This window comes from Zingiber officinale, chromosome 11A (genome assembly GCF_018446385.1).
Source record: "Zingiber officinale cultivar Zhangliang chromosome 11A, Zo_v1.1, whole genome shotgun sequence".
NCBI classification, from domain to species: domain Eukaryota; kingdom Viridiplantae; phylum Streptophyta; class Magnoliopsida; order Zingiberales; family Zingiberaceae; genus Zingiber; species Zingiber officinale.
In genome coordinates this window covers 5,789,363-5,861,451 of record NC_056006.1, presented here as the reverse complement: position 1 = coordinate 5,861,451, position 72,089 = coordinate 5,789,363, and the positions used below count along the sequence as shown (strand labels likewise).

The window sequence follows — 72,089 nt, the reverse complement described above, 5'->3', positions numbered from 1 at the left end:
TATATATATATATATATATAATTCAATTAGTTCAATTCAATTTTTAATTTAGGGTTTAAAATAACAATTTAACTGATTAAAGTCGTGGACTGATAACTCCAAAATTACTTTAATTTGTGGAAAGGAAATAAATAATACATTTCATTCAAAATGCTAAGTAATAATACTGACAAAAAGAATATTAGAAGTATTTTTTTATAACTTAAAAAATTGAAATTTCTTTAAAATATATGATTATATCCTAGAACAAAGAAGATTTAGTAAATTTGGAGCAATTAATTTCAATCAAATTAAATTCACCGAACAAATCGAGAGTTCAATTCGGGAATTAACAACTATGGGAAAAAGTATTATGAGTATTTTTTATAACTTAAAAAAATAAAATTTATTTAAAATAGATGATTATATTTGATAACAAAGATAAAGATTAGTGAGTCCGGAGCATTTAGTACTAGGCTAGGGTGTTAAAAATAAACTCAATAATCCGATCTGAGTTGGAAAAAAAATCAGTTCAGATTAGAAATTTTTGAATTCGGATTATATTCATATTGAAGGTTTTTAAGGTTGAATATTTTTCGGATCAAATTCGGTTCAGATTCATATTGACTCAGATTAATCCGATTTTTGGATTCAATGAATTTTTGAGGGTTAAGTCAAATTTTTAAAAATTAAATAAAATAATTTTAAATATATCGATATTAATGTTAATACGATGATACAGAATATTGAAATAAAAATAAAGAATTATAGGGAAAATAATAAAAAAAATCATTTTAAATCAGATTATTTGGATTGGGTTCAGATTTGAGCTTAAAGTTTTGAATTGTATTCGAATTTTGATTGAGATTTTTAAAAAAATTCCAATCCAACTCAATCCATCTGAATTAATATCCCTAATTAGGGCAGAGTAAAATATCGATCAAATCGAATTAAAACCGATTGAAATCACGAGTTAAGCTTAGTTGATTTGAACTTTTATTTTTTAAATATATATATATATATATATATATATATATATATATATATATATATATATATATATATATATATATATATCAGCTAATTTAATTATTTATTTCAGATTTAGGATTTAAAATATTGATTTAACCGGTAAAAACAATGGGAGGTGATCAGTCAACTGAACTGATGACTCCAGTCTCCAAAGCGTAATTGTTATATTCTAACACTAGAATATAAAGCATCAGCCTATTAATGATGAAAAAATTAATTATCATAATTTTTGATTGAATTAATTGATTTATAAATCGTAGTTAATGGAGAATAATTACATGGGATTTATAAGGCTGGTATTCAAGATTCTACTAATTGAAATTTAATTAAAGAACAGCATGTAGAATTATGAGAATTTAAGAATAGAGGGTTATATTTATTTGGGTTTTAAAAGAAGAATTATGAAAAGAAAATTGAAAGAAAATTTATTTTATTTTTAAAAAAAAATTGCTTTAATTTTTGGAAAGGAAGTAAAGTAATATATTTCATTAAAAATGCTAAGTAATAACACTGAAAAAAATATTAGAAGTATTTTGTGATAACATAAAAAATTGAAATTTCTTTAAAATATATGATTATATCCGAGAACAAAAATAAGATTAGTAAATTTGGTGCAATTAGCATTAGGGCTGAGTAGTGGTGTAGTCCTGATTTTTATTTAGGGGGACAGAGGTGAAGAGGAAATGTCCTGCATGAAATACGTTCATCTTGTATTTTTTATAATATCTTAATATTATTAATTCATCTAATTTATTATTAATTTAATATTTTAAAAATATAAACATCTAATTTAATGACTATTTTTTTTAATAATTTAAAAATAAATAATAAATGGAATTGATAGAAAACTAATTGAGCGTTAATGAACCTTTACTTTTTATACATATCGATAACAATACTAAGTCAAATGTTTAACATAATTTTCTAATCCTATAACTATCTAATTTTAATTTATAAATTATATGATGATTCTATTCATGCAAGAAATAATGTGACTCAATTGATAAAATTTTTTTATGAAATTGATCATCTTCATATAACAAATCAAACATTAAATACACAAAATTTCAATATTTGTAAACACTTGCTTAACTAATAAATAAAAATATAAATATATGAAAAAGTAACACTTAAATCCATAATCAAAAGATCTCAAACAAAAACTTCATCTCAATCAAAAGATATTTATTATTAAGCGGTGGTGAAGCGACAACAGCGGTGTTGGCAACAAATGATAGTGATAGCGGTGTGCAGTGACAATTGTTGGTGCAACATCCCCCAGGTCAAGGTTGACCTGGTTGACCAAGCTTGAGTCTTGGTTTGGGTTTCGATGTTTGACAATGCAAGGTTGATTGAAGAAGAGTCGAGTAGGTCAAGGATGACCGGATACTTGACTGGGAAGTCCTAACTGGGATGTTAGGCAGAAGGAAGTCCTAGTGAGTGAAGCTAGGCAGAATGAAAGTCCTGGTGAGTGAAGCCAGGCAGAAGGAAAATCCTGGTGAGTGAAGCCAGGTGAAAGTCCTAGTGAGTGAAGCTAGGCAGTATGAAAGTCCTGGTGAGTGAAGCCCGGCAGAAGGAAAATCCTGGTGAGTGAAGCCAGGTGAAAGTCCTAGTGAGTGAAGCTAGGCAGTATGAAAGTCCTGGTGAGTGAAGCTGACAGGAAAATTGAGTAGGGAAGTCCTAGTGAGTGAAGCTAGGCAGTATGAAAGTCCTGGTGAGTGAAGCCAGGCAGAAGGAAAATCCTGATGAGTGAAGCCAGGTGAAAGTCCTAGTGAGTGAAGCTAGGCAGTATGAAAGTCCTGGTGAGTGAAGCTAGGCAGATGGAAACCCTGGTGAGTGAAGCCAGGCAAGGGAAAATCCAGATGGATCAGGGATTGACCAGACATCTGGTGGAAGTCCAAGTAGGTCAAGGAAGTGACCGGATACTTGGCACGACGAGAAAAGTCCAAGTGGGTCAAAGGGATTGCCCGGACACTTGGTGGGAAGTCCTGGCAGGTCAAGGGAGTGACCAGATGCTAGGCATGATGTACCAACAGGTCAAGGTTGACCGGATGTTGGTTTGGGAGTCTTGGAACTTGGTTTTGGGCAAAAACCAAGTGCTGGATCGATCAAGGGATCGATCCAGGAGCTGGATCGATCAGTGGATCGATCCAGGAGCTGGATCGATCAGTGGATCGATCGAGGCTTCTCCCAGCGAACAGAAAGCCTCTGGATCGATCCGTGGATCGATCCAGATGTCCCAATCGATCAGTGGATTGATTGGGACGCGGCTGCTTCGCGCGATAAGCGCTGGATTGATCCGTGGATCGATCCAGGCATTTTTCCCAGAGCACAGAGGCGCTCTGGATCGATCCATGGATCGATCCAAAGCCTCCCCGATCGATTGGGAACATTCGAATCGATCGGGATCCGACCGTTGGCGTCGTTTATAGTTGCAGGCGTGCGATGGCTGCGGCATATCTCTTCACCGATTCACTCCAGATCTCTCGCCAACTCCTCCACAGCGCTCTCAAAGATCAGATCGCCAGTTCTTGAAGGATCTTGGAAGCTTTTCAAGTCAAGAGGCGGATCAAAGGCAAGAAGAGAAGCTAGGGTTAGGGTTTTCTGTACTCATTGTAAGCTTTGCGCTTGTATTTTGTTTCCCTTTCCTTTCTTCTTGTACTGAGAGTCTTGTAGGGCTTCTCCGCCCTCGGTAGCTACCGAAAAGGAGTGTTTTCATAGTGGAGGGTGCGTGCGTGGTGTGGATCCTTGGACTAGTCACCTCTTGTGAGGTGGATACCAAGTAAACCAACCGTGTTAGCGTTGTGTGAGTTGTTTCTGTATTTTCCGCTGCACATCTTCGAAGAAACAAGCAACGCCGAGCAACGGGCACGCGAAGAGCTATTCACCCCCCCCCCCCCTCTAGCTACTTTTGGTCCTAACAAGTGGTATCAGAGCAAGGCCGCTCTTCACCGGAATCATCGCCGGAAGGGTCAAGCATAACAAGAAAAGCTAGAGGGGTGAAGAAGTTGGAGCAAATTCTTCAAGTTCAAGATTTTATTAAGCTCAACTTCAAGATGCAATTCCAAGATGAACTTGGATTTGACACAAGGGTGGCTCCACCATATTCATCTACAAGCTTCGATTCTTGGAAATCAAGAATCGAAAATTTTCTTATGATGGAGATAGAGCAATGGTTTGCTCTCATGGAAGGTTTTGAAACTTCCACAAATTCCAAGGGCAAAGTACTCAAAAGGAGCAAGTGGAGCCAAGAGCAAGTCCAAAGGTGCGAGGCCAATGACAAAGTGACCAAGCTTTTGGTCAATTTATTGCCAAGCACCATCCTTTGCAAAATTGGAGAATTTGAAGATGCAAAGGAACTATGGAGCAAATTGGCCAAGCTTCATGAAGAGATCCCCTCCACTGTACAAGAGCAAAAAGTATCCAGAGAGGGTGACTCTTTGGAGCAAGACCAAGAGGAGGGCTCCGAGGTTGAGAGATGCTCAACCTCCGAAGAAGAGGAGATCCAAGAAGCTTCATCCTCAAGGGAATGCAACGAAGGGAACAAGGAGGGAGCATACTCCTTGTTTCATATTCAAGATGATGAAGCCTCCACCTCTAGGATTGAGGGGGAGCAATCCTTGGTGACGCCGGATCAAGAAGAAGGAGAAGCTTCTACATCCGGGTCAAGAGACGAAGAGGAGGAAGTAGATTCTACCTCCACAAGTCAAGAAAAATCAAATGGAGGAGAATCAAGGTCCGATCAAGAGGAAGCTTCTACCTCCGGATCCAAAGAAAAAGATGCCACCCCTACAAGCAAAGGTATAAATATTTCAATTAATAATAAAAATCATATTATATGCTTTGAATGTAGGGAACATGGGCACTACAAGAGCAAGTGCCCTAAATTGGCCAAGAAGAAGGGCCAAATGGCACAAAAGGGCAAGGAGAAGCTCAAGGAGACCACCCCCGGGACAAAGAAGAGCAAGGAGCATATTGTGTGCTTCTTGTGTCAACAAAAAGGGCATTACCGAAGTCAATGCCCCAAGGGGAAGAAGATGGTCAAGGCTCAAGGAGGCACTAGTCAAGGGGGAGCCTCCAAGGTAAAAAGGAAGGTAACTTTCATTGAGCTCATTCCCTTGCAAAATGGTAAAAAGCATGCTAGGTCAAATTTTTATCATTTTAATGCGATTTACCATAAGAATAGGAAGCATGAGGGCTTTAAGGAAAAGCATGTGGCCCTACATGCCAAAACTACTATCCCTAAGGCTAGGAATGTAGGTAAAAACCTAGGCGATAACTCTAAGGATTTAAGATACAAGCCTAGAAACAAAAATGCTCATGGATCAAATACTAAGGACTTAGTGAGAGAAAATCAAGTCTTGAGGTCAAGACTTGATAAAATGGAGAAGACCCTAAAAATGATGGAAAATATCCTATTAGGGCAAAGTGAGCATAACTTAGGTTTAGGAAAATCAAAGCCATCCAATGGCCATAAAGGTTTGGGATACAAACCAAAAGCTAAGAAGGATGTGCCTAGTTATCATAGGGTTCCATATAGTTATGGAACGAATCCTAAGTCTAGAGGTCAAGTCAAGGATACAAGGGAAGATATCCCTAGAAGTATCTTTGCAACCAAAGTGACTAAGACTTCTAAGAAGTCTAAGAAAGTCACGAACAAGGTTACAAGGGAGGCTATCCCTAGAGTTGACCTAGAAAATGTGACCAAGGCTTCTAAGAAGCCCAACAAGGTCACTAGGAAGGTATCTAGGGAAGTTATCCCTAGTGAGTACCTAGAGCATCCAAGGAGCACCAATAGGTGTTGGGTTCCTAGGAGCATCTTCTCTACCCCATAGATGGGTTAGAGAGTGTCAACTCCGATTAGAAGGGTAGTTAACCCAACTTTGAGGAAATTGACACTCAAGGAGCATTTTCAAGGTTTTTGTTAACCTTTGAAAATGAAATGGAATTATTATTTACTCCTTGAAAGAGTAAAATATGTCAAATTGGAGAAGTATTGATTTTATTTTAAAGTGGCACAAATTTGAGAAAACATAAGAACTACCAAGTTGGGATTTTGGTATGTTCTTAGGAAATTAAAGGCAAACTAAGCCTTAATTTAAAAGTGCTACTCTTGTGGAAAAATGAAATATGCCAACATTTGAGGACATATTTATTTTCAATTGGCATACATTAATCAAGGAAATTAGAAATGCCAATTTAGGTTTTGGCATTTTCTTGAAGCACTTTAGGGCAATCTAGGTTTAAGTCGTAAGTTTAGCTAAGATTTTAAGGATACTTAGATAGTTAATCTAGGTATATTTTATTTATGCTAAACCTTGCCATGATTGTTTGCCCATCATATGCCATGACATCATGTCTATTTTTGCATTCATGTTTTATTATGAAAAATCCAAAAATACCATGTAATGACATTCATACATCATGTAATTATAGGAATCTTTCTTTTAAAAGTTATTTTATTTTGATGTATGCCATAACATTATCATGCATTAGTTTAATTCCCTTGTAATTAAGGACAAATGGCATTTAACAACCCTTATTAACAAGTGACATTCTAGGTGGATGTCTAATATTTCTAAAATGCCTAGATAGATATATATGATCCCTAGATTAGGGCAAAAATCAAAATCTACATCTCACAAAGACTATAAGGTGACTTGTATGTGGTTTAGTGCACATTAGATACAAGTGAGATGTTAGGATGATGAACAAAACTCAAGATATTGATTTAGTGCATTCCTTTGAGTTTTAAATTCATCAAAACACATAGTTATGTGTTTCCCCATCATTGGGAAAGCTAATGTACAAGTCATGTGCATTAAGCCCAAGGAACATGGTGGGATATTGGTTTTGAAAATGTTTTTAAAATAATTTTGGAAAACCTTGGTGAAGGCTATCTTTTGATAGTAATCACCATTGAATAGTTAGACACAAACTTGAAGAAAACACTAAAGTTTTTGCAAGTTCTCAAGTTTGTGTCAATCTTTGAAAATATGAAGTATTTTCATAGAAAACTATTTTTCCGTGATAGTAAATGCCCTAAATAATGTCTACACGAAATTTCATAATTTTTGGATTTTTGTAGAATTTTCTAGGGGTTTCTGAAGTTGACTGAAATGGAATTTCAGCAACTATCAGAGCTCCGATCGATCCATGGATCGATTGGAGTTCCTGAATCGATCCGTGGATCGATTCGAATGAGCAGAAGCTCGCTGGATCGATCAGCCGATCGATCCAGGGAGTCTGAATCGATCAGTGGATCGATTCAGCAAGGTTCAATCGATTGGAACCCAACTCCAATCGATCCAAGTTGCTGATTTTGGCTGGGAAGGCCTGATTTCAGCATCTTTGAACCATGGTTAGTCTATGTAACCATTCTAAACCCTTAAAAATACATTTGTATACACAAACCGGGTGTTTTCGTGTTGAAAACAAGGATGGAATGGTTAAGGAAGACTTCGTTGAAGTTTAGGTTGAGGTTTGTTTCAAATTTTGAATATTTGAACCTCCAAACTTCTAAAATTTGGGTTTCCTAAAGTTTTAGGAATTCCAAGTCATTGTTGGTGCAATGACAGAAGTTACCACCATGTCTTTAGGGGGAGGGACTCTTTAAAGACATGAAAATTATTTTTCATGAACCTTGGAAGGTGGTCAACCTTCCGTTAAGAATATGCTCAAGGTTGAGCGTTTGAACTTTAATGGGGAGTGGATATCCTCATTGTTCAAGTGGTTTCAAGTGGATAATGCTCAAGGATGGGCATTTGCCTACATTGGGGGAGAATGTAGGGTTAAGGTAAATGAAGGGTATGGGACCTTCATTATCGTGTTGGTCACAACGAGTGAAGTTGTGAACAACGATGAGCAACTCTTCAGGGGGAGAGTTTTCAACAATGGGGCATTTGTTGAAGAGTGCCCAAAATTGAGGCACGGATTGATGTGTGCTCAAAGATGGTTTGATGTGTGCCAATAGGGGGAGAATGAAAGGGAGTAAGTTAGGCTTTCATTACCTAGAGGGAGTTTGCCCTCTTAGGGGGAGAATGAAGGGCTTAACTTATGTATTCATTACCTAGTGGCATGAAGAAGGTTTAGGCTATGGGATTAGCCTAACTTACATATGGTATTGTAAGTGATAGTGTTGGTATTGTCAAACATCAAAAAGGGGGAGATTGTTGGTGCAACATCCCCCAGGTCAAGGTTGACCTGGTTGACCAAGCTTGAGTCTTGGTTTGGGTTTCGATGTTTGACAATGCAAGGTTGATTGAAGAAGAGTCGAGTAGGTCAAGGATGACCGGATACTTGACTGGGAAGTCCTAACTGGGATGTTAGGCAGAAGGAAGTCCTAGTGAGTGAAGCTAGGCAGAATGAAAGTCCTGGTGAGTGAAGCCAGGCAGAAGGAAAATCCTGGTGAGTGAAGCCAGGTGAAAGTCCTAGTGAGTGAAGCTAGGCAGTATGAAAGTCCTGGTGAGTGAAGCCCGGCAGAAGGAAAATCCTGGTGAGTGAAGCCAGGTGAAAGTCCTAGTGAGTGAAGCTAGGCAGTATGAAAGTCCTGGTGAGTGAAGCCCGGCAGAAGGAAAATCCTGGTGAGTGAAGCCAGGTGAAAGTCCTAGTGAGTGAAGCTAGGCAGTATGAAAGTCCTGGTGAGTGAAGCCAGGCAGAAGGAAAATCCTGGTGAGTGAAGCCAGGTGAAAGTCCTAGTGAGTGAAGCTAGGCAGTATGAAAGTCCTGGTGAGTGAAGCCAGGCAGATGGAAACCCTGGTGAGTGAAGCCAGGCAAGGGAAAATCCAGATGGATCAGGGATTGACCAGACATCTGGTGGAAGTCCAAGTGGGTCAAAGGGATTGACCGGACACTTGGTGGGAAGTCCTAGCAGGTCAAGGGAGTGACCAGATGCTAGGCATGATGTACCAACAGGTCAAGGTTGACCGGATGTTGGTTTGGGAGTCTTGGAACTTGGTTTTGGGCAAAAACCAAGTGCTGGATCGATCAGGGGATCGATCCAGGAGCTGGATCGATCAGTGGATCGATCGAGGCTTCTCCCAGCGAACAGAAAGCCTCTGGATCGATCCGTGGATCGATCCAGATGTCCCAATCGATCAGTGGATCGATTGGGACGCGGCTGCTTCGCGCGATAAGCGCTGGATTGATCCGTGGATCGATCCAGGTGTTTTTCCCAGAGCACAGAGGCGCTCTGGATCGATCCATGGATCGATCCAAAGCCTCCCCGATCGATTGAGAACATTCGAATCGATCGGGATCCGACCGTTGGCGTCGTTTATAGCTGCAGGCGTGTGATGGCTGCGGCATATCTCTTCACCGATTCACTCCAGATCTCTCGCCAACTCCTCCACAGCGCTCTCAAAGATCAGATCGCCAGTTCTTGAAGGATCTTGGAAGCTTTTCAAGTCAAGAGGCGGATCAAAGGCAAGAAGAGAAGCTAGGGTTAGGGTTTTCTGTACTCATTGTAAGCTTTGCGCTTGTATTTTGTTTCCCTTTCCTTTCTTCTTGTACTGAGAGTCTTGTAGGGCTTCTCCGCCCTCGGTAGTTACCGAAAAGGAGTGTTTTCATAGTGGAGGGTGCGTGCGTGGTGTGGATCCTTGGACTAGTCACCTCTTGTGAGGTGGATACCAAGTAAACCAACCGTGTTAGCGTTGTGTGAGTTGTTTCTGTATTTTCCGCTACACATCTTCGAAGAAACAAGCAACGCCGAGCAACGGACACGCGAAGAGCTATTCACCCCCCCCCCCCCCTCTAGCTACTTTTGGTCCTAACAACAATAACGTGGATTGCAGTGATAGCAATATGTGGTAGAAGACTTTGAAGGTAAAATTAAGGTTAGGAAAAGAAAATAGAAAGGGATTAGGAAAGGAAGAAGAACCGAAGCGAAGTGTGAAATAAAAAAAAATTAAAAAAAAAAAACTCAGAGGAGAGAAAAAAAGTTGAAAAAAAAATCAGAGAGACAAAGGGGAGTGAGCGGAGAGAGAAAAAGGTTCAACTTTGATTTTTAATTAAGCTTTTTTGGAAAACTCTTTGAGAGTTTTAAAATTTATAACTAATTTTTTTAAAATTTATTTTCATTATATTAATTTTTCCCCCTAGATTTCGGGGGCGGCCGCACCCAGCCCATATAGCTATGCCCATGGGGCTGAATAAAATTTTAAGTCAAATTAAATTAACCAAACGAATTGATCAAAATCGAGAATCCAATTCAATCAATTCAAAAATTATTATTTTAAAAAAATATTGATTAATGTAATTAGATAGTTCAATTTTAAATTTTAAATTTAAGATATTGATTTAATTGACTAAATCGAACATGGTGCGGTGATAAGGGGTCCCATCCCGCGAAAGATAGCTATCATGGTGGAGGTCAAAGTTAAGGCGGTCAACGCTCAGATATCATCGGTCGGGCGGGTGATTATGCTCCCACCGGAGGTAGATGGTCTCAATTCGCCGCCACCTTTGACACGGGGCGGAGTCAAACGACCGACACTCAATGAAGTAAGACGATGTGCAGAAGCCGAGCCGAGCGGCTACCCCGCTCGGCGAGGCAGCAAGACTTGGCATTAGCAGAATGGGACTTCTGCTGAGCGGCTACGTCGCTCGGCCTGGCAGCAGGGTGCGACAAACATAGTGAAATACGGGCGAGCAAACGTGTCACAAGCACGGTCGAGTTCCGGCCGAGCGGACGAGATACAGGAACAGCGAAGTTCTGGCCGAGTTGCCAACCCACTCAGCCTAGCAGCATACTCTCTCTGGTATCCATCGACATCCCTTTGGGAGTTAGTGTCGCCGATGCTGGGCATGGACAGCCAGAAGATTGTACGACGGAAGCTTTCACTGTCACTTTAGAGATATGCTCAGCATGTTAAAGTACTGTGTCAGGGACATTTTACTGACAAGTCTTTGTTAGGACCTTGACGTTCGCTAGAGGAGGGTGAATAGCGTCTCACCCAAAATGTCGCTTCCTACAATAGTTAGTATGCACAGAGAAAATACAAGACAAACACTAACAAAAGAAAGCAAACCTAACACGTTGTTTAACGTGGTTCGGAGATGAAACTCCTACTCCATGGTTGTCCGTAAGATGGACGATCCCGATCCGTCAGTGGATGACTCCCCGGAAAACCTCCGGCTAGCTCGAGTAGCTCCTTGTGGGTGGAGAAACCTCGCCACAAAATCACACAAGCTCTTGATCACTCAAGAAGACCTTGGAGACTCTAATAGGAGTTAACCACCTCTATTTTCGTCAACCTTGGCCAAGCAACCCGAGCTCTATTAAATAGAACTCGGGAGGAAACATCTAGCTATGTTTCCCGCCACCAGTCTGTTGGACCGTTGTGGCCGGCTAGAAGGGGGGTTGAATAGTCTGCCAAAAACAAAAGCACAACCCTTCTCGTACTTTCAACAGAACACTTGCGTAAAATCGAAAAGCAATAAATTAAAATAGAAAAAGAAGAGGCACCAGATGTTTACTTGGTTACAACCGGGGAGGTTGTTAATCCAAGGAGTGGAACGCACTAGAATATCTCCTTCAGGCGGAGAAACCTCTTACAGCAATGAGAGCGTAAAAAGAAAGAACCTAATCTAGAATTTGAGCGCACAAGTGTTGGAATTACAATTTCTGAGTTGTTGAAAAGTTTCTGGACCAAGGCTGTATTTATAACCTTGGTCGGGACGGTCCAAAGGGGTTCCGGGCGCCTTGGGGGGATAAAACTTTATCCTCAGCGTTCAGATTGCGATTGACATGATATGGTCAAAAAGTCAACTCTGGACCCCCCGGAAGGGTTCCGAGCGCCCCGGAGGAGTCCGGACTCCCCGGACAGTTTCAGGTGCCCCGGACTATTCCGGGCACCCCTGTAACACCCTTAAATTTTATCTATTGCAAAAGAGTAAAAAGAAATAGAAGAAGAGAAAAGAAATAAAACTTTATTCCCAACGTTCAGATCGCGATAGCCGTGATCTGGTCAAAAAGTCAACTCTGAGCCCCCGAAAGGGTTCCGGACGCCCCGGAGGGGTCCAGGCTCCCCGGACAGTTCTAGGCACCCCGAACTGTTCCGGGCGCCCCTGTAACACCCTTAAATTTTATCTATTGCAAAAGAGTAAAAAGAAATAGAAGAAGAGAAAAGAAATAAAAATAATAGATTTAAAAATGACCTTGGTCAGGATTGAACCCAAGACCTATTATTTAAGATTAGTTGAATTTGCCATTAGGGTGGTGGTAAAGCATCACATTGGCAATAGGAAATAATTGATTATAAGTAGATTTTTTTGGGTAAAGAGATGCTTCAACTTTCACTTAGTATAAAAGGGGATGGATGAGTTCAAAACCTAGATTTCATCTCCCTCTTTTCCTCCCTAGCTGAATTCTTCCTATCCCTTCTTACAAGTTTGGCCAAGAACCCTAGGGCTTCAAGTTGTAAAGATTTTCAAGGAGAGAATCCAAAGGGAAGGTCTCCGGCAAGGAGGTAGTTCGCACGGGGAAAGGTATCCTGGAGATTGAAGCATACAAGGGAGGTTGTCTTCTCTACATCTAGAATAGTAGGATCTAGCGAAAGGATATAAGTACTACTCACCTGCAGTATGAGTTGTTACGATTATGCATGTGAAAATTTCCTTGTGGTAGTTTTAGTATAATTTATGCTTGCTAAAGAAAATACATACTATGATATGTTTTATACATGTTATGAAGATACATGTTATGATATGTGAGATGCCTCCCCTAAGTTTCGGGAATTAAGAGCATGTAAGTACTTTGATTTGTTTCCCATTAAGTTTTTGGGACTAAGAAGTATAATCAAGTGCCCTAAGATGCTTTCCTATAAGTGTGGGGGATTAAGTGCATATAAGGTGTTTGTCAAAATGACAAACAAGTGCAATTATAAGAAAGTAATAAGTAAAAGAAAGTATTTTACTTTTAATTGGCATGTACTGGACACAAGGTCTATGGGTGGGCTCCCAAAGCGCCCCTAGGCCCCTAGATCGCCTAGTAGTACCTTAATAGGTTCGGGACTAGCTACCTCGGACTTTATTAAGGATGCGCGTAAAGTGGTACAATGTCGAACCCAAAGCAAGTTGACTATTATTTTCACTAGTATGTAATATAAAGTTTTCAAAGCTTATTGATTTGGTTAAGTGAAAACATAGTTGAGTTGAGAATTAGCATTAGAGAGTGCAGTGTTTGATCTCTATAGCATAGCAAGTTTTATGTTTTCCCTTGCATGTTGATGTTACGAGCATGGTTTTATGTGAATGTTTTACACTATCAACTGATTTTAAAATGCATTCCATATACATATTCCCGAGATATGGGTTTTAGCATGATTGATTGTTAAATGCATGTTTTGTGTTTCCACAAGCAGTTTGAAAAACATGTACTCTTCTTAATGCATTATTTTGTTAGTAGATGGTACTTACTAAGCATTTGGCTTATAGTTTGTATTTCCTTATACTGCAGATAAAGGTAAAGGAAAGCTTTAGTAAGAGGAGGCGGCAGGGGCAGTGCTTGGTGGTGTGTGTGTGACGGAATAGTGGAAGAAGATCCTGGAACTTGTTAGTGCAAAGAAATGTGTAAACCAGGTTTTAGTGTGTACTTTCCTACCTCTTGACTATGCAAGTAATGTCACAAAGAATTTCTTATGATGAATTGTCAGTTTGGTAGTAATTAGTATGTCAAAAAAAAAAAAAAACTCTCCCTCAAGTGAGGGGATTATGTAGTAGCCAAGGATGAGTAGAAAGGAGAGATTGAGTCTTTTGGGGTGCAAGGTGTGACCCCCACACGGCCCGTAACACGGCCATGTGGAGTCACACGACTCCAACTCTCTCCCTCTTGACCCTGGTTGCACGATCGTGTGCTACACACGGCCATGCGAGGCTTAGCCTCTGGAAAGGTTACACGGCCGTGTGCTACAAACGACCATGCGAGGCTTAGCCTTGGGAAAGGTTGCACGACCGTGTGCCACACACGATCATGTGAGGCTTAGCCTTTAGAAAGGTTGCACGGTCATGTGCCACACACGGCCATGCAAGGCTTAGCCTCTAGAAAGGTTGCACGACCATGTGCCACACACGACCATGAAATGCTTAGCCCTTGGAAATGTCACACGGACGTGTGACCTGCACACGACCATGTTAGAGTGTATACTAAAAGCCTAGCTTTCGTAAACATTTATTTTGAAATAAAGAATCACATTGGTAAAAAATGTCTACATTTATATGCTAAGTGTAGTTGTTCAATTAATTTATATTGTAGATAACATAGTGTGTGGTGTCACACACAGAAGATCATGTTATCGGTTCTTTATAAATTATAAACAGTAGCTCACGACTAAGATGGATAGGAACAAACCATTGGAATAGTCGTAGTGTAATTTGGTATTAGTTTATCTTAACTATAAAATTACACTAGTACACTCTGAGTGTATTGAGCAGGACCATTTAAGGTAAGTTCTTTTTATGCTGACTTAATAAAAGAACAAGACCTTAGTTATTATGAAAGTGTGTGCTCTTAATCCTAATATAATAACAAACACATATATTTAGTATTCATTTCTTTAACTTATCAAAGGGTGAGATTTAGTTGGATAAATCAAAAGACCCAATAAGTTGGGAAATGATATTATTTATAGTGTGTGTTGTTGATTATAGAAGAAAACAGTGTCCTAGTAATCTAGATTGATAATGTCCCCAAGAGGAGCTCATAAGGATTGTCATGTTAAACCCTGCAGGTGGACTTAGTCCGATATGACAATAAGGTTGAGTGGTACTACTCTTGGACTAAGATGTTAATTAAAAAGAGTTGTCAGTAACTCATTTAATTAGTGGACATTTGACATCTTAAACACAGGGAGACTAACACACTCATAATAAGAATGAGCCCAAAATATAATTTGGGATTGGTGTGGTAGTTCAATAATAATTCTTTAGTGATATAAATTATTATTGATGAAATTAAGTTGGGTGTTCGAGGCGAACACAGGAAGCTTAATTTCATCGGGAGACCAAAATCAATTCCTCCTCTCGGTCCGTATCGTAGCTTCTTGTATATAGAGAATTATAACCACCGCATACCCACATTTCTACCCACCTTGAGGTGACCGGCCAAGCTAGCTTGGAGCCCAAGCTAGGGTCGGCCAAAACTAAGGGTGGAGCCAATTTAAGGTGGTCGGCCAAAGCTTGGATCCCAAGCTTAGGTGGTCGGCCACTAGAAAAATAAAAAGGGTTTTATTTAAAATCTTTTCTTATGTGGATATTATGGTTTTAAAAGAGAGTGAAAAATTATTAGAGAAATTTTTATTAAAATTTCGGAAGTAAATTAGGAAGTTTTAATTCTTATGTTATTAAAACTTTCCTTGCTTGGAGCTATGAGGTGGCCGACCACTTAATATAAGAAAAGGAAATTATTTTTAATCAATTAAATTTTTCTTTTCATGACAAAGAAAATAAGGAAGTTTTTATTTAAATTTTCCTTATTTGTCAAGACCAAGGATTATAAAAGAGAGAGAGGGGTGCCTTTATGAGATACAACTCTATTCTAGTTTCCTCCCTCTCTTCCTTGGTGGTGGCCGACCCTAGTCCTTACTCTTTTCCTTTTCTCTTTTTCCTTGGTGGTCGGCGGCATCAATACTAGCTAGAGGGGTTTTTGGTGGTCGGTTCTAGCTTGGGAATAAGAAGAGAAATGAAGCTTTGCTCTTGCATCTCTTGGAGTTCATTGGTTGGTAGCCGAATCTTGCTAGAAGAAAGGAGGCTTGGTGGTTCTCATCTCGGTAGATAGTTGCCCACACAACGTCCGAGATAAGAAGAGGAATACGGTAGAAGCTTCCACTATCACTTCATATATATGCTCGGCCTGTTAAGGTATTGTGTCAAGGACACTTTACTGACAAGTCTTTTCAGGAAAAATTTTGAAAAGCGTGCTCGCCTTGGGGAGTGTGCATGCGCGCTACAAAAGCTCTATATAAAGGGGGTTCAAGCATCGACGGAGATATGCGATATTAATTATTTGCGTTACAGTCTTCTTGTTATTCCGCCTTATATTTCATCGTCGGTAACTGACTTGAGCGTCGGAGGATCAATGCTCAGGATCTCTTTTCTAGTTCGACACTGACATTATTTATGTTGTAAATCGAAGAGAAGTCTACATGTGATCAGCAAGAGCGCCATATTTCTAATTTTCTACCTCTGTAACTTTGGGATAACATTAAAATCGAAAGTCATCAATCGAATGATATGTTTTATCAGTTGACTAATGATTCCAAACTACGGCGGGTTGTACTCAAGTATTTGATTGATGAACTTGATTGTTCATCAATCATCATCAGTGGACCGACTGATATAAAATATTAGTTAATTAATAAAAAATTATTTATTTTAATTTTTGACTGAATTAATTAAATTTTTATCCGTTCTATTTGATAAATCTCAATGGATTGAGAATAAATACGGGGAATTAAATTTATAAGGCAGTGTGACACTCCTGTTTGAAATTTAATGTGCAAAGAAAGGGACAGAATTTTTATTGCTAATTATTGACGGTTAAGATTAGTGAATCATGAATATATTTTTTTTAAAAAAAGTTGAAGTTTGGGTAGTTAGGGTTAGTGGGGAATAATTATGCGATTAATTAAAGAACAACTTTTAGCTAACTGTGAGAATTTAAGAATAGAAGTTGGTTATGGGTGATCAAATTAGATCAGTTAAACTGAATTAATGAATTAAATTTAAATTTGATTAAATTGATTAAATCAAATTTAGCTAATCAAAATCAAAAATTTAATCATAATTCCATAATTCGTAACTCTCATCTCCTCTCAAGTCTCAATTTAATCGGAAGCTAATTATTTTAATTTTATTCAATCGATGTTTTATTATTCGATTTATTCTATTTTTTAAGACGTTATGTAAAAATAACAATTTATTTGATATAAACGATATGATGGATTCGATTATTAATGGATTGTTCGTACTTAGATTTGGCATTAAATAAAGTGCAAATATTCCCAATGATATTTATTTGAGTTTTTAGAAGAAGAATTATGAAAAGAAAATTTATTTTAAAATTTTAAATTTGTTTTATTTTTTTGGAAAGAAAAGGAAATAATAAGCTTTCGCTCAAAATGCTAAGAAATAACACTGGGAAAAAACTTTAAAAAACAGGTAGAATGATGTGGCGTAGAATTGAGAGAGTTCAAGAATACTTTCAACCCCCAATTGAAGATGAGATGCCCAGTAGCCTTTGGAAAAAGTTGTGAGTGACAAAATAGGCTTTAAGGTTTGTGGATGAATGCCGTAGTCTCTGCCTCACTATAACTCAATCAATATCAACAATATATTTTGACAACTACAGTAAAATCATACTCTCCCTTATTAGGTCTAGGCTACTTCCATAGTGATTGGCCGCTTGGGTTTAGTTGTCTATTGTATTGAATTGGTGACCAATCAATAGTTTCCCTTCAAGACAAAACATTTTGTTGTGCCTCGAGAAAAAACTACAAGAGATTCAAACCTCGAGTAAACATTTAGGTACCGAAGTGCAAAGATTTGAAACTTAAGGCACGAGTATTGTATAATATGAGTAGCTACGGTGACAGAAGTTTGATGAAAATAGTTGAGTTGATTATGTAAGACATTGCACACACCATCATTTGGCAAAGTAGCTGTGGGTTTTCAATTCTCCTAAAGAACATTCCTCTCTTTTATTCCCAAGATTTAGAAATTCCTAAGGAAAATAGTTGTTCTACTATGGAAGCCTCTGGTTCACCTCACAACAGGCGATCACTTTATTCCTCCATGAGGCCTGCAAATGCAGAGAACAAATTTAAGAAACAATATATTTGAAATAAGGTAGTAATGTTTAAGATAAGTTAGACTTTGATTGTGATAATGAATAGGATTTAGTTTGTAGGCAAAAAGAAAAGAAAGAATGAACACGGCCAGCAAATTTATTCGATTGTTTGTCCCAAAGGGCATGGGTGAGATTTACTGCTTCATTCTTGCACACAATGAAGAGGATAGTGGGTGTGAGCCTTCTTCCAATTCGAAATGAGGCTTTTAACCACATTCCTCATGATCCTTTCTCTATTCAAAACTTGCAATATCTGAAATTCAACGGATGTGAGCAATGTGATGAATCGGATGATTTTGATCTACCGAGGTTTCTATAAACAGCAAGGTGACGAGAGATGTAAGGCTCATTTTTACTACTCTAATGCTGCTGACAAAGGACGTGTTTCCTCCTCATTCATGCAAAGCTTCCTCTTTTCCTTCTTGTTCCTCCTCCCAGTTAGTTTGGCCGGCACCACAGGTAAAATAAGAACGTGTTTCCTCCTCATTCATGCAAAGCTTCCTCTTTTCCTTCTTGTTCCTCCTCCCAGTTAGTTTGGCCAGCACCACAGGCAAAATAATGGCACACGATGTTCGACTCTGGATGGGGACATAAACCCAGGTTTATAACAAGATTTAAACCTACTTTGTCCCTAGCAAACTTCTTCTCGTAGCCTACAGAGACTGTCTCCTAAAGTGCAGAACCATGTTCTAAACAGTTCATTCAGTTCACCTGTGAAAATTTAATGACAATTTTCTTCTTTGAACAAATTTAGAAATACGCTCGCTTAGGTTGTGCAAGCAGCCTTCCCTCCCTCTAGCACACAGACTTGATTGGGCCTGTGCAACTACTAAAGGACTGTCACCGTCGGAGAAAAGTGCCTTCCCTGAAACACAATTGCTCCTACTTGAGGATTGGGTCGGTCAGGCAAAAGCGAGTCAAAGAGCTATTTAATCTAAAGTTTACTTAACCTAGATTTGCCCAGACAACCTCCCTTAATTGCCATTAAGGAAAAAAGGTAGTATGTAGTAAATGAAATTTTACTTTTTGAATGAATTCTTTTATTACTAGATGAAGGAAAAGAACCAATTTTTTCAACGACTCCAGAAAAAATATGAGAGATGCTGAATCTTACAGAAATTAGAAATTGCCTACACGAGCTCTAAGACCAAGGCAGATGCGCCGCCTCCACCATTGCAAACACCAGCAACTCCAACTTTGCCATTTCTGTGTCTCAAAACCTGTTGAGAAAGATAAGCTATTTGAATGCCACACTTATCGATACTAGATATATCGACATCAGCTGATGGGAAAACAAACACAACATGAACAACTTTAAGGATGATGATTATGTTTTCTGAATCCCAACCCAGTAATTTGGAAGTTCAACTTAGAATATAAAATCAAACAAGCTGCAAACCGTACCCCAAGTAAGGTAACTAGTATACGAGCTCCACTGCAACCTAGAGGGTGTCCCAAGGATACAGCTCCGCCATGCACATTGACTTTCTCCTGTACGAGAAGGCAAACAGAAAGAACAGATTAGTAGCCCAGCAGATTGTTTCAATCCTTCAATAATACAATGGTGAAATGTACCAAACTTTGTTGAAAAGCCATCAATTACTATCACATATGGTTTAACAAAAAAGTAAACATAGTAGAAGAGAAGAAATAAAGCTTACCGATGGAAGCGAAAGAAGCTTCTGGTTTGCTAGGGCAACAACCTGTGGAAGGACAAAATTTTGAGTCATAGCATGATTGAAAAATTGAAGAGATACAGTTGCATCAGTAATTTCAAAAGCCCAGACTCACAGAGAAAGCTTCGTTTATTTCATAGTAATCAACTTGAGAAGCATCCAAGCCGGCATTTGAAATAGCTTTGGGAATTGCAAGTGCTGGTGTCGTCGTAAATAATTCAGGGGCCTAAGTGATAAAGACAATGTCATCCATTTGTCACAGGAAAACTGGGCAAGTAAAAGAATACGCTATAAAAGAATATGCAAATCTGTAATAAAGCGCACATAACACGAGTTAACGGAAAATAGTCTTATTTATGCGAAGAAATGAAGCTCCTTGTTTCTTGTTTGTTAATACCTGTGCAGAGTCAGCATAACCTCTGATCTTTGCAATCACTTGCAATCCTAATTCTAAAGCCTTCTTCCCACTCACAAGAACCAAAGCAGCAGCTCCATCACTGCAAAAAATATATTTGATAAATTAGATTGGACATGATATGTAGAAAAGTTCCGAGGTTAAATAAAATGAGTTAGACAATGCGTGTATTACAGTGCCAATCATATGAAAGAACAGACGAGTGGCATTACAAAAAAATGCTTTAAAAATATAGCAATTAGGTTAATTTGAACCAAATCAAATGAGAAAATAAATTGAGATAGTGTGAACATATTCAAAGGCTATCAATTGTTTTAAGGGTTGAGTTGATTAAAATGGAAGGTATAATGAGTAGAGGATGACCAAAGAAAAGTTTAGCAAATGCAATAAAAAAAAAAAATTTCTAATTGATTTTATTTTTAGTGATAGCAAAAATATCAACGCAGGGGCAAGATCCATATTGCTAGCCAGAACGGGAATAGTTGGGATACCACAGCTTATCCATGACGACAATACTGAACCACAAAACAATTGTAATCAGGGAACTAATCAATTTCAGCAACACAAATTTAGTAAACTCTTGTAGTATTCTCGCAATCACCTAGATCATATAGTTGAAGAAAGATGCATATGCTTTCGACCAAAGTTTCAGAAACCAGATTACTCAAAAGCACAGTGTAGATGAGGAAGAATAGATTTAGTGTCAAGTGGATTGGATATATTAAAATCATTTACTATTTAGTTAGCTGAATAATAATGTTGTTTTTTTATGAGAGTATTTTGAGGAAATCATACATATAGATATCCAAAAAAAATTATCATCTTCATGAAAATTTAAATAGAACCTTCAAAAAAGAGCAAATATGAACCCTATAAAAGTACAACATTAGTTTTAAGAGACCATGTAAAGTAACGCGTCACAAAAAAAATATTTCTTCATGGGTGAGCTCCTGCTACATACAGAGAATTGGTAAAACAGTACGAACAAATACTTGATTAAAAATTCAAGATGCGAACTAGTCCAATAGTACTTACCTAGAACTAAATCTTATTATGCAAATATTAGCTCAAGTAATCAAGAAGTTAATTACTTCAATAACAGGACAGAATAGATAATAGATGTGGAAAATAACATGCCATGTTAAAGTCGTCATGATTTGAGACAGTGCTAGCTACACAAATATCTCATCCAGAGATCCGTCTTACAAATCAATGTGTCAACTATTTATGTCCATAAGGCAGAAATTGCACAACCAAAAAACTACCTTATACTAGATGCATTTCCAGCCGTTACTGTCCCACCGTTCTCCTTAAAACTTGGCCTGAGCTTTCTTAGTTTAACAGGATCAAACTGGCAAAACAACAATAGAAAATAGAATTAAATCTGGACAACAAAAGCATTGAAAGGTAGATCCGCTACCTTAACGGCCCTCCTAGTGTCAGCCCCAATAACAAAAGCATTGAAGAATTTACAAGTGATAGATCTGACATCCAACTAAAAAGCTTTCCAAGTTTCCAAACAGAGAAACCAAACAATTAATCTTAGCCTGACTGCTCAAGTGGTAAACCAGAATTGTTCTTACAATTGAAAACAAAAAAAAAAAAAACTCTAATATGCCCTGTCAAGCTTTTCTAAGTAATAATGTATGGAATTAAAGGTATATTCTCTAAACAAGTTGCTTTTAGCACCCGCAGTTCAACAGAAATATTTTGCTAATTTTTGATGTTACTTGTAATAAATAAATGTTCTACGAGAGCAAGATAATCAATTGCATGTAAATTTTGTCAAGCCTTATTTAACAAATCGATAGTCTAGGAGAGCAATTGTGCTTTGAAATTTTAGCTCTACGACAATATATGGGGGATATAAGTTCAAATAAAGTAACCAAATTAAGAAATACATGTTTTTATACGAGTCCTACTGAAGAATAACTACTATATTTCATAAACCAAACATACTATTAATTTTCTTGAAAATATAAATTTCCTATTGCCAAGAGGATGCCTCATTGGAAGCATCCAACTAAATAACGACTAGATAAATATCATATGTCATGGGTTGCACTAACAAAATTGAAGGGGACTGCAATATGCAAGCAAGCTGGAATACAAAGAGATAATATTTCACTAGAGTTCATTGAATAAAGTAAATGGAGTTGAGTATTATAGCATAAACTCAAAAGCTGTATTGCAATGCAACAGATTGCCCACTTATAAAATTTACTTTGTCAAGGCTTTCATCCTTGTCGATAATCACTGAAGGTCTTCCTCTACCTGCAGAAACTTCAACCTGCAAAGCATAGGATTGGAGACTTCAGTGAACTTTTTGAGCAATGGATATCCAGCCTAGTGTACCATATAGAGATAATTCATACTGGAGCAATTTCCCATGTGAATGCATTAGAGTCACGAGCAGCTATTCCACGTTCATTGCTCTGAATAGCAAAAGCGTCCTAAAAGCGAATAATGGAGAAATCAAAGTCAAATTCCTTTGAAATCTGAATTCAAGCTCAAAGATACAAATCTACTATACAGCAGGAAGTAAATAAACACTACATAAAGTGAATTGAATTGAAGTATTCATTTAGCTTCAGTGTCCATTATTTTTGGTAAAATGGTAAAATTATGAGCCAAAATTAGTTGAGAACATTTTCACTTTGTGTTACAAGAACAATAAACCTTTGGCTCCTGAGATTACAAAGAACTTCTTAGATTGAAATGGATAGTTCGCAAGTGTGATACTACAAAACGAAAAGCAGTGCATTCTAACAATTTGGGCACGCCATGATTTATGCATAATTTCATTTAAATAATTGACTAAATGATTAGTTTTTCAAAAAAAAACAAAATGAAGGATGAGAACATATCTGACGTAAAAAAAAAAAATCCTGATAATTGTTTATTAACATGGCCATTCAAAATAGATAGAAAAAAGTCAAAGTTGGAAATAAGAAACAGATGATAGGATAGCAAGAAGGATGTTTGGGAGAAACAACAGGAAGCATATCTATCATTCCTTATCTTAGAGAAACAGATACTAGAATCACATCCGCGATATTGACAATAAAATTGTGTCTGCAAGTAATAAGTAAAAGCACAAAACTTTAAAAACGTGGTACAGTATTGGACAATAGTTATTGATATTTGGAGGAAATTTAAGCATATCATGAAGCATGTCCTGTCCTACTAGCCGTAGGACCATTATCTTAGTTATTGCCGCTTTGAATTCTGATGTGAGTACTTGTTCCCATTTTATATTACTGCTGTGATTGCTTGAATTCCTCCATCACAGCACTTTTTAGCAGTGGTCAAGCCTTAACACAAGAAGAGTGCAATTTTTTTATGAAGTATGATTATGATTGTGTACAAGCTGCATGGGTGACCAAATAACAATCAGCAAGGTTTACATACATGAGTTCCTAACTTTTGATTATCATCAGTTAGTGCATACAAGCTGCAAGGGTAACCAAATAACAATAAGCAAGGTTTACACACGTGACAGTTCAAAACAAAGCCTATATTCTGTGAACTACATGGGTTCCTAACTCTGATTATCATCAGTTAGAATATATTATGTGTTTTCTAGAGTTTTATCATTGTGGCTTGTGGAAACTGTGTTTGCAAAGAATCCTATAAACTTGTCTTGCAAGTAGAAAGTGCAAGAGCAAGCTAACTTCGTCAAATCACAAAGTTTCTTTTCATATATCAAATGCGAAGTAGAAAGCAAGAACAGAACTATTAATGAGACTAACCAATTAAAAGACTTAATTGCATACAAGCTTGACTAGGAATATTGACAAATGTAAAGTGCAATTCTAAGTGCTCATTTAGATGCATGACTAGTAATATGCAAAACTTCCGAAAGCATCGTGTATATTCACCTGCTCTTCTCTTGTTATTGAATAATTAACAGCACATAGTTCAGCACACATTCCCATGGCAAAATCATTATAGACATCCCACAGACCATCTTTAAGCATTCCATCAACAAGTGTGTCATGCCCAAATCGAGATCCTTTTCTGAGAATGGGAAATAACTGAAGGATTAATCAAACAAATATAATCATTTTGAAGGTAGATTCCATCTGTGACGTCAGATTCAATCCACGAAAATAGTTCTACATCTAAAAGAAACTGTCATAGAGCAGAAAATAACCGATATAATATAATATAATAATTTCTTAAATAATTTATAATATTATTAAACTCCGTACCTACTGATTCATAGATCTTATCATACAGTTGCCACTATGAGGTATATTTGTGTAATGTAAAATCAATATATGCACAGAAAAGGATATGTTGTGAGTTAATTGGAGTCGAGAAGAGATAACATTATAGACAAGAGAGACAAATGAACATATTACGGCCCCCAATCCTAACCTTGCTTCTGCAATATACTTGGGAGCATTTGACATACTTTCCATGCCACCGGCTACAACTACATCATTAACACCCAGCTGGATACTTTGTGCTGCAAGCATTGTAGCTGTAAAGCAGGAAAAAGTTTATGTGATTCAATAGAGCGACTGAGAAATGCTGTATCTTCTACATTGATTAATAATACCCTTCATTCCAGATGCACAAACTTTGTTTATGGTGGTGCAAACAACAGAATTTGGCGCTCCAGAACCTAGAGCAGCCTGCCTGGCAGGAGCTTGACCAAGATTTGCACTCAGGACATTGCCAAAAAAGACTTCTTGAACACGTGAGGGATCTATGTTTGCCCTTTTGAGAGCATCTAAAAGCACAAAATAGTTCAAAGTTCAACACAAAGTGGAGCAAAGTCAAAAACGTTTGAGAAAGTTAGATATGCTCATACGCTTAATGGCAATAGACCCAAGCTGTGTTGCAGATAGAGATGACAAAGCACCAAGAAATCCACCCATAGGTGTACGTGCAACACCAACAATACATACATCTGCCCGATAATATGGAATTATGATTAATATATATACAACAACCAAGACTTAACTAGGTGGTTATGTTCATTCTGTGATTTAAAGTGTGTGTGTATCCACTTTAAGAAATAAAAACTTCAAGTTCCCTGTCATATGCACATTTCTGTGATTATGTTCATTCTCAAGGGACTACTGGAAGACAAATGCAGTTAGAATCTTATAAAAAAAAACAGAACAAAATTCATCATAGAACTTAGTTTGATCTTTTGGACTATATCCAAGTAATGCATGAAAATTTAAATGGGGGAGGTTCTGAATGACAAAATAGTCAAAGAAGAAGCCGAACAATATAAATTGACAATTCCTTCTGGTTTCATAATTAGTTTTTTACCTATCCTTTTATTTTAAAAAGTACAGAATTTGAGCCATTCTCCTCTGTGTTAAATGCATCTAAATATTCATAATTTTCAGTTATTTTACCTAAACAAAATAACTATTAGAGAAATTGGCATTTAATCAATAATATTCATATTTTCAGTTATTTCACCTAAACAACCGACTAGCATGGAAATTGGCAACTGATCAAATGGCAGAATGTCAAGCGCTCAAGATGATAATAATTGTACGGAAACCACTTATTTGGTCTAGTTCACATCATGAACTTCTGTTACAAACAAATACTCCATTGGCGAAGGATACAACTTTCAGCACTACACATGAACTAATTGAGAAGTACAGAGGACATATCTCATAGTACCATAACTATATAAATCGGGCCCCTTACTAACATTTTAAGCTTTAGACCGTGATGGCGTGATACTTCAACTACGTCTTAACATGGTATTGTAGTCAATTTTTTTTAAAAAAAAAAAACTTGCTGAATATGAAACGAAATAATTATGGTACCAGAAAATCGCAGTTCTTCCTTTCACCTAGAACTGATTGGTTTAAGATACGAGCGTAACCACACGAGCTAAATAAACGAGCGAATCAAAGAAACAAGTCGATAAGTAAGAGGAGAATAAGGCGAGTTTCTCCAACTACTCAACAAACACAAACAATTATACCTCTTGGGTTTATCTGCTCCGAAGCCATGAGTATTCCCGTGATCAGATCCAAGAAACCCGCAACTAATCAGCCTAACAAAGAGATGAAGCCACAAGCAAACAATGATTTCTCCAATAACATAAGACCTCGAATGCAAATCATAATACAAAATTCGATTTAAAATTAAATGTAAACATAAACAAATCCAGAAACAAAAAAAACAAAAAAAAAACTAAAATGGACCAAAAGTACAGATTAGTTGGAGATGAGAAATGAATCTCGACAAAAGAGGCTTTTCTTCAAACGCAACGAGAAACTAAGAATTAGGGCTCCATTCGAGAGACGGAATGAGAGCGCACAAAAAGTAAATCTGCTAATGAAGCGCATCAGATCGCGTGATTAGAAGACGATGATAGCGAGATCTACAGACAGCATGGAGATCGAGAAGCGAGGGAGAAGAGGAGCTCACCTTCGGCACCAACACAAGACCGCTCCGCCGCTTTGGATCGGTGCGTCAGAGAGAGAGGAGACGGGGAGTGAGCGGACTGGAGAACGAAGCCATGAGAAAGCCGTATTAATAGCAGTTGGACTGGGAGGTGTGGGAGCAGAGAAAATGTTGGCTATTATGCATTTCGCACCCTGACTGTTTTGTAAATGCAACATCAGAAAAAAAATGACAAAAAATTAAATAAATATTTATCCATAATTTTTTTCCTTTAAATAATTTATCTTTTACAGAAAGAAATTAAGGAGAAATTTTATATAATATATTTGATTACTATGCAATAAATCATTTTGAATTAAATAATTAAGATGCCAATATTTTGTATTTTAAAATAAATTTGTTAAAGTAATAGTGAGATATATGTTAAGAAGTTATATATATAAAAAATAAAAAACGCCGATTATATATATATATATATATATATATATATATATATATATGTTTTAAAATTTATTTTTAAACAAATATCATTATAAAAAAGAAAGGAAAATATAATTTAATATCTACTAAAAGAAGCAGAAATAGACAAAAATAAATAAATATAGTTCATAATTAAGTGATAAGAATTAACATTTCATTTATTTTTAGTTTTATTTTTAAAAAATATTAAATAGTTATAAGAAATAGATATTTGCTTCTTTATAAACTAGCAAATGTTCATAATTTAATAAATTTATACACATTTCTCTTATTATTGTAACAAATTGAGCAATGTTATATGGTATATCTTTAAACTTTGTCCTTTATAAATAATATTTTAATTTGTTAAACTTATAATATCATATATTTTTGGATAAAAATTAAGAGGGTACTCTGTTTTTGTGTATGTTATCTACTCTCCCTTTTTTTTTTTGGATAAAAGTAATTTTTTTATCAAATTACGTTAATCAAATTTAATGATTTTTTATTATGTTAGTTTAAAAAAATACTATAATATAATAGTATTTTATGTATATTAAATTTTACAAAATTAAAATATTGTTTCCTTTATTATAATAGTGCTACTTTTTAAAAATAAAATGAGATATCTTTTTAGTTTTTTTTTTTAAATACGTCACTTGTTGACAATAATAAAAATAATTGATATTTTTTATTGAGCATTTTGACTATCTTGAGCAAACAAATTCTCACGTTTTGACTAAGGTTTACCTAAATGGACAGAACGGAAAAAAAATATATATTATTTTTTTTAAGTTGGTATTAGGTATTCACTTTATGTCAATTAATTTTGATCAATTCTATATTATAAAAATTTCTATCGACCATGACTAATTAGAAAGCATTTTCTTTACAAATTTTACAATTACAACTTTAATATTTTATTTGAGATTAATTGGATGAAGTGCAAACATCTATACTTTTTTAAAAAAAAAAAACATGTCTTTGAATCGAAGAAAAAGAAAAGGCAAAGAAGAATACTACCCTTCGCTACAAGAAATAAGTCAAATATGAATTTTAATTTTATCATTAATTTAACTACGGAATTACTATAATAAAGCCTTATGTTGTTTTCTTTGGAGACTTTCCACGACGGCGAGGAAATTGTACAAAGACATTGTGAACCAGATGATGAAACGTTAGAGTTAGACTTTCCAAATTGTATTTGGGATGTGATTATATTCTGCGGACCTTGCGGAACTTTTCGCTAAGACACTTTGTTCCTTATGCTCTCCGACAAGCCACAAAAATTTCACTAGGGTTTTGAGGATACGTTTGATTCAAAATTATTATATATAATTTTAATTATAGGAAATATAACATAACTTAATATTATTTAATTTAATTTAGATAATACAATAAACTTTGTTGTTGAGTTTTATGTATAATCAAGTTTAATATCTTACTATATTATCCTATTTTTAATAATACTAATATTAATTATTATTAATAGGGATATATATAAATAAATAAAATTGAATAATATTTTATTTTTAAAACTTTTTAGATAATTTTATTGTGCTTAGATTAAGTATATTTAATTCATCCCAATTATAATATGAGTTGGTTGATTTAATTTATTAAGGTTTTAATTAAAATTTCAAAGTTAAAAAAAAACAAAATCCTTTGTCATCTTCCTCCCTATGGTGGCTGCTCTCGCTCTCGTCGCCTACTGCCACCTTCGTTTGCCGCGTTGCTATCGTGCGCTCAGGAAGCTTTGCTCGTGACCTGCGTGCGTGAAGGAATGTGGTGCTTACTGTCACCGCCTACTACCACCTCTGGCACCGCCTTGCTATAGATCCGGCACCACTCACCTCCGATGGTGCTCCAATCGTTCAGAAGTTTATTTTAGAATTTTTTTGGCTTAAATTTCGAAATTGAAAAAAAAAAAATCTTGGCAAGCCGAGATTTTCTAATTCTGGGTCCGATGTCCAAATTTATGATGTTTGCTGTTTTGGAATCAATAAAATCTTTGAAATATAGAAAAACTTCAAGATTATTCATGATAATCCTAAACCAACAGAACCTATGAGATTTGTAGCATCTATAAGGATTTATGAAATCAGATGAATCATCTATACATCATTAAAAGGTTATGACTATGGCTCCTAAGGTTACAGTGCATATAGTGAATGTATAATAAATTTAGAGGGTGTTTGGTTCATTTCTAGGAATAGGAATCGGAATGGGAATCATTGTATTGTGGAATGGGAATGGGTATGAGCATGAATATCACTCTTAAAAGTAATGTTTGGTTAGTTGCATATTTTCTATCGGAATAAATCAAAATTTCCTTTTTTACCCTTAAAGGAAAATAAGAGAAAAAATTATATATGAGAGAAAGATGAATGTGAGAGAAAAATATGATGAAAGAGAATGATGAGAGAGAAAGTATGATGACAATGAATGAAGAGAGAGAAAGTGTGATGAAAAAAATTGAGAAAAGAGAGTGTGATAGGAGAGAGCATGATGAGAGAAGATGAGAGAGAAAATATGATGTGAGAGAAAGTATGATGGGTGAGGATGAAGAGAGAGAAAATGTAATGAGAAAAAATAAGGAGAGAGAGTGTGATGAGAGAGATTGAGGAGAGAGGAAGTACGATGAGAGAGAAAGTAAGATGATAGAGAAAGTGTGATGAGAAATGAGGAGAGAGAAAGTAGGATGAGAGAGAAAGTGTGTTGAGGAAAAAAAGGAGGGAGTGTGACAAGAGAGATTGAGGAGAGAGAAAATGTGATGAGAGTGAAAGTGTGATAAGAAAAAAAGAGAAAAGAGAGTGTGATGGGAGATATTGAGGAGTGAGAAAGTATGATGAGAAAAAAAAAAGAAAAGAGTGCGATAGAAGAGATTGAGGAGAGAGAAAGTATGATGAGAGAGAAAGTATAATGAGAAAAAAAGAGTGTGATAGGAGAGATTAAGGAGAGAGAAAGTGTGTGATAAAATGACGAGAGAGAAAATATGATGAGAGAAAAGTGATACGAAAGAAAAAATAAATAAATATATTTTGATATTTGATATTAAGGGAGAAAATTTTAATTTTAGGTTAAGGGTATTTTTGGAATAAGGGAATATTTTGATTGATGAAAATGGAGTAATGGCTCATTGAATGGGAGGTATATGGGAATGAGCTATTACCCAATTTCAAGGATTCATTCCCTTATTTGTATTGCTATTCTCATAATCCAAACATTAACAATGACAATCAATGATTCTCATTCTCATTCCTCACTCATATTCCCCTAAACCAAACGGCCCCTTAGTATAATGATCAAGGATCGATTCTTAGAAATTGACAATCTAAGTTATTACATCATGTGTCTAATGCCTGTGTACATATATTTATCTCCCTTCATATCCATAAGACTGATACTAGGAGGTTAATGAATCTGTCTTTTTTTAAAAGGTCATAACTAAGAGTTCAAACGAATGAATCATATTCATGAGTTTTTTTTAACTTGTTCGAAAAATATTTAATTGATAATCGGAGTTATCGAATTCGAGCCGAATTCAAATATATTGGATAATTTTTAATATTTTATTTAACTTTTCATTAACCTCGAACTCTGATTATTTTTATATAATTTTAATTTAAATAGTTTCAAATTAAAATCTTATAATTAATTATAATTTCAAAATTCAAATAATTTAAACTAAACTTATGCTTGAATTTTATTTCGAACTAGAGCTTGGAATCAAATTCGATTATTATATATACTTTTAAAACTGAAACTCAAATATTAATATTTCTATATTATTGTATTCTATTCGCTTGTCCTGCCATGACACTATGAGATTGAAGGGTTAGATTTAGTTTTTGGTTCTTAGTAGGTGTTTACTTTTCCTTGTAACACTCAGATAAAGTATCTGTTTTGTTCTTTTGCTTTGACTAGTTAGACCATGAGATTTATACTTTCAAGTTTTTGTTTACCAGTGTTGATTAGTTAGTATTTTTGTTGTTGTTGTTGTAATGTTAACTCAATAATATTGTCTCTTCAACACCTGCAACATTCCGCTAATCTATTATAAATAACGTGCACCATATACTAGCTAATACTAGCTAGTTCATCCATCAAAACCCTTTATTCCCTCTTTACCTGTACCATATAGATCTAATGAGTCTAATGACTTAGTATGTTCAACATTTTATAATAAGAAATAACTACACATATACATGTTTTCTAATATATCTTTAAGGAAATAGTTTGAACATTTAAAATGAAATTTAGAATTTCTTGCCGCCATTTAATTCCATGTTACCTTCAAACTATAATTTTACTAACATCAAACATTTACTTTTGCGTTAACATTAAACTTTAGAATATTTAAATGATTATAGTTCATTGAAAGTGGCTCATTTACCTCAATCTTTATTCGTTTGGCTAAACATTTTCCCTAGTACTAGGTTTGGTAGTATTCCTCAGTATCTTCTATGTCAGGTTCCATAAGCTTTGGTAAGATTTCTGGTATCCTCTAAGTCGGATCCTTAACATAGTACTAGGTTCGGTAGGGTTTCTCGGTATTTTCTAAGTCAAGTTCCACTTGCCTCGGGTAAGGATTTAATATCTTATGGGCAGATTACTTTACTTGTCACATTGTCACATTGAGCAACAAGAAAAATAACTTACCTTTCATGGATTGATAATTATAAAAAAAAAAAATAAGATAACTTACTTTGTATGCTAAGACAAAACAGTCTACTTTTTGTTGGAAAAACTTGAATGGAAATGCGACGTGTGGGTTGTAGTCCCACAACGATTGAAAGCAAGACTTTTCGATTGATTCGGAACAAAGGGGGTTGGAAATCCAGGGCCCGGAAGACATCAACCCATTGCTCGTAAAAATCAGTCAGGACACGATATGTCTGCGTAAGACAACTTATTGGCCAGTATGCAAGCCAAAACCAAGGTCGTCAGCTTGCTTGCACACCACGTGGCTGGCCACGTGGCAAGTGTGCAAGAGCTTGCAAACCACTTGGCAAGCATGCAAGCCACAACGTGGCTTGCTTGAAGCCAACAGCAAGCCACGTTGTGGCTTGCTAGCACGTTGAAGCCAACAGCAAGCCACGTTGTGGCTTGCTGGCAAGCATGCAAGCCACAACGTGGCTTGCTGTGCTTGCAAGTCTTGCAAGCCTTGCATAGGCAAGGTCTATAAAGAGACCTTAAGTGGAATGAAGAGAGCAGAGCACAAGTGAAGGGAGCAGAGCAGAATAAAGAGCTCAGTGAGCTTTGTGAGAGAAGTTCAAGTGAATTTTGTGTGCTCTTTCATTCCTTCTGAAATCCCCATGTTTCTTTCCCTTCTGTTGTGCACTTCTTTTGCTCAACAGAAATAGTGATAGTTTTCGGATCTAGTTCAGATCGTCACGACAACCAGTGCTCGGTTGTGCTCGTGATCCTGTCGTTTTATCCTGGGAAACAGATGTCCACTTAATCCTCTGAGCACCGCGGAGGGGCCGAATCTTTTAAGGAGACAGCGCTCTGCTGGACTCGGCATCCACTCTGAGTTCGTGTTGCAGCTCTCGACATCCTGTCAGCAACTCTTAGCACAACGTGGCGCCGCTCGACAACTCACGGTGTCCACGACTCATCTACTCGGCGCGTGGCTCGGCTCGCTAGAGTCGACAGTTTGAGATTATCTGCTCAAACATACTTGATTGTAAGTTCTTGTGACTCTGGTACGCACTCAGAAGCGTGGAAAAGAGCTTCTGAGAAGATCACACAGATTGTAACGGGTTTACACCCAACAAAACTTAAAACAGATTCGTTCTGTTACCATGGCGGCAGAAAATGTTGAGATGCAACAGGCTCAACATGTGTCGGCCTCCTCCGCCCCGATTGGGAATGTGCCAATCAATGACGGGGAAAAACCAGAAAAATTCACAGGAGTGAATTTCAAGCGGTGGCAGCAGAAGATGTTCTTCTACTTAACCACGCTAGGTCTGACACGTATCTTGACCGAGGAAATTCCCAAGGTTGTTAAGGGTGTAGATGAGGTGAACACCCTCCTTCTGCTCGACAAATGGAACGAGTCTGAGTTCCTCTGTCGAAACTACATCCTTAACAATCTTGCCGACTCACTCTATCTTGTGTATTGTGAGATAAAAACGGCAAAGGAACTGTGGGAATCTCTGGACAAGAAATAAAAATCGGAGGATGCTGGGGCCAAAAAGTTTATTGTTGGTCGTTTCCTGGACTATAAGATAAGTGACTCGAAGTCTGTAATCAGTCAAGTCCAGGAGCTTCAAGTACTCTTACAAGAAATTCACTCAGAAGGTATGACTCTGAGCGAAACCTTCCAAGTGGCAGCTATCATCGAAAAGCTACCAACTGGCTAGAAGGACTTTAAGAATTATCTGAAGTGCAAGCGGAAGGAAATGAACCTGGAGGAACTTGTTGTTCGCCTTCGTATAGAAGAAGACAACAAGAATTCAGAGAGAAAACTGTTCTCTCAAGCTACTGTAAAAGCCAATGTTGTTGAGCACGGACAAAGCTCAAAACAGAAGCATCCAAAATCTTCCACGACGTAACCCAAAGGACAAAACATGAAAAAGAAGTTCTTAGGGAAATGCTACAATTGTCATCGTATCGGTCACAAGGCTTCAGACTGTAAAAGGCCAAAGAAGAAAAAGCCTGAGGCCAACCTGGCAGGAGAACAGGATATGGATCTCTGCGCCGTGATCTCTGAGGTGAACCTAATAGGTTCCAATCCTCGGCAATGGTGGATCGATACTGGAGCCACCAGACATGTGTGCTGCAACAAGGAGCTGCTCCACAACTTCGAAGAAGTCACTGGAGACAAACTGTTCATGGGGAACTCAGCAACCTCGGACGTCATGGGCCAAGGAAAAGTGGTGCTGAAAATGACCTCGGGCAAGGATCTCACTCTAAACAATGTGCTGTATGTTCCGGATATTCGAAAGAATCTAGTATCCAACTCACTGTTGAGCAAGCATGGCTTTTGCATTGTTTTTGAGTCGGACAGAGTTGTATTGTCCAAAAATGGAGTGTTTATAGGAAGAGGCTATGTATCTGATGGGCTGTTTAAGCTCAATGTAATGACCATTAGGTCCAAGATAAATAAAAATGAAAGCTCTTCCACTTATATGCTTGAGTCTTCGTGTTTGTGGCATGGTAGACTAGGACATGTTAACTATGAGATATTGCGTAGATTAATAAACATGCAAAGCATACCTACATTCCACCTTGACCCAAAACACAAGTGTGAGATTTGTGTTGAAGCGAAAATGACAAGGTCATCCTTTCAACATATTGAAAGAAGTAATGAACCACTTGACCTAATCCACACTGATGTGTGCGACCTAAAAGGTACGCCAACACGTGGTGGTAATAAATATTTCATCACTTTTGTAGATGATAACACAAAATACTGTTATGTGTATCTTCTCAAAAGTAAGGATGAAGCTATAGAGAAATTTGCTCTCTATAAAACTGAGGTTGAAAACCAGCGTAATAGAAAGATTAAGGTGGTTCGAAGTGACCGAGGCGGTGAATATGTGTCACCGTTTGCTGAGTTGTGTGCTGAACATGGGATCAGACACGAAACAACAGCTCCATATACTCCCCAGCAAAACGGAGTTGCTGAGCGAAAGAATAGAACGCTTAAGGAGATGATGAATGCTCTTCTCTTAAGCTCTGGATTGCCAGAGTCCATGTGGGGGGAAACTGTGTTAACAGCTAATTACCTTTTAAATAAGGTGCCCCGGAAGAAAATAGATAAGAGCCCTTATGAGTTGTGGAATGGAAGACAATCGTCCTACAAATATTTACGAATGTGGGGGTGTCTTGCCAAAGTATTGGTACCTGATCCGAAACGGATTAAGATAGGACCAAAGACTGTTGATTGCATATTTATTGGATATGCACAAAACAGCGCTGCGTATAGATTTTGTGTGGTTGAGTCACACATACCGGAGATACACAAGAACTCGATAATCGAATCGAGAAATGCCTCGTTCTTCGAGCATGTGTTTCCATATAAGACCCGAGAGGATGCTAGCTCCTCAAATGGGCAATCGAAACACCAGGCAAAGAAGAAGATGATGATGACGAGGAAACCGTGGAGGTTGAGCCTAGACGGAGTAAAAGAGTTCGGGTAGAAAAAACCTATAGATCGGATTTTATCACATTCATGTTGGAAAGTAAGCCCCGAAGTTACTCAGAAGTTGTAGGTGTTGGGGTTGCAAGGTTACAAACATAGTCCCATATTGGAAACACATGGGAAAGATCATGGGTTTATAAGAGAAAAAGATATCTATATTGGCATGAGGCCTTTTGGGGAGAGCCCAAGAGTAAAGCCATGAGGGCCTAGGCCCAAAGTGGATAATATTATGTCATTGTGGAGATATCTAAATTCTTTCCGATCCAACAATTGGTATCAGAGCCCAGACTGCCAGAAGGTTTAACCGCCGACTGTGCACAAGAGCTATGGTCTGATTGAGCCATGTGGGTACGATATTGACCTCGAACAAAGAAAGTGGGGTTCCTATGTTCGGATCAAGAGGACCAGACACCAGGCAGGAAGTCCTAGTTGCGACTAGGCAAGGAAGTCCTAGTAGGTCGGGTGGACCGAGGGGCAGGAAGACCTGGTGGATCGAGGATCGGACATGGGAAGCCTATGGTCCTTTGTTTGAGGGGGGGATTGTTGGGGTTGCAAGGTTGCAAATATAGTCCCATATTGGAAACACATGGGAAAGATCATGGGTTTATAAGAGAAAAAGATATCTCTATTGGCATGAGGCCTTTTGGGGAGAGCCCAAGAGCAAAGCCATGAGGGTCTAGGCCCAAAGTGGATAATATCATGTAATTGTGGAGATATCTAAATTCTTTTCGATCCTACAGTAGGCTCTTTTGATGGCTCTCACTGGAAAGAGACAATTGCATCTGAGATAGAATCTATCTTGCAAAATCACACTTGGGAACTCGTGGATCTTCCTCCGGGAAGTAAACCATTAGGTTGCAAGTGGATCTTCAAGAAGAAAATGAAATTAGATGGCACAATCGATAAATACAAGGCCAGATTGGTAATCAAAGGATATCGACAACGAGAAGGCCTTGATTACTTCGATACATACTCTCCGGTATCGAGAATAACTTCCATTAGAGTATTGTTAGCTATCGCCGCTCTATGGAATCTCGAAATACATCAAATGGATGTAAAGACAGCCTTTCTAAATGGGAATTTAGAAGAGGAAATCTATATGGACCAACCTGAAGGATTTTCTGTACCAGGACAGAAAAACAAGGTCTGTAGATTAGTGAAGTCATTATATGGCTTGAAACAAGCACCAAAGCAGTGGCATGAAAAATTTGATAATGCCATGAAGGAATGTGGATTCAAGATCAATGAATGTGATAAATGTGTCTACATGAGAGCCACAGAGAATGCCTATGTCATCTTGTGCCTCTATGTAGATGACATACTTATCATTGGGAGTAATGATAAGATAATCAAATCCACTAAAGACATGTTGAACTCAAGATTTGACATGAAAGACATGAGCCTAGCTGATGTGATTGTAGGAATCAAAATTCTTAGAACGATAGAAGGACTTGTTCTTAATCAGTCCTATTATATGGATAAGATTCTTGAGAAATTCACCAAGGGTGATACTGCTTTGGCACGAACGCCGATAGATACGAGTCAACATCTATCGAAAAATCGAGGTGAAAGTATCTCGCAGATAGAACACTCTCGAGTGATTGGAAGTCTGATGTATTTGATGAGTTGTACACGACCAGACTTAGCCTACGCAATAAGAAGACTGAGCAGATACACGAGTAATCCCAATATTGAGCACTGGAAAGGGATAACAAGAGTACTGAGGTACTTAAGGTACACTCGTGAATATGGACTGCACTATACAAGATATCCTGCTGTGATCGAAGGATACAGCGATGCAAGTTAGATATCTGATATACAAGACTCTAAGTCTACGAGTGGATATGTCTTCACTCTAGCTGGTGCAGCCATTTCCTGGAAATCTTCTAAGCAACCTGTAATAACCAGATCCACGATGGAATCTGAGTTTGTAGCTCTTGACAAATGTGGTGAAAAGGCTGAATGGCTACGACAATTCTTAGAAGATATTCCACGTTGGCTAAAACCTATGCCGACCATTTGCATACATTGCGATAGTCAATCAACAATTGGTCGGGCACAGAGCCATCTGTATAATGGTAAGTCTAGACATATACGTCGTAGACATAATACCATTAGACAACTACTCTCAACTGGAGTTATCACTGTTGACTATGTGAAGTCAAAAGATAACCTAGCGGATCCGCTAACCAAGGGGACACCCAACCTATGCTGACTGGAGATCCCAAGAACTAGGTTCAAAGGGACAACTAATCTGCACTGACTACACACACTGTAGGGGAAGTCCCATGAAACAGTGACTAGATTAGGATAAGCCGATGTGATTTTAATGATCAAAAAAGAGTAGATGGTAACTCTTGAGAGATCACCTATGTGAGAAAGAAGTGGGGCCGTTTCGAAGAGAATTGGAGGCACAATTCTGAAAGCTTCTCACAGAACCAGGCGTGTTGATGGCCAAGAACGAACACACTCATAAGACCTGAGCTATATCAGGGAGAGTCTTGGGTAAGATCTGTCCTGCTTACATCAATGGCCAAACAGTTCAAAGACATCACGTCTACTAATCAGCCAGTGAGCAAACAGAGTTTACAAGGGAAGGTTCAAAGGGTAACACCTACCTATCCTATACTCGGCTCAACTGTCGAAGACTATCACACATCCTTGTTTCCATTCATGTGGGGGATTGTTGGAAAAACTTGAATGGAAATGCGACGTGTGGGTTGTAGTCCCACAACGATTGAAAGCAAGGCTTTCCGACTGATTCGGAACAAAGGGGGTTGGAAATCCAGGGCCCGGAAGACATCAACCCATTGCTCGTAAAAATCAGTCAGGACACGGTATGTCTGCGTAAGACAACTTATTGGCCAGTATGCAAGCCAAAACCAAGGTCGCCAGCTTGCTTGCACTCCACGTGGCAGGCCACGTGGCAAGTGTGCAAGAGCTTGCAAACCACTTGGCAAGCATGCAAGCCACAACGTGGCTTGCTTGAAGCCAACAGCAAGCCACGTTGTGGCTTGCTGGCAAGCATGCAAGCCACAACGTGGCTTGCTGTGCTTGCAAGTCTTGCAAGCCTTGCACAGGCAAGGTCTATAAAGAGACCTTAAGTGGAATGAAGAGAGCAGAGCACAAGTGAAGAGAGCAGAGCAGAATAAATAGCTCAGTGAGCTTTGTGAGAGAAGTTCAAGTGAATTTTGTGTGCTCTTTCATTCCTTCTGAAATCCCCATGTTTCTTTCCCTTCTGTTGTGCACTTCTTTTGCTCAACAGAAATAGTGATAGTTTTCGGATCTAGTTCAGATCGTCACGACAACCAGTGCTCGGTTGTGCTCGTGATCCTGCCGTTTTATCCTGGGAAACAGACGTCCACTTAATCCTCTGAGCACCGCGGAGGGGCCGAATCTATTTTAAGGAGATAGCGTTCTGCTGGACTCGGCATCCACTCTGAGTTCGTGTTGCAGCTTTCGACATCCTGTCAGCAACTCTTAGCACAACGTGGCGCCGCTCGACAACTCACGGTGTCCACGACTCATCTACTCGGCGCGTGGCTCGGCTCGCTAGAGTCGACAGTTTGAGATTATCTGCTCAAACCTACTTGATTGTAAGTTCTTGTGACTCAGGTACGCACTCAGAAGCGTGGAAAAGATCTTCTGAGAAGATCACATAGATTGTAATGGGTTTACACCTAACACTTTTCATGCATAAGAGTCATTACTTAAATAAAATGGTTTGCATTTCAGGCATAAAAATAAAAAATAAAATCATTACGGTATGATATGTTAAATGAATTTATTGTGCTTAGTCACAAATAACAAGTATCATTTTTAAGAATTGATTTCTAGCATAAAAAATAGGAGTTTAGATTTTCGGGTCCACAATCCCTAATCCCTATAGGATTGATGCATGCCAGAGGGTGGGGGAGGTGAATAGCACTCATGGTTTTTTCACTCGTTTTGGAAAACTCGATCAGAGATATATGCAGCGGAAATAAAGAAACAAGATAGAAACGAAAAGCAAGCGCTAACACTTTGGTTTTACTTGGTTCGGAGCCTATGACGACTCATACTCCAAGGCTCGTGATTGTTGATCGCTTCCGTTGGACAATCATTATAGATCCAAAATTTTTTACACGGAACAAGTACAAGTATGAAGCTTTACAAATACTAAAATATAACTTGTTATCGACAACTTGGTGAAATCAGTCTTCTCACTTGGTCATCATCGAAGCAACGCTTGGATGTTGTTGAAGTGTTCCAGAGCATCACACAAGAGCGTAAGTTGTTCTAAATTCGTTTTGCAATAATGTCGGTCTCGAAGCTACTGGTTGATCCTCCTTTTATAACCGAGTTATACTTGATCCAGATCCACTAATCTCGGGATCAGTTTTTGACTCAACGCTGATCGGTCAACCGATCCAGGTGTTTGGTCAACCGAACCCTCTAAACCTGCCCAGCTTCTCGTCCACATGCTTTTGCTTGGATAAGAATCTTCGTTCGATAGACCGATCCTGCTATTCGATCGATCGATCCATCGATGCTCTCTAACTCATCTGATCCAATCAACTCGGTCTGAAGCTAATCCACCATTCGGTTGACTGAACCTCCCTGTTTGGTCGACTGATCCCCCAGTCAACACTTCACCGCGAGCTAGAATTTGATTTGTTGACTTAGTGGTTCGATCGACCGATCCAGACGTTCGATCGATCGAACAAGGCTAAATTTGGCCCTGCAAAGATGTTAATTTCTTGCAAAACAGAGTTAGACTTAAAGACAAATAACATGTAAATAGATAACTTGGCAGCCTTTGAACTGTCCGGTCCTAAATTTGAGTTTCGCTGAAACTCTAGGTCGGACAAACGCCTACTGTTCCCTTTTCGGGGAATGCGTCTTCACCTACTCCTTTTAGGAAAATTTATCTTTTGCCAGATTGGTCCTCCAGACCGACTGGACTTTTACTCAACGATCGAGACTTCATGTCTTCATACTGAACGTTTGCTCCACGGCCCATCAAGACTTCCACCTAGTCTGCGACCACCAGGATTTTCACCTAGAGTTCCCGACTCTAGGATTTCGTCTAAAGTTCTTGGCCCGTCAAAACTTTGATGACCTAGGATTACCACCCCCTACGACCTAGGGTTACCTCCCCCTAGGGTTTTCCATAACCTAGGGTTACCACCACCTAGGACCTAGGGTTACCTCCCTTAGGATTTTTCACCTACCTATAATCCACTAGGACTTTTGCCTAAGAACACTTAGACTTTCTTACAAGCTCAATTATACTTGGTAGACAACAAGACATCTTAACTTTTGAATCATTTACCATTATCAAAATACAAGTTTGATCGTCTGGTGCTCCCTACACCAATAATTTCTCTTTTTTTGATTATAGCAACCAAGTTCAAAATTAAAGTTAAGTAATTAAATATATAGCAGCTTAAATAAAAAATATAGGAGAAAACATAGTATTTTTCACACAAAATAACATAGGAAAAAATATAGCATTTTTCACACTAAATTTTAGCACCCCTTAATTTATCACTCCCCCTTGACTTTTGACCATTCTCTCCCCTTTGTTATATATCAAAAATAATTTTAGGGAGGAAAGGTACATTTAGTTTTTCAAATATTTTGAAATAGACTTTGTCCTTTTAAAAACTTTGGAGCATATAGTAGAAGTTTTGCTTTGAAACACTTGAAACATAAAAATAAATAAATAAATTTCAAGTAGGGAGTTTAACATTGCTAAAAATGGTGAAATATCTTTTGAAAAATAAAAAGTTTTAGAAGACTAAAAACATAGTTTTTGAAACTTAGTTTTTCAAAAATTATAGCTTTTAATCTAAACACCTTAGCCTTTTTCTTTTAACCAAAAGCTTAGCTAAAAAAATATTTTATCAAGTACTTAGCTTTTACTAAAAATTTAGCTAAATTTAAGCTTTGAAAATTTCTTAACTTTTAAAAGAATTCCTTATAAAAATACTTAGCTAAGAAAAGGATTTCTTTAAAAAAATACATAAAAATACTTTATCAAATACTTAGCTTTATCAAAAGCTAGTTAAGTACTTAGATTTTTTTGAAGATATTTACAAACCTTAGTTAAGTACTTAGATTTTTTGAAGATATTTAAAAACCTTAGTTAAGTATCTAAAAATTTAATTAAAAATATTTTTTTAAAACTTATATTTTAGATAAAAACATTTGAACTTACTTTTAAAAAAATATTTTTCAAAAAAAATATTTAAGGTTGCTTTTCAAAAAAAAAATAGTTAAATAAAAAAAAACTTTAACTTCCTTTTTGAAAAATACTTTTAATTTTGAGAAAATATTTAACTTTTAGAAAAATATTTAACTTAACTCCTTTCTCTCCCCCTTAGGGATAACAATTTTCCCCGCAGGAAAAATCCGAAATGGGGATGGAGATCCCCGATTTTTTCGGAGATGGGGCGGGTATGAGAATACTATTCCCATCTCCTAACCCGCCCTGAATATTATTATTATTAATATTAATAAATAATAATAAGTTTTTTAAAAAAAATATTAATAATAGTGTTAATATTAATATTAAAAATTTTGAAAATATTAATAATAATAATATTATTATTATTGATATTAATATTAATATTATCATTAATAATATTAATAAAATAATAATAATAATAATATAAATTAAATTTGGGGATGGGGCAAGGATGGGGATTTGATCCCCGTGGGTTCGGATTCGGAGAATCTCCGAACCCAAAAAAATGAAGACGGGTGAGGATGGGGATGGCAAACCCGCCCCCGCCCCGCCCCGCCCCGCCCCATTGCCATCTCTACTCCCCCTTGATTAATGTATTAAGTTTGGGATTCCTAGAATCCAAGCATGTAAATCAAAAAAAATATAAAAGTTATTATCTATTTTCATTATTTTCTATCTCACCCTTTTTTAAGTTATCAAATATGTAAATCTTATGAGTTTATGTGAGATGAAGTTAATCTTAATTTTGAAGTTGAAAATATTTAACTTTAATATTTGAATTTTGATAATTTAATTTAAGAACAATATTTAAGTTTAGATTTTTAAAGTTTCAATTTCAAAAATATTTAAGTTTGAATTATTAAAAATATTAATATTTGAAAAAATAATTAAGATTTTAAATTTTAAAAATTAATTAAGATTTTAAAATTTTAAAATTAATTAAGATTTTAAATTTTAAAAATTAATTAATATTAATAATTTTAAAAATTAATTAATATTAACATTTGAAAAATAATTAAGATTTTAAATTTTGAGAATTAATTAATATTAACATTTGAATTAAAATTTTGAATTTTGAGAATTTAAATATAAATTAACATTTGAAGATAATTAAGTTTGAAATTATTGATCACTTTATTAGAATTTGATCTGGTTAAGCTTAATCATATCTGATTTAAGTTTGATCAGATTCAATTTTGGTCCTAATCAGATTTGATTTAAAAATTAATTAATAAGTTAAAATTAATTAAGGATTAAAATTTTGAAGTTAATTTAATGTTTGATTGGTTTGAATTTATGTTAGACTAATTCTCAATTTAAATCTAAATACATCTCACCCTTTCTAGATTTACAATCAGAGAACCTTATCTATTTTTGAGATGATTAATTTAAATTTAAATCTAAGGATTAATTTACATTTGAGTTAAACTCAAGTTTAACGATTAGTTAATTAAATATTCATTTCAATAATCGACTTCTAGGCTATGGTGAGGTATCAGACTTTCTTGGATTTAGATCATCAACTACTTATAGACAAAGTCTTTTAAAAAAATTAAATATTTAATTTCATTTATGAAAATCCTAGGACTAACTATTCAAGTGTGAATCAAGCCTAAGTCCTTATCTAACCTAATCTAAGCATGTATAGAGTAAGCAGTAAATCAAGCATCAAACAAGTCTATTTAATAACAAAAATGGTCCCTTTATTGGCTCCCCCCTAAATCATAGCCTCGATAAGGTCTATCAAGGTAATATATTTGATTCTTGGGGATCCAATATTGATTAAGTCCAACTAGATTAATCAAGTTAGACTTGGGGCTCCATGTTTGGACTAATTTCTATTTGATCGATTAACAAGTGATAAATATAAACATGTGGTTAGCCTTATATCCAAGCCCGGATCGATTGTATACGACCCTTTGTTTTTCAAAAATTTGATCAAGATTTTGGAAGCCACGATGAACTGTTCTAATGTATCCTTTGTAAGTACCCCGTGACAGTTTTGATGCATCAACCATGTCAAGTTAGATCTTGTTGTTATTTTGACGTCTTGTGTCTAAGTGTGTAGGAACTTAGGAGCGCAGGAAGTCGAGTGAAAGACGCAACTAGCGAGAAGGATGACATGGGAGAGAGTCGACGGGCTCGGTGCTGCAGAAAAGTATGTTGGCGGACGAGAAGGAAGCGCCCGGCGTTTCCGAGAGACGAGAAGTCGGAGCGGAAGACTGCTCGAAGGTCAAAAAATGGGTTCGGGTGAGCCCTATTCCGGATGGGCGAAATCACCCAAGTGAGCGGAGCCGGAATAGAAACCCAGAGCCAAGCAAGAGAAATCGGAACGGAAGACTCGGGCCAGAGTTTTATCTGAAACTCGACGTGTCACATTCCGTTACGATGGGGATAAAACTTTATCCCCCTCCAGGCGCCTGAAACCCTTCTAGGCACCCTGACCAGGGCTATAAATATAGCCCTGGTCCTAGTAGTGAAAAACAACACTTGTAAATCATTCCTTTCTTGTTCTACTACTATTTATGAGTCATCAACGTTGTAAGAGGCTACTCCGCCCAAAGAAGATCTTCATAGTGCACTTCTCTTGCCTTGGATTAACAATCCTCTGATTGCAACGAACTAATTCTTTTTGCCTCTTTTTCTTTCTCTAATTAATTAGTTTTTTTTTATGCAAATGTTAGTTAATTAAACTATAAAGCTCGAGAACATTTTGTGTTTTATTTTTATAGAGCTATTCACCCCTCTCTAACTGACCGCTAAGGGTCCTACAAGTGGTATCAAAGCGAGATTTGCTTCAGAAGAACTAACCGTCGATCGAAGCAAAATCAATCACCGGACCAAGCCTTGTCCCACCAAAGTTTGAGGGAGGAGTTCACACACTGGAAACTCCGAATGGAGGTATTTCTAAAAACTAATTTTGAAATTCTTTTAATTATTAAATATGATTTTATAGTTCCAAAAGATCAACAAGGTGTAGAGAAAGATGAGTATCTTTGGATGAAGAAGGAACAAAGTGATTTCGTCGCCAACAACAGAGCAGAATATCACTTGCTGAGTATGTTGCTGCCTCAAGAAGTCAACCACATCAGAAGCTACTCGTCAACCAAAGACCTCTGGGAAAAATTCCTAGAACTCCATGAAAGCACATCCAAAACGAAGCTCGAACGACGAGATCTTCTTTGAAATCAACTAACAAATGTACGTCTGGAAAAAGGTAAGAAGGTAGCCCAACTACACGTGAAAATCAAGGAACTGATCATCGGACTGGTCAATCTTGGTGAAATAGTAACAAACTGGGACTCAGTATGCTACGCACTCAATGCCTTTCCCAGGACTTCAAAATGGACTTCGATAATCGATGCATACTATATCTCCAAGGATTTGGAGGTAAGTACACTAGAAGAATTGTTTTTGACTTTGGAATTACACGAATTCAGATGTGTAGGATCAAGTAAAGAGTTAAGCCAGAACCTGACACTCGGAGCTACAAAAAAGGTCGAACCCGAATCAGACTCAGATCTGAAAGGAGACCAAGAAGCCTATATGGTAAGAAAATTTAGGAAATTTTTTAGATCTAACAAATTTAAAGAATGCAGAACATAAAGAATCTGAAAAACAAAATAAAGGTTCGATGCTACCAATGTCAAAAAGAAGGACTCATAAAGGAGGACTGCCCGGAGCTCAAAAAGGAAAAACACAAGAGGCCTAAGCAAAATAAGCACAAGAATCTCAAGGCCACTTGGGATGAAAGGTCTACATTCGAGTCAGAAATAGAAGTATACACTAGTCTAGCACTGATGGCTAGCCACGAAGAACATAGCATCTCAGAAGCTAGTATCGATGAAGGGGGAGCGACTTAGACGAATGCAGCGAAACAGGGGGAGAATTAAACTTTAGATCTGACATGGTAAGTGATGTATGCCTCTTACCACCTGATTAACTTTACTTTGACATTAAATCAATGGTAAAATCAATGTGCAAATTGAAAACTAAAAAAGATAAGTTAAAAAATGAAAATTTAGAAATAAAAGAATCTTAGCAAAATCATGCTTAATAGAGGAGCTTGATAAATTGAAAATTGAAAATGCTAAGTTAAAAAAATAAATAGAAAAATTAAAAAATTCTGCATGCTCATATTCTAGATATCATTCAGGACTAAATTAGTATTTTAGATACCATCAGGGTTAAATTAGAAAGATATCATTAAAATATGTTCCTAAAAGATACTTGATCAATCCAGTAGGAAGAAACTTATGTTGGGTTCCCAAATCCTACTTAGAATAAATTAAAATATTTTTGAAAGCTAAAATTTAAATAAAGAAGATTAAATATTTGATTTCTTTAAAAGACTTTGTCTAGAAGTGGTTGTTGTTCCAATATCCAAGAATGCATAGTGCCTCGTCATAGTCTGGAAGCCAATTATTGAAATGATTATTTAATTAACTAACTGTTAAATAGTTAACTGTTATAAAAAAACAAAAAAAAAACACAAAACATAGTTTTTTATGCTTAAGTTAATTTTTTTATAAATGACTATATAACCCCTATTAAAATTTTCAGATTTTTTCAATACTTAAATTTTTTTTTCAAATATGGAAAAAAGATTTTTTTTTTTTAACTTAAACTTTAATGAATTCCTGAAAAATCATTTATAATGTGTTGTCTTTAGACTTTGTCTTAAATTTTCTTCAAGTTAGTTTAAAATACCCCTAGTTTTTTAATGTGATAAAAGGGTAAGAGTTAGAAGTTAAGTTAAATGGGGAGGTATATATCTCTCAAAAATATTACATATTTACTAATTACAAAACTTGCAATTTAATATTAATGTCTTTAATATTAATGTAATGAAACTTGCAATTTCATTCAATGTATTTAATTTAATGTCTCTAATTTAATATCTTGTTTACCCTAACTCAACTTGGGTTGATCCATATCAAAAAAGGAGAGATTATAAGTACCCCATGATGGTTTTGATGTGATCAACAAAGTCAAGTTAGGTTCTGCTGTTATTTTGATGTCTTGTGTCTAAGTGTGCAGGAACTTAGGAACGCAGGAAGTCGAGCGAAAGATGCAACTACTGAGAAAGACAACACGGGAGAGAGTCGACGGGCTCGGTGCGTCCGAGGGTCGAGGTGCTATGGAAGAGTATGTTGGCGGACGAGAAGGAAGCTCGTGGCTTTTCCGAGGGACAAGAAGCTGGAGCGAAAGACTGCTCGAAGGTTGGAAAATGGGTTTAGGTGAGCCCAATTCCGGATGACCGAAATCACCCAAGTGAGCGGAGCCAAAGCGGAAGATCTGGAGCTAAGCGAGCGAAACCGGAGTGGAAGACCCAGATAAAAAAGTCAACTAAAAGTTGACTTTCTAGCCTGGGCACCCGGACTTTAGGCGCCCGGACCAGAGTTTTATCTGAAACTCCATCTGTCGCATTTTGTTGCAACGAGGATAAAACTTTATCCCTCTCTAAGCGCCTAGAACCCTTCCAGGAGGCCCGACCAGGGCTATAAATATAGCTATGGTCCTAGTAGCAAAAACAACACTTGTAAATCATTCCTTTCTTATTCTACTACTAGTTGTGAGTCATCAACGTTGTAAGAGGCTATTCCGCCCAAAGGAGATCTTCATAATGTGATTCTCTTGCCTTGGATTAGCAAGCCTCATATTGCAACCAAGTAATTCTTTTTACCTCTTTTTCTTTCTCTAATTAATTAATTTCTTCTTATGCAAGTGTTAGTTAATTAAATTGTAAAGCTTGAGAAGGCTTTGCGTATTATTTTTGCAGGGATATTTACCTCTATCTAGTCGGTCGCCAAAGGTCCTACATCCTTTAGTTTCTTAACTTACTTTTCAAGTTGGAATTTTCTTCCTCAAGTTGTTAGACTTGAGTTGAAGTTCCAGTTTAAACAGATTCAGTCACGGAGTTTAGGTTAGTCACTTCCTTAAGGGTTGTTGCCTCCTTTTGAAGTGACTTGACCCAGACGTTGGATTTGGCCAACTTTCTTAATAAGTATTCAATTAAATTTTATAATTCATCTATTTGAGTACCAGTGAACAGAGAACTTACAATGTTATTTGGCCCTTCGGAAACAGATACAGACCCTGGCTTCTTTCAAACTCTATTTCTAATTTGGCTCCAGTTTCGGACTCAGACTCGGTTTCGGCAACATAAGCTTGTACTGGTAGGGCGGGGAAGCTCACTTGTTCATGTCCTTCTTTGTATGACTCTTCTGATGACTTTGACCACGTTGCCTTCAACGCCTTCCTTCTTTCTTGCTTCTGGTTTGGACATTCTGGCTTGTAGTGTCCCTTCTTGTTGCAACCATAGCAGGTAACTCTAGACTTGACCTTCGTATTCGATTAAGTCACCTTCTTCTTATTAAGTGCTTCTAAACTAGTTTGACTAGTTCAGTGATGATCTTGTCTTCTTCTGAGTCTGATTCATCTTCATACTCAGGTTCAGTCCAGTGCTTGGCTTTTGGTTCCTTCGTTCTGTTTAGACTTGCAACCAAAATAATACTTTTCTCAACCGAAGGTGTATTAGTCTGTTCATGTAATTCAAACTCTAAAAATAATTCATCTAATCTAATTAAAGAAAGATACTTAGAAACTTTGTAAGCATCTACCATGGAAAAGATTTTCTAAGATACTCACCTCGAGATCTTTGGAGATATAGTAGGAGTCTACTATAGATGTCCATTCTAGTGTTCTTGGGAACGCATTTAAGGTATACCTTAGCGTGCCCTGATTGGTTACCGTTTCTCCGAGGTTTGTTAGGCTGGTGATTAGCTCCTTGATTCTTCCGTGTAGTTGAGCAACTGATTCGCCTTCTTCCATTCGGAGATTGTTGATTTGGTTCCGGAGTAGATTCTGTTTTGCAAGTTTAGCTTTGGACATACCTTCGTGTAGTTCCAGAAACTTCTCCCAAAGTTCCTTTGTTGATTCGTAGGCGTCGATTCTGTTGACTTCTTATGGAGGTAGCACGCTCAATAGATGGAATTCGGCTCGTCCATTTATCACAAAATCTACTTGCTCCTTTTTGGTCCATTGATACTCCTCTTTATCTTTCGGTGCTACAAATCCATATTTTAATATTAATAATAAATCAAAATCAGTTTTAAAAAATACTTCCATTTGTTTCTTCCAAGACGTAAATTCTCCCTCGAATTTTGGCGAGTAAATTGTCGGTCAGGCCATCATTTCAGTGTTTCAGTCGGTGGTTAGTCCTTCTGAGGTAGTTGGACTTTGATACCACTTGTTAGGACCCTTAGCGGGCGACTTGAGAGAGGTGAATTGCCTGCAAAAATAAAACAAACACCTTTCCCGTTCTTTCAACTCTAATTAAAAGCAACTATAATAATAAATAAAAATAACAACTTAAAAGATGAGGCACCAGATTTACTTGGTTACAATCTAGGTGGTTGTTAATCGAAGACCAATCAAAACACTAAAAGAAAATCTCCTTTGTTGAAGGCGGAGAAGCCTCTTACACTCGTTGAAAGCTTAGAAAGTTACTAGGAAATTAAAACAAGAGTTGATATCTATTTCCTAACTCCAGGGGTCTTTTTATAACCCCTGAAAAATCATATCCGAGGCTAGAAGGCGCCTCCAACAGGCTGGAAGGCACCTCCAGCGAGGCGCCAAAGGATAAAGCTTTATCCTTTGGCAATGGCTAAACTCAGTCTGGTCGAAGGCATCTTCCATAGGGCTGGAAGGTGCCTTCGTACTATTTATCGAAGGTGCCTTCAAGCCATGGAAGACACTTTCCATAGTGAAGGTGAGGAGGCATCTTTAACTCCCTTTGAAGGTGCCTCTAGCAGTATTTCTAGCATTCTTTTTGCTCTTCTGCTGCTCCGATTGCCTGGGTGATCGTGGTCAGCTTGGATAGGGCTTACCCGAACCCATTTCCCTTTCTTCTCCTCGAGCAGACTTCCACTCCAGCTTCTCACCCTTGGAACGTGGCGCACGTCCTTCTCGTCCACCTGTGGACTCTTCCGCAGCACCTCGTCCCTAGGATACACTGAGCCTATCGGCTCCTTTCCCGTGCCATCCTTCTCGCTAGTTGCGTCTTTTGCTCGACTTCTTGTGTTCCTAAGTTCCTGCACACTTAGACACAAGGATCAAGCATAACAGTGTCGTTGTGGTTAGCACTAACGGTCTAACTCAAGTTTTGATGAATGATAAAATAAGTTAATTTAGTTTCGTTGTTATCTAACACTCTAATCGAGTGTGCAAGAGAAGTCCAGACAGGTCGACGGGTTGACCTGATGTCCGGCACGAAGCCCAGCTAGGTCGACGGATCGACCGGATAGCTAGCACGAAGTCCAAACGGGTCGACGGGTTGACCGGACATTTGGCACGAAGTCCAGCTAGGTCGACGGGCTGACCGAATAGCTGGCACGAAGCCCAGACGAGTCGAAGGGCTGACCGGACGTCTAGCAGGTAAGTAAAGGTAAGTCACTGGAGGGAAGTGACTGTGAGGACACATTCCCGGGAAGGGAACTTAGGCGTCGATCTGACTTAGAACCATTTCAGAACTCTAAGTCGAGATCTTGACTAGATTCTAGTCTCGGAGAGACGGAATCTAAGTTATACTCTACTTGTTGGACTTAAACTGTGCTAACATCTTGTTTTGCAGGGTATATACATCATATGTTTGCCTCCGGACTAACGTTTTCTTGCAGGAAGGAAGCTCCTGGAAAACTGGGGTCCGAGTGTCCGGGATGGTTCCGAGCGCTTGGAGGTCCGGGCGCCCGGGAGGGATTCGGGCGCCTGGGAGGCGAAATTCTATCCCAATGTCGCCTCGCCAAGTGGAGCTCACTGATTGGCTCAGCTACTTCACATCCAAGGCGCCCTGAAGGTTCTAGGTGCCCCGAACCTCATATATAAGGAGGGTCAAGGCTGGAGTCAGATACAACAACTCTCAATTCGATCTCTGGTGGTCCTGCGATGCTGCTGACAACGCTCTGCTGTATTATTCTCTTTATTAGCAGTCGTGTACTTTAAATTGTAAACATTTTCGAATTGCTAGTGAATTTTCCATCGAAAGCACCCTCATATGCGGGCCTTGGAGTAGGAGTCGACACAGACTCCGAACCAAGTAAAAAACCTATTTGTGTCACTTCTTTTTTTGTTCATTCTTTTTCCGCTGAGCACTTACTCTACGAAATTTTAAAATTCGATATTCACCCCCTCTATCAAACGCTTACGATCCAACAAACATGACCTAACTTAACCTAGTTGATCACATCAAAACTACCATGGGGTTCCAATATATAGTTTACAGGGACCTAGGAGTAATTAGAGAGAAAGAGGAGGGCAGTTTATGCATTAAACTATTTAGGGCTTATTAGGTGCCACTGTTTATCCGAGAGAGGGGGGGTTGGGTGTTCCTTCGTGTTTGGGTACGCTGCCATCACGGATCGAGATGGAGGGAGAACTTCTTCTTGGCTTCGCACGCCACCACCCCGAGGACCAGCGACACCAATCTCTGCACACCCGTCGCTGCTCATGACGCCACCGTCAGCGTCCACTCCGGAGCTATCCTCCCTCCTTTGTTCTCCCTCCCTCTCGCCTCTCCTCCTCTCGACGGAGCTGCCTCTAAGCCACCTTCTTCCTTCAATCCGCTGCCAACAGAAGAAGGAAAGTCATCTTCTTGGCAAGGGGTCGCCACCTTTAAGGAGGAGAGAGGACTTCAGGTTCTTCCGTGGTCGAGAAAGCCCCGCATGACACTACACTGGCACCACCTCGGCCTCACCTATGACGTCGTCCTTGCCGCTTCCTACCTCTTCTCTCTCTCGCGCGAGCACATGCCACCATCTCACGAGATCACCATCGCCACCACCGCGATGAGGAGTCCTCACAGCCACCTCCCTAGTTCCGACGCCTCCTTCTTCCCTATTATTCGTGTCACTGGTGCTGTTATAGTATAGGCTAGTAGCTCCTTCGTTGCTAAGCCTCTGTGAATAGCCCTGACCTATTGACCCGACACAATAGCTCCTTCCCCCAACTGCTATTTCTCGATCTGCTGCCTCCGACGTAGCCATCGGCTGTCGCTTTCCAGGATGCCATAGCACCGCCTCTCTTGCCGCTGTCGGATCCGACCTCTCGACACCCTCGTCTCTCAGAGTCTTAGCCACTATTTTATTTCAGCCATCGAGCCGTTGTTATGTTCCAGTTGCCAATGTGGTGTTCCAGCCTTCGTGCCATTATTACTATTCGACCTGTGTGTCGTATTGTATTTTGGCCTGCGCACCGTTGTCACAGCTCGACCTACCTGCTGCTATCATCTCCCCGCATGCGTGCCAATATCTTATCCCGGCCTACAGCCGAGGTCATATCTCGATTTACGTGTTGTTGGTAGGTCTCAACTTGCATGTCATCTTCCGAATCCAAGTCACATTAAGCTCTGTGCCACCAGACCCAGTTCCACATCTGACTCCCGTTCATTTACTATTCTAGGTCACGACAACTCGAGCAGCGTCCCGACCAGCTCATTGATCCATCTGAGGGTGCCACCCGGGCTAGGGTATGTTCTCCATTCTTATTCTATACGTATTTCATTACTATACGTCTTAGCCTGTTTCTTATATATATTCATTGGATCTGCCTCGATCATCAAGGTACCAAAGGCCGGGAGGACCCGATCGTTGGCTGCAGATAGCGTTGACCAGAGGACAACTTGGTTAACATAGAAACCATCTCAGTATACCCCCTTCGGGACATCACGATTCAGTCAACATTCCATCCACCTCACCCGGTGGTCCGTCTGACTTAGATTCTGGACAGGATCACTGTATCTGGGTGGAGTCGAGGGATAGGGAGGGAAAGTAAATAATGAGAAGTGAAACTTTTAACTTTGTTTAGGAAGGAGTGAGTTAAGGAGGTGAAGGAAAAGGAAGGATAAGCGTTAGCCTCGATGAGGGGAAAAGATGTGTTCAGATCCTCTAGTCCTTAATCCCTTGTCCCCTCCTAGTCCCTTTCGCAATTTGTATGTCGGATCACGGTCAAAATCCAGCCAAAATTGGTTGCGATCTCCTCTAAATTCACTTTCCCACTAGGTTGTAGTTTGAGTCGAGCCAAGCAGCCGGAGGCAGCTAGCAGTGGGTGGAATGTATGACGCCAAGCAAGGGGGCGGCTTGCCCATCGCTGGCAACCTTCGGCCGCCTAGCTCGACTCAAACTACAACCTGAGTAGGAAGGTAAATGTAGAGGAGATCGCAACCAATTTTAATCAGATTTCGACCGTGATTCGATATGCAAATTATAGAAGGGACCAGGAGGGGACCAGTGATTGCGGATCAGAGGAGCTGAACTCCGAAAATATGTCGAATTCCTTACACCCCAAAATGAAGTGTAAGGGAAGGGAAATCTAAAAAAAAAATTATTCCAATTTTATCCTTATCTCGACACGTCGACACTAATGTTGCCTTTTTGGGGTGAAGCATCGCAAGAGTGATGACATCGACGTTTGACGTCGACATCGATTACAGTGGAGGGGGTGACGCCGACACCTACAACTTGCAGAGGGGACACACGAAGCGATGATGATGGCAAAGCAGCAAACCACAGATAGCGTCGATCATCGATCATTGTCAAGCAGTAAACAGTGGAGGAGGCGATCCAACGATGACGACTTATAGAGGGGACGTGCAAACTGACAATATCACTGACAAAACAAGGATGACGAGTACGCTAGTGATGAAACATGAGTTTAATCCATCTATGAAAAAAATGATTGACAAAGTAAAAACTATAACTTTAATTTTTTAATAATTAATTAATTTAAATAATTTCTAACTTAAAATAAATAGTTTAATTAAACTTTCTTAGACCCCTATTAGAATCGAAGATAATTTTTTAATTTTATATATTTACTCTTTCCTTCCAATCTCTTCATTAAAAATAAATAAATCTAAATACTTTACTTCTCGTCCCATTAATAAACCTTCTATTATTCAATCCAAACAGGGGTTTTTTTTTTTTATCATTTTCATATGGCTGAGAAATAATATTATAATATCTATGAGCAAAAGCCCCCCAAAATGTATCTTTCCTCACTAAAACGTCCTTTCCTTTCCGTATCTCGCTTCTCCTTCCTGCGATCGATCCACGACGCCATGGTGACCCTCGTCGTCGCCACCACCGCCGACCCGGCTTCCGTCGGCCCAGCCTCCGCCTTCCTTGCCATGCCTGGATGGAACCCCGGCCCGTCCATCGCGGTACCGACCTTCTCCCGTCGCCGTCTTTGTCCTTCTCACATCGTTGTGGTTTGTTTTTCTTGAACCCCGATCGCACGGCGTAAATGCAGGCCGGGATGGACAGCTTCTCTAACGGGTCTGTGAGGCTTCTGAAGCACGAGAGCAGCATCATCGCGGAGGACGACCTGGATCGGCGGTGGGAGGAGGCCACTGGAGAGACCGTCGACGAGGTCATCTTCCTTAGTCGACACACTGCCGTGTCCAATCGCCCCGCTCTCACCGTTCACCCTATCGGTAGTTCGCAGCTTTGAACACTCCGTCGTAGGAAATTAACTGCTACCTTTTTTTATTTTGATTATATTTGTCTTGAAGGTGTGCCTCACATATGCGAGGGCGAGCATCTTCCGCAGGGAGGGCGCCCCGGTTGGGCGGGGCTGCCGAATCCAAGGATCGGCCCTTGGCTCCGGCTCATGAAGAAGATAGCTGAAGCTAATGGTCTAATCCCCGAATTTGAGGTAAGTTCTACTTCACATAGCTAAATGTATTGCTAACTCAATTCTGTCAATTTATTTTTGAAACTGGTATCGAGAAGGGAGAGGTAAGCTGGCTGAAATATATTAACAGCAAAAAATTAAGTATGATCTTGAATAAACAAGGAAAAGGGAAGAAAGAAAACTAGGAAAGGTACTATCTTTTGCGTGAACAAATTACAAAGTCACAAATATGATTGATCCTGTCCGAAAGCGGGAAGGTGGAAAGCTGAGGATGTGCGGCTTCGCTGACCGACTATAGACCTCGCTCCACTTTGCAAAACAAGTAACGCCAATGCCAAGTTAGGAAAGAGGTTCCCGGCATTGGCCCTCCGACGCTCAAGTCAGTCACCGGAACTATAAAAGAAGTGGAGCAATAGTAGAAGTAGTGCAAACAACGAATAACGCGTACCTCCGTTGGTGATGGACCCCCCTTTATATAGAGCCCTGGTGGGCGATGTGCACACTTCTTAAGGCGTGGGCACATTCTCCAATATGTCCTATGAAAGGACATGTTAGGAAAGTACCTCTGACACCATACCTTAACAGGGCATGCATATCCTGATAAGACAGTAGAAGCTTCAGCTGTACGATCCGCCTGTCGACCATGTCTCGTGTCAGCGACACTATTTCTCAAAAGGATGTCGAGAGATACTATAGTGATCCTGTTGCTTGGCCGAGCAAGGTAGTCGCTCGGCAGGACTCCGCTCCGTCCATGGTCAGGCCCCGTTGTTTGATCGAGCGGGGTAGCCGCTCGGCAGGGACTCCTCCGCTCTGTCGGCCTCAGTTGCTCTTCCTTATAGTGACTGTGCAGTAACATGACCTCCCTCGTTCAGACAAGCTATCCGTTCTCCTTTAGCGTTCTGCTGTTCCGTACTGAGCGTCGGCTATCTTACGTATCATCTCGAGCTGGACGGGTGGTCTGCTCGGACATGTCTCCAGCCGGTCGGGCCCTGACTGACCCGACCGGCCATTGTAATTGTCCTCCGTTCGACCCTTTGACACTCGAGCGTTGACCACCTTGACTTGGATCTCCACCTTGGCAGTTGACCCCGTGCCAAGTGGGCCTCCCTCTATCGCTGCGTCAATGATAAAAGGAAAGAGACTTAGGAAATGGGTGAGGTTGAGCAAAGTCTCACATATATGTAAAAGAGACTTATGTCAACCAGACACTTTTATTGTGTGATCAAGGGTGCAATATGCTTCTTTTTTGCTGTTGGTTTTTGATTATCAGACCGATTGCAGTTTTTAGGTATGAAATATATTGGTGCGGTATTATAAGACTGCAGCTTCTTGCACCTTACCCAAACACCTGGTCGAATGCCTATTAACTTAAGAGTTGTTATTTAAATTAATAAAGTTATCTTATAGGAAATGGTTGATGCTGAAATTTAGTATGATTAAATGAAAGGTAATTATGCTGTTGAGATGAAGAGCAGACCAGATCAATGTCTAGGTGTTTGACTGATTTGGTGTAAACTTTTTCTCTTGTTATCTGGATTCTTTCCTCAGGATGTTTTGTGTTGTTTGTTTGTAGATAACATTGGAAGCAACTCATCATGGGCCGTTGGTTAGCACACCAACCATGTTTTTGGAGATTGGTAATATGCTTTACTCATGTTTAATTATTATTATTGTTGTTATCATTATTACTACTATTACTCCTACTATTATCTGAAATGATAGCTTACTTGATCACTAAAGAAAGCTAATTCAATTAATATTGTATACATGTTAAACCCTAATACATTTGGAGAGTTTGTCATTGAAAGTGAGTCATATACATTCTATATGAGTAGAACAATGGACTTACTTAAGAAAAATACATAATTTCATCAAGGTGTTCCTCAACAATTGACTGCGACAGAGATGTGATTTTATTTATATGGTATTGGTCTTCTCAGTTTTTGACCATGTGTCATCTAGTTGCCATTGGTTATTTGTTTTGTTCCATTCAACAGTCTGTATAGACCCTGTGTGATAGTGTACTGGCACGTTCAATGTTTGTGAATCTGGATAAACTGGAAATGGAATTTAATCACTTTATCTGTTATGACAAATGCAAATATGTGTTAATGAGTTGGTAGAAGGAGACTTAGTAGACATCACATTGATAAAAGTAGCATTGTATGTTCCTCGTAACAATTTGTTTTTCTATTAGTTATTTTTTGTCAAATAAATAGAGTGATTGAGAAAAATTGAAATTTTACTCTCATTCTAGTTTACTTCCATATAGGGAGTTGTAGTCTAATGAGGAGAATTTAGAAGCCTTAAACAAGTGGACTACCATTAACTTAGATTGAGGCACTTTTGGTCAATAGTTGGGTCTTGTAAGTTGATTGTTCATTACTTTTTGGATAGATTGTTCACTTTTTGGTGTCAGAGTAGAGCTAGTCCTCAATTTGTGAGGCTCAGAAGAATAAACTACCAATGACTTGGCTTAAGCATTTCATGTCCGTAGTTAGGCCTATTAAGTTAATGGCTCACTGTTTGGGTTGATTGTTACTGTCATCTTATCCCGCATCATCACTAGTTAGGTCTTGTAAGTTGATTGGTCATTACTCTTTGGATAGCTTGTTCACTTTTTGGTGGCAGAGTAGTGCTAGTCTTAAATTTGTGAGGCTCAGAAGAATAAACTACCAATGACTTGGCTTAAGCAATTCGTGTCCTTAGTTGGGCCTATTAAGTTAATGGCTCACTGTTTGGGTTGATTGTGACCGATTGTTCACTTTTTGGTGCCAGAGTAGAGCTAGCCTAAATTTGTGAGGCTCAGAAGAATAAACTACCAATGACTTGGCTTAAGCAATTCGTGTCCTTAGTTGGGCCTATTAAGTTAATGGCTCACTGTTTGGGTTGATTGTTACTGTCATCTTATCCTGCATCATCACTAGATTATTTTTTGTTTTTTGGTGTGAATTAATTTCAGTTATTCCTTTTGTGTTTGTGTCCTTATTGCATTCTCGGTCACCTTGTTTTCACCTCCCATGCTACCTATCTTCTAGACCACTTTTTGTGCATTATCAGTGCATAATCACGTGCATTATCACTGCCTACTTGTAGGCACCCACTGCTTCCATGCAATGCTATCTAATTTCTAGATCACTTTTATAATTATACACATATTTTTGGTTTGTGCCTATTCTCCTGTGTTTAGCTTTAGCAGGATATAAATATCCTAGAAAAAGTTAGCCTGTTTTTTTTTCCCAAGTAACTGTTTAAAAATCTATTTATTCGGTCATGGCAATTTCTAATACATTTATTCATTCTTTTGGTACGAGTGTGGATAAATTGATTTTTTTTAATTAATTCTTTCTCCTTGCTGCACATCACAATAAAGAGCCAGCTGATTTTCTGTTTGCTTGTTTAAATTATCACAGGGAGCACAGAGGAGTACTGGGGGAGGCAAGATGCTGCCCAGGCTATTGCTTTAGTAAGTAAAATGTACTTAAGCCTTCACAAGATCTGCTCAATATTCCCAAAAGAGAATAAATCTTAAAACTCCTCTTGAAACTCTCTATTTTAGTTTCTTTAATGAGGTTGCTTTTTTTCCCTTTACTTTGCACATAGTTGTTGACTTAATTTAGCGTTTGTCTCTTTTTTATTGATTTGAATTTACTGTTAATTGCTTTAGCAATAATTTTGACCTTGTATTTTCAGGTTCTTTGGGAAGGACTTGGGCTTCAAGGAGGTGCTTCTATAGGAAACTGGGGCAGGTACCTTGTGTTCATAGTACATGCTACACTTTTGTTAACTATATGCAACAGATATGATCTTCCAATGATGCAGAAACAACAACGGAGACAAAGTCCTTTTGGGGATAGGAGGTGGTCATTATGTGCCTCGCCATATGGATATTGTTTGGTAGGCAAACATTCTAAGCTTGTGAACCACTCAACCACCTGCTTAAAATTGTCATGGTCGTGATTTGCTCAATAAAAGTACAATAATTGATCACATATCTTTTCAAAGTTCAACCATTACTTATGTTGGATGAGTACAAATATGATTTTTTTTTCTGTTTTATTTCCATGACTGTAATAGAGCAGACTTACAGAAACTTTTATCTGGAGGTCTTTCAGAGCATGTCCTTGAGATCGTAAATAAGTTTCACTAATCACATTCATTGTCTTTCAGAACTGTTCAATAGTTTAAATAAGTTCCTAGTTAGAAATGCTCACTGATCATATTCCTTTGATGCAAGTTCAGTAATCACATTCATTGTATAGCAGAAATGTTCTCAATACTCAATAGTCCTTTTCTTAATATGCTCAAATCAGAAAAAAAGAATGTTCCCAATTTCTTTCATGAGCTTATGACACTTTGATCACAATTTTGGCTATGAGAACTAAATCTTGCAAAATCACTGATCATCTGCACTGAAGATTACATGATTTTTCTATTTGAGCCATTCTTTTGAGTCTCGAATATTGCTAACTGATAGCCATTATTTCCTAAATACAGTTCTTTTGGTGACTTCTCTTTGTAATGCACTAGAACGCTGTTGTTTGTTAAGAATTTTAGACTCCATACTAAGATTCAATCTATTCCGATGCATGCTTATTTACAGCACAAGATTTGACTAAATCCTTGGGAAGTTTGGATAGCTGATTCTATGTCTAACTATAGCATGGCTCACTAATGCCCCAATTATTTGGCGTTGGCTAGACAAATCTTTTCCATCCCCGAGTTTTATGTCTAGTTAAAGGAAGAGCACTTAAAGTTTAGGTCTCTTGTTGCTGTTTAATTTGCATACTGCACACTAATGGATCTTTGTATTTTACTAACATACGATATGAAATGAATCAGGAAATATGGTGTTTGGGTAGGCCACTTGCTATCCACATATTCTTTACCAATGGAAGATCCTAAGCAGAAAAATGGAGAAAATGGCAAAAACGAAATCGGTGGAGCATGGAAACAGTCAATAAAAGTTTCATATGAGGCTACAAAGGCAGCTTTTCCTGGAGCAGAAATCATAGCACATCTAGATCAGAAGTAAGTGCCTTTCTCTGATATCAACTATCCTGCTGTATTGCTCTCTTTATCCTTTTTCTTTTTCGCTAATGGGGGCTTGTTCTTTACCGGTCAGTTTTATGTCTTCCGATGGTTAAATGGTGCGGCCAGGTTTTTCTAACTTGAGTTCGGTGTGTTCTAGTGTTTGATGATGCTTTGGTTAAGGCCATGTTTCTTTAAAACCCAATGTGATCAACCCGTTGAGCCGACTAACTCAGTAACTGAATGTCAATCCGGTCTGGTTTCCAGTAAAAATCAGGGAGGACAAAACCCCCTGATAGAAACCTTCAGATCACGAACTCCGCGTCGATTAGAATTGGGTCGTGCCGAGATGGCCCATTCCGTGCCAATTGACTTCTCTAGTTTAGGAAAATAATTATTGTTGCTTTGCAATGCTTTAGTAATGAGTTCAGTTTTGGGCAAAAATTAAAAGGGCACCCTTTTTATTGGAATGTTAAAAGGATGCTCATTTTTTTATTTATTATCAAAATAGAAATCTATCCCACTCAATCCATTTTTATTTCAAAAATATCTTTATTGTTTGTATTATTATAGTAACTATGGATTCATAACTACTACACAATTATAACAGTTGGAATCTTATAACTACTATAATATAATGTTGACTAGAAAATAAAGTGTTTATATTGTATATTGTAATAGTTACTAGTCATAACTATTATAATATAATATTAATTATAACATATATAATCTTATAACTACTATAATATAATGTTGACCAATATTGATTAGAGAATGAAGTGTTTATATTGTATATTGTAATAGTTAGTAGTCATAACTATTATAATATAATATTAATTATAACAGTTATAATCTTATAACTACTATAATATAATGTTGACCAATATTGATTAGAAAATGAAGTGTTTATATTGTATATTGTAGTAGTTACTAGTCATAACTATTATAATATAATATTGATTAGAGATAAAATATACATATTGTAGCTCATATGAATTGTACTACTACAATACAGCGATACTAGTGTTGATAAGAGTTGGAATGTTTATGTTGTAACAATTGTGAATCATCTGCTATAAAAACACTGAATTAGGATTTTTTGGATGAGACATGATAAATGAAAATAAGAAACCCTTTGACGATTCTAATAAAAGAGGCACCTTCTTATTTTTGCCCTTCTTTTTAATCCTATTGAATTGGATCTAATATTTAAGAACTACAGGAGTTTCAAAGGCTGGCAGAAGAATGCAATCACAAGCTACTTGACAGAGCAGAATATAAAGATAGGAAAACCACAAGATTTCTCGACAAAATAACTTCGCCGCCGTGTTGTTCAGTGCAACATTTTTGCCAATTTTGTGATCATTCATATACATGGTTCAAGATACCATACATGGCCCCACAATACAAGTGGGATGGTTGACCTTTTACTATCATATACATGAGAGTTTGTGATTAAGTATGAAAAGTAGGTAAGATTAAGTTTTGACCAACATTTATTGTGGTTAGAATATTTTATCCTATTTTCTCATACACATGCAACTTTGACATTTAGTAATAACATTTTAAAAGAGTCATTTGTTTGTTAGTTTTTGTGCGTTAATTCTATTTTGATATTCAATTTTTTCATGACAAAAATTTAATTAAGTGATCAGGAGAGTTTTTTTCAAAGAAAATTAGATTTTGATAAAATTAATGGAGAGGATTTAAGTGACTAATTACATAAAAATGGTTTTAGGTGGTAAAAAATTAAAGGTAGACTTGATGAAGACCAACAAATAAATAACAACAATGATCAAGTCTTCTCCTATTAAATGGGGTCGGTTGTAAGAGTTTTTTTACATCATTGAGCTCTATCTTCTATTATATTATCATCTATATTTAAATAAATTTTATCTTATTTTATTGTTACTAATAAAGTATTTTTTGATCTTCCTCTTCCTTGTTTGATATATATGTTTATCATAGTTTCACATCGCCTAACTGGAGCATTTATTGGTTGCCTAAGTACATATCCGTATCATCTTAAATGTTTCTCTCGGAGTTTTTCTTCAATAGATGCAACTCCAACTTTCTCTTTAATGCTCTCATTTCTTATTTTGTCCATCTTCGTATGTCCACACATTCACCTAACATCCTCATCTCTGCAACTCTCATCTTCTGCTCATGTGCTCGAGTCATAGCCCAATATTCAACTCTATATAAAATAGCAGGTCTAACTGTGGTTTTATAGAACTTACTTTTAAGTTTAAGCGCTACTTTACGGTGACATAAAACACTCGACGCTCCCCTCCATTTTAACCATCATACTTGTATTCTATGTAAGACATCTCTCTCAATCCCTCCATCGTTTTGTAAAAATAATCCTAAATATTTAAATCTCTTAGTTCTGGACAACTCGTTATCTCTTATCTTAACAATTGTCTCATTACTTCTAATATTATTAAACTTAAATTTCATATATTCTGTCTTTAATATATTAAGTTTAAAACATTTCCCTTCTAGTGTTTCCCGCCAAGATTCTAGTTTAGCATTTACTCCTTCACGTGTTTCATCTACCAAAATAATATCATCTGCAAACAACATGCACCATGGTACTGTGTCTTAAATGTGTGTAGTGAGTTCATCCATAATTAGTGTAAAAAGATAGGGACTTAAAGCTGATCTTTGATGTAACCCTATCTTTATTGGAAATGCTTCAATTATTCTGCTTGAAGTTTTTACTCTGGTCATTACATTCTCGTACATATTCTTAATTAGTTCAATATATGTTATGTTTACACCTTTCTTTTTCAGAATTCTCCATATAATTTCTCTTACGACTCTATCATAAACTTGTTCTAAGTTAATTAATATCATGTGTAGATCTTGTTTTTGCTCCCGATATTTTTCAATTAATTGTCTAAGAAGATGTATAGCTTATATTGTCGACCTTCCAAACATGAACTCAAATTGATTTTCAGTCACTGTGGTCTCATTCCTGAATCTTTTTTCTATTATTTTTTCCTAAAGTTTTATATTATGACTCATTAGTTTAATACCCCTACAGTTTGTATAATTTTGTACATCTCCCTTGTTCTTATATAAGGGAACTAGAGTATTTATCCTTTATTGATCAAACATTTTTTCCGTTTTTAATATCATGTTAAATAATTTTATAAGTCATTCAATACCTTGTTTCCCTAGGCACTTCCATACCTCTATCGGAATATCATCTGACCAAATGACTTTTCCATTGTGCATCCCATTTAAAGTTTCTTTTATTCTAAAGTTTGAATTCTATGATAAAAATTAAAATTTCTATGCTCATTTGACCTACCTAAGTTAAGTTCATCACCTAAACCTTCATTAAAAAGTTGATGAAAATACCTCTTTCACCGCTTTTATTTCTCCATTGTTTACTAATACTCTATTACATTTATCTTTAATACATTTTATTTAGCTAATATCTCTTGTTTTCCTTTCTCTCACTATAGTTATTCTATAAATGTCTCTTTCCCCTTCATTTGTATCTAATTTTTGATATAATCATTCAAAAAATATATTTTTTTTGCTTCACTCACTACTTTCGTAGCTTTTTTCTTGGCTATTGTATATTTTTTTTAAGTTTTCCTCTTTCTTACAATATATAATTTCTTATAAGCTATTCGTTTTTCTTTCACTTTCTCTTGTACTTTCTTATTCCACCACTAAGATTCCTTAATGGTGCATATCCTTTTGATTCACCGAGTATACTTTTAGCTACTATTTTCAACGTTGATATCATCTTATCTCATGTTGTATTAGAGTCATCGTATATTTCACCTAATGCTTGCACTTCTACCTTCTCCTTAAATATATTTTGCTTCCCATCCTTTAACTTCCACTACTTAATTCTAGAAATCATATATATATTTTTTCTATTGATATTATATTTGAGGCGTATATCCAACACTACTAATCTATATTTAGTAGTTAAGATTTCTCCAGGGATGACTTTGCAATCTTTACAAATCTTTTTATCCTTCTTCCTAATCATAAGAAAGTCAATTTACGATTTATTATTCCTACTTTTAAATAAGACTAAATGTTCTTCTCTTTTCTTGAAAAACGTATTAGCTAATATAAGATTATATGATAGCGCAAAATCTAATATAGTTTTCTCTTCCTCATTTCTCATTTCAAACTCATAACTCCTATGCACCCTCTCATATTTCTCATTTTTCACTATGACATGCTCATTTAGATCACCTCCTATTAAAATCATTTCATTTTGTGGAATATTTTGTAATATTTCATCTAAGTCCTCCCAAAACTTTGCATCTACTATACCAGGAATATCAATGAACCCAATTCTTGCAATTGCTCGGGATACCCTCTTTTAGCTTCTAGGTCTATTTCTTAGTTCAAGATCCCTCTTACTAACTGGAATAAAAGAATTAGTAGATTTGTTTTGCCCAAAATGGGAATGGGCTGGGGTTATGAATTTATAATCATGGAATCGACTCGATCATCAGATTATAAGTTCATTCCATACCGGACTAGACCGGAATAGGGTTATGTACATTCTTATTATGAGGATGGGTCATTCGAGCGTATGTAAATAGATACTATGTACCATATTCACTATTTGATAGTTTTATTTAATTCTACTCGTGGTGCATATACGCTAATTATGTTTATAGTTTCTTTCGCTACTATTATCTTAAGGGTTATAATTCTATCCCCTTTTCTAACTAACGTAACTCTCCTCTTTTATTCGAGCTTGGGATCGGCTATGACCGGTCGTCATGGGCGGAGTTAGACCAACAAATAAACAAGTATAAATAATAATTTTTTATTATTCAATATTTTAAAACGTTGATGATAAATTTTTATTTAATTTTCGTTTGTTAAAAAAAATTTCAAATCAAGCTCACAATTTAAACTTTTAATTGAGTTCAATCACACTCTCATATGTATATATACATATATTTGTATAATTAATGCAGTATAAATTTTATTTTATTTTTGATCATATGTATATATACATATATTTATACAATTAATGGAGTATCCGATCTTTCCTAATTGATTTAAATTTGGAGCATAAACTACATTTATCAATTGAATCAAATTCTTAAAACCTTCCTCTTAATAGCTTAATTTCATTCAAAAAATTGATATGTGACTCATGTTGGTGCAACCTTAGGTCAAGGTTGACCTGGGTGACCCGACTCGAGTTGACCTGACTCGAGGTATATTCTGATGTTTGACAAGAATAGAGAAGTTGTATTTTGATGTTTGACAAGAATAGGAACTTGGGGGATTGTGGGTGCAACCTTTGGTCAAGGTTGACCTGGTTGACCCGACTTGAGTTGACCTGATTCGGGAAAAGTCCAAGTATGGAGACTTGGCATGGAAAGGTCCAAGCAGGGAGCTTGGCACGGAAAAGTCCAAGCAGGGAGCTTGGCATCGGAAAAGTCCAAGCAGGGAGCTGGGCACGGGGAAAAGTCCAAGTATGGAAGCTGGGCACGGGAGGTCGGAGAGGGCTCGGTAGCTCGTTCTCCGGACTAGGTCAGAGAGGGCTTGGTAGCTCGTTCTCTGGACTGGATGAAGTCGGAGAGGGCTCGGTAGCTCGTTCTTTGGACTAGGTCAGAGAGGGCTCGGTAGCTCGTTCTCTGAACCGGACGTGGAAGTCGGAGAGGGCTCGGTAGCTCGTTCTCCGGACTAGGTCAGAGAGGGCTCGGTAGCTCGTTCTCTAGATCAGGAAGGCTTTAGGTTTAAGGCTGGGAAATTGGATCGGTCTGCTGACCGATCCAGTGATACACTGGGTCATTTGATCGATCTGGCAATCAGTAACCAAACAGATTGAGAGAAGGAATGGCCTGATCGGTCCACAGACGGATCAGGGCTCTGACAACCAACTCTCTGTGAGAGTTGGGATCTGTCTGGGGACCGATCAGCCTAGGGCCTGATCGGTCCACAGACCGATCAGGGATCGCAACCAACTCTCTGTGAGAGTTGGGATCGGTCTGGGGACCGATCAGCCTAGGGCCTGATCAGTCCCCCGACCGATCAGATCCATCCTGGATCGATTAGGGTAGAGCCTGATCGGTCCAGGTCTAGCCGTTGAGACACAACGGCTAGATTTCTTCTTTCTTCTTCTTCGCAGGTTCATATAAATCAAGGGCCTCTACAGTAGGTGGTGGATCTTCTGGCTCTTGCTCCTTCTTGTTCCTTGCGATCAGAGCTTTGCTGAGCTCTCCATTACTGAAGCTTCGTGTGAGCTTCCCTTGGCTGGACTCCAACTGATCAGTTGCTGCTGTTGTTGGCGTGAAGTGGTTGCTTCATCACCAGTCGACGAGAAGGCAAGCAAACTAGTATTTTTACATTCATATTGTTCTTGGCTTCTTGCTGTATTTCTTGTACACTGATCTTGCTGTTGCAAGAGAGATTGTGGCGAGGTTTCTCCACCCAGAAGGAGTTTTTATTAGCCGGTTCTCCGGGGTCTCATCCACCGACAGATTGATAGGATTCGTCCACCTTACGGACACGCCGAGGAGTAGGAGTATCATCTCCGAACCTCGTTATATCGTCGTGTTTGAGGTTTGATCTTCTCCATTTTCGTTTCTATTTTTTATTTCCGCTGCGCTAACTCAAATTGTAGGAAGAAACGTGAATTTGGGGTCGGCTATTCACACCCCCTCTCTAGCCGCGTCCGAAGGTCCTAACAAGTGGTATCAGAGCGAGGTCGCTCTTCGTCGGATTAACACCCGGGGGAGCACGAGGTAGAAAATGGATCAACTTGGAGAAGACGTCACGATTCCACCCTTCTACGATCGCGACGACTTCGCGTATTGGAAGGTAAGAATGAAGTATTTTCTTATGACTAACCTAGTAAATTGGAATTGTGTACAAGTATATTTTATTCCTCCGGTGGATAAAGAAGGAGAACCTCTCGAGAAGAAGAAGTGGACGAAGGAACAAATCCACTAATCCATAATCAATGACGAGGTAACGAAAATCTTTGAATTTTCATTACCTAATAATATCTTGTGTAAGATAGGTAAATACAACAATGCCAAGGAGTTGTGGAACAACTTGGATAAGTTCCATGAGGAGAGCTCCAATTCAAGTCATGAAGAGGAGTCAAGTGAGCCAAGTAGCTCACATCATGGAGGTATGGAATTAGAAGTTGAGGGCTACTCAACATCTAAGGAAGAAGAGGAGGAGAGTTCTTCTTCAAGATTGGAGCAAGAAGAAGAAGCCTCTACCTCCGGAAGGGATGAAGGAGAGAGCTTATATTCATCCTCAACGCTAGGTAACTCAAGCAACTTAATTTCAAGTAAATTACATATAATGTGCTTTGAGTGTAGGGAATATGGGCATTACAAAAGTAAATGTCCAAAGAGGATTAGGAAGACTCCACCGGCATCAAAAGTCAAGGAAGCCGGAGTCCCGATACGCAAGGGCAAGGAGCACGTGGTGTGCTTCCAATGCAAGCAAAGGGGACATTATAGGAGTCAATGTCCAAGGGGGAGGCAACCTCACAAGGACAAGAGACCAAGCACATCTATAGGGGGAGCTAAGGCAAACCTTAAGGTACCCTTTAAGGCACATTCTTGCAATTCTAATAAAACACATGCTAGTAGCTTTGTTGCAATTATCAATAATGATAAGCATGATAACCATAGAAACCGATACATGTGCTTAGGTGCCAAACATGTTAGCCTAGATAAGGACAATACTAGAAATGCCAACCCTAGAATTAACTCATCTAAGGTTAAGGAAAACCTAGATAGGAATCCCAAAACAACTAGACATATGCCTATTAATACCTCTAAGAAAAATGGAAAATTAAAGCTTGAGGTATTAAAGAAGGAAAATCAAGTCTTAAGGTCAAGATTTGACACTTTAGAAAAGGCTCTTAAGAATTTGGAGAAGTCAACTCTAGGGTCTAAGGGTAAAAAATCAAAGCCCAAGGACATGAGAGATTTGGGTCACAAACCTAAGTCTCAAGTGGTCAAGCCCGCTTATCATAATGTTCCATTCGATTATGGAACAAGACCTAGGGCTAAGAAGACCATCACCAAGGTCACAAGGAGAGTTACCCCTAGAGTTGATCTTGATGAGTCTCAAATGACCAAGGCTTTAAAGCCTAGGAGGGTCATTAGGAGGGTTGCTAGGGAAGTCATCCCTAGTGAATATTTAGTGAACCCAATGAGCTCAAATAGGTATTGGGTTCCTAGGAGCGTGATTCCTTCACGCTAGATGGTTTAGGGTGTGCCAACCTTAATTGGATAGGTAGTTAACCTACTCATGGCAAAAGGTGGCATTTTAGGAATTTTCAAGGTGTAATCAAGCCTTGAAAATGAAATTAAAAATTATTCCTAAGGTGATTAGGATGTGCCAACCACATTTGAGGAGTTTTTCTAGGGTCAATCTAATTGGCACATAGTGATCTAAAAATCTTTAGTATATGATTTTAGGTCTATTACACTTAGGAATATAGAATTTATGGTAAAATGATCAAAATTATCAAAAATAGCAACTAAGGTTAGAATTAGGTATTTTCTATACCTTTATATGTTATTTGCCATACATTGTTTGTCATATGCCATGTCATGACATCATATTTATTTAATTATCATTTGAAATGTCATGATAATGCTTAGGTTAGTTACATGTCATGCCTTATTTAAGTTTCATACTTTATGCCATGACATCATGACATTGATACATATTTCCACTTATGATATTATTTTATGCCATGTCATCATCTCTTGCATTTATGATCAATTAATTTGATTTAAGGATAGAAACACAATTTGATATGGAGATCAAATTGTTGTTTAGAAAATGCATGAGAACTTAGCTTAAGATGACCTAAACCCATATCTCACATCAAAATTGACTTGGATGTGTTTGATACACCTTAGATGTGTGTGAGATATTAGGATTATGAGTTAGGATCAAGGTGCATAGTTCTTGTACCTAGATGAGCCTAATTCGAATTTGAGGATCATAGGGAAAACTTGTGTACAAGTCATGTACATTTAGCCCTAAGATTGTGGTCCTAAATTGAATGGTTTAAGATCATTTCAAAATTGATTTGAAAAACCTTGATGAAGCTTTTCTAGTGATAGCATTCATCATTGAGCAAGTTGATACAAAGATGGATTAACCTTGAGCTATTTCAAAGTCTTTCGAACTTTGTATCAAGATTAAAAAATGGGAGTTATTTTCATAGAAAACTATTTTTCCATGATAATATATGTTATGAGGAATGTATCCTCAAAATTTTACAATTTTTGAAATTTTTTGTAATTTTTTTAAGGATTTCTGAATTTCGGGAGAAAAAATCAGAAATCTTATCAGAGAGCCGTGGGCCGATCAGAGGAGATCCTGATCGGTCCAAGGAAGTCTGGATCGGTCACTGGACCGATCCAGGGCAGTGTGGATCGGTCTGGTGACCAATCCAGTGGAGTCCTGATCGGTCTGGTGACCGATCAGAGCGTACCAAAATGCTGATTTTCGACTGTTGTCTGAAATTTCAGCTATGGAAGTTGGTGCTTTAGATTTCTAAAGGGTTGAAACTTTCCAAGACATTGTTGGTGCAATGGTCAAGAAGGAGTTGACCTAATGGTCAAGGAGGAGTTGATCTTTAGGGGGAGTTTTACCTAATGGTCAAGGAGGAGTTGACTTTTAGGGGGAGTTTTACCTAATGGTCAAGGGGGAGTTGACTTTTAGAGGGAGTTTTTACTCGTCAAGATTTCTGAGGATGAGTGATATGGGATTATCACTAAGTTGATTGTTGACTTTAGTATCAAAGGGGGAAATTAAGGGTTTCAATGAAAGGTATGGGACTTTCATTAGGAAGAACATTGGAGTTTGGGGAGAATGCTCAAGAATGTTCAAGGAAGAACATTGGAGAACTATTGGAAAACCTAAGTTAGGTTATCAGGTTAACCTAACTTGATTATGGTTTTTGTCAAACATCAAAAAGGGGGAGATTGTTGGTACAACCTTAGGTCAAGGTTGACCTGGGTGACCCGACTCGAGTTGACCTGACTCGAGGTATATTCTGATGTTTGACAAGAATAGAGAAGTTGTATTTTGATGTTTGACAAGAATAGGAACTTGGGGGATTGTGGGTGCAACCTTTGGTCAAGGTTGACCTGGTTGACCCGGCTTGAGTTGACCTGATTCGGGAAAAGTCCAAGTATGGAGACTTGGCACGGAAAGGTCCAAGCAGGGAGCTTGGCACGGAAAAGTCCAAGCAGGAAGCTTGGCACGGGAAAAGTCCAAGCAGGGAGTTGGGCACGGGGAAAAGTCCAAGTATGGAAGCTTGGCATGGGAGGTCGGAGAGGGCTCGGTAGCTCGTTCTCTGGACTGGATGGAGTCGGAGAGGGCTCGGTAGCTCGTTCTCTGGACTAGGTCAGAGAGGGCTCGGTAGCTCGTTCTCTAAACTGGATGAAGTCGGAGAGGGCTCGGTAGCTCGTTCTCCGGACTAGGTCAGAGAGGGCTCGGTAGCTCGTTCTCTGGACCGGACGTGGAAGTCGGAGAGGGCTCGGTAGCTCGTTCTCCGGACTAGGTCAGAGAGGGCTCGGTAGCTCGTTCTCTGGACCGGACGTGGAAGTCGGAGAGGGCTCGGTAGCTCGTTCTCCGGATTAGGTCAGAGAGGGCTCGGTAGATCGTTCTCTAGATCAGGAAGGCTTTAGGTTTAAGGCTGGGAAATTGGATCGGTCTGCTGACCGATCCAGTGATACACTGGGTCATCTGATCGATCTGGCGATCAGTAACCAAACAGATTGGGAGAAGTAATGGCCTGATCGGTCCACAGACCGATCAGGGCTCTGGCAACCAACTCTCTGTGAGAGTTGGGATCGGTCTGGGGACCGATCAGCCTAGGGCCTGATCGGTCCACAGACCGATCAGGGATCGCAACCAACTCTCTGTGAGAGTTGGGATCGGTCTGGGGACCGATCAGCCTAGGGCCTGATCAGTCCCCCGACCGATCAGATCCATCCTGGACCGATTAGGGTAGAGCCTGATCGGTCCAGGTCTAGCCGTTGAGACACAACGGCTAGATTTCTTCTTTCTTCTTCTTCGCAGGTTCATATAAATCAAGGGCCTCTACAGTAGGTGGTGGATCTTCTGGCTCTTGCTCCTTCTTGTTCCTTGCGATTAGAGCTTTGCTGAGCTCTCCATTACTGAAGCTTCGTGTGAGCTTCCCTTGGCTGGACTCCAACTGATCAGTTGCTGCTATTGTTGGCGTGAAGTGGTTGCTTCATCACCAGTCGACGAGAAGGCAAGCAAACTAGTGTTTTTACATTCATATTGTTCTTGGCTTCTTGCTGTATTTCTTGTACACTGATCTTGCTGTTGCAAGAGAGATTGTGGCGAGGTTTCTCCACCCAGAAGGAGTTTTTATTAGCCGGTTCTCCGGGGTCTCATCCACCGACGGATTGATAGGATTCGTCCACCTTACGGACACACCGAGGAGTAGGAGTATCATCTCCGAACCTCGTTATATCGTCGCGTTTGAGGTTTGATCTTCTCCATTTTCGTTTCTATCTTTTATTTCCGCTGCGCTAACTCAAATTGTAGGAAGAAACGTGAATTTGGGATCGGCTATTCACACCTCCTCTCTAGCCGCGTCCGAAGGTCCTAACAACTCACTGAGGTATGGTGTGGGAAAAACATTATCCGTTCGAATACTAGCATCTGAATTATTAAAATAATAATAATAAATTTTAAATTTTATTAGTAGTTTTTTCTAATTAATTTTTATATATAAAAAATGTACGATTAGGGCTAACTTTAAGGATAGACTACTAAAACTTAGGGATAAATCTTAATAATGCTAAATGGCTAGAATCTAGTCATCCAAAATATATACATACATGTATATGCATGGATATTTTAGTAATATCATATGTATATATTAATTACATGCATATACATGTATGTATTATAATTGGGAGATAAAAAATTTTAGCTGGAAGATTTACTAAAATCTTAATAGTCAGAATCTAACCTGTAAGAATTTGAATATAAAATATTTTATTATTGCATGCAATCTTAATTAATACATATTCAACTAAAAAATAAATATAAAATATTTCATTCTGGCTGATTATCTCATTGGATTTTACAAAGATATTTTTGGATTTGCTCGTTGCATGGTCTTATTGGATTTCTCATAAATTTTGTTATATTCCAATGGATTTATTAAAATCCTAACTTTCTTTTTATCTCTTTTGTCTATAGAAATCCTACCGTTCCATTGGATTTCTCTTGATACTTCTCTTTCTTCTCTTTTGACCATTTTCCAACTTAACGACAATTTAATAAAGAAGTGACAAGGGGGTGAAACTGTGATGTAACTATTTATTTTTGATAAAAAATATCTTCTTTTGAATTTTGTTTAGACAAAAGTTATTGTTTTGTTTCATTATCTTAAAGATGTGTTTGGTTGGGGGTTATCCTGACCTTAGTTATCTTGGATAACTTTAGTTATCCATCCAAGGTTATCAACTAAAATCCTGTTTAGTTTAGATAATAGATGATTCCCGAGTAATATTCCATGGCCGACACATCAGTAAAAGGGGCATGCAACCCGAAATCGGAAAACCTCTAAAAACTGAGGTTTTTCTTGATTTCAGGGTTAACGATTTTTTTTTACCAAAAATATCTTCCGATAAGAGAAAAATGTGAAAAAAAGAAAAAAAAATGAAAAATATAAAAAATAAAATAAAAAACTTTAAAAAAGAAAAAAAGACGTAAAAAAAATAAAAAAATAAAAAAACTTTTAAAAAATAAATAAAAATAAAAAAAGTTAAAAAAAATGTAAAACAATAATAAAAAATAAAAAAATAGAAAAAACTTTAAAAAATAAATAAAAACTTAAAAAATAAAAAAAACAAAAAATGTAAAAACATAAAAAATATATAAAAGAAATTATAAATTTAAAAACGTAAAAAAATTAAAAAGGGTACAAATAAAAAAAATTAAAAATGTAAAAAAATATAAAATAAAAATCATAAAAAAGTAAATAATGTAAAAAAAGAAAAAAAAAAAAGAAAAACGCCAAAAAGGGAAAGTAAATTTTTTTTTTTGAAAAGCGTAGAGTTTAAATAATAATAATAATAATATTATATCGGGTTGATTTTGTAAATGAGGTTAATAAATATTAAACTAAGTTATTCATTCAAATATTCAAA

General features: G+C 37.8%; 2 protein-coding genes across 2 annotated transcripts; one reads left to right on the top strand and one right to left on the bottom strand.

Moving 5' to 3' along the window:
• Nucleotides 1-17,549: 17,549 nt before the first annotated feature.
• Nucleotides 17,550-26,496, bottom strand: LOC122032178 (acetyl-CoA acetyltransferase, cytosolic 1-like). Its single transcript, XM_042591436.1, has 15 exons — nt 26,363-26,496; nt 25,914-25,985; nt 24,768-24,866; nt 24,513-24,686; nt 24,329-24,434; nt 23,827-23,965; nt 22,321-22,398; nt 22,170-22,235; nt 21,211-21,296; nt 19,928-20,027; nt 19,646-19,756; nt 19,516-19,557; nt 19,259-19,345; nt 18,969-19,074; nt 17,550-17,806 (listed from the first exon to the last, which is right to left on the bottom strand). The coding sequence occupies exons 2-14, from the start codon at nt 25,939-25,941 to the stop codon at nt 18,985-18,987; spliced, it is 1,206 nt and encodes a 401-aa protein (XP_042447370.1). The 5' UTR covers nt 25,942-25,985; nt 26,363-26,496; the 3' UTR covers nt 17,550-17,806; nt 18,969-18,984.
• A 26,732-nt stretch (nt 26,497-53,228) lies between these two features.
• Nucleotides 53,229-60,490, top strand: LOC122032624 (D-aminoacyl-tRNA deacylase-like). Its single transcript, XM_042591934.1, has 9 exons — nt 53,229-53,398; nt 53,488-53,671; nt 53,750-53,892; nt 55,445-55,508; nt 57,285-57,337; nt 57,565-57,620; nt 57,694-57,768; nt 58,714-58,902; nt 60,125-60,490. Exons 1-9 carry the CDS (start codon nt 53,297-53,299, stop codon nt 60,216-60,218), a joined length of 960 nt encoding a protein of 319 aa, XP_042447868.1. The 5' UTR covers nt 53,229-53,296; the 3' UTR covers nt 60,219-60,490.
• The last annotated feature ends 11,599 nt before the right edge of the window (nt 60,491-72,089 follow it).

Coding starts and splice junctions, on each gene's coding strand:
- LOC122032178 (XM_042591436.1), bottom strand. CDS start 25,941: ATGGCTTCGGAGCAGATAAACCCAAGAG. Junction 22,399..23,826: donor CAATAACAAGAGAAGAGCAG/GTGAATATACAC, acceptor ATTCGCTTTTAG/GACGCTTTTGCTATTCAGAG. Junction 20,028..21,210: donor GGAAATGCATCTAGTATAAG/GTAGTTTTTTGG, acceptor TATTTTTTGCAG/TGATGGAGCTGCTGCTTTGG.
- LOC122032624 (XM_042591934.1), top strand. CDS start 53,297: ATGGTGACCCTCGTCGTCGCCACCACCGCCGACCCGGCTTCCGTCGGC. Junction 53,399..53,487: donor ACCCCGGCCCGTCCATCGCG/GTACCGACCTTC, acceptor GCGTAAATGCAG/GCCGGGATGGACAGCTTCTC. Junction 57,769..58,713: donor CGCCATATGGATATTGTTTG/GTAGGCAAACAT, acceptor GAAATGAATCAG/GAAATATGGTGTTTGGGTAG.